At 34.7% G+C, this 72089-nt stretch overlaps 2 protein-coding genes and 1 long non-coding RNA gene across 3 annotated transcripts; 2 read left to right on the top strand and 1 right to left on the bottom strand.

The window, feature by feature from the left end:
- Positions 1 to 10150: 10150 nt before the first annotated feature.
- Positions 10151 to 10633, top strand: LOC120090901 (uncharacterized). The gene is made up of 2 exons (XM_039048595.1): positions 10151 to 10340; positions 10449 to 10633. Exons 1-2 carry the CDS (start codon positions 10151 to 10153, stop codon positions 10631 to 10633), a joined length of 375 nt encoding a protein of 124 aa, XP_038904523.1.
- Positions 10634 to 30682: 20049 nt separating this feature from the next.
- Positions 30683 to 40120, top strand: LOC150033005 (uncharacterized). Its single transcript, XR_016524390.1, has 2 exons — positions 30683 to 31168; positions 39895 to 40120. It is a non-coding gene; the product is annotated as an uncharacterized LOC150033005 (long non-coding RNA).
- Positions 40121 to 46106: 5986 nt separating this feature from the next.
- On the bottom strand, positions 46107 to 47036 carry LOC150033004 (uncharacterized). Its single transcript, XM_090307375.1, has 2 exons — positions 46468 to 47036; positions 46107 to 46356 (listed from the first exon to the last, which is right to left on the bottom strand). Exon 1 carries the CDS (start codon positions 46944 to 46946, stop codon positions 46473 to 46475), a length of 474 nt encoding a protein of 157 aa, XP_090163501.1. The 5' UTR covers positions 46947 to 47036; the 3' UTR covers positions 46107 to 46356; positions 46468 to 46472.
- Positions 47037 to 72089: the final 25053 nt, after the last annotated feature.

Genomic DNA, 72089 nt, shown 5'->3' with positions numbered 1-72089 from the left:
ATAAAATCTCACTTCAAATTGAAACACGCATGTTTGATAATCGAGTTTTTTATTTTTGTTTTTAAAAAAAATCCAGAATAAGTTTTAGATGACTTTTTTAATCTTATATTTTTCATAAAAATAAAATCAAACTTTTTCCGACAATATTTTTTACCTGGTATGCATAATTATAAAATTATATATTTATTTTCAACCTTTTTTTAAATATCAACATATCAAATGTACTAATTAATCACAAATAAAGTAAAGAAAAATAATAAAAATAAATATATTGACAAAATACAAGAAAATAACTTTGTTTTTGTAAAGAAATTACAATACAATAAGGAAACAGTGAAAAAATTAATTTTACTCAATGAATTCACAATGTTTGCTTTTGACAATTTTATTCCATCTTCAATGTGTGAATAATTGTATATAAAAGAGATTGATGTTTGGTGAAATAATTTTTTTAATATTTTTATAGATTATTTGTGGCTATTCAAATAATTATATTTCTTGGTATGGAGTTGTTTCTTTCAAGAAGACTATCATTTCATTAAGGTTGTGTCATTTAGAAGAAAAAAAAAAAAAGATACACTCTAATTAAGAGTTGTGGTATTCACATTCTTTAAAAAAAAAAAAATTAATAATAATAATAATTTTGTAAATATTTTCTCATAATTTTAACTTTTAATTATTGAAGTGTAAAAAGAATTATTTTCAAAATTATTTAATATTTACCTTCAATTGCAATGGGATTCGGAACCGCATACACATATCATAGGTTTTTAGACATACATAAAAGCCACTGGACCAGAGGTATTTCATTGAAATTATTCATCAAATTTTCTACTTAAAACATGCACGTATATATTTTAAAAAATGAAAATGGGTTTTTAAAAACGATTCTTTTTTTCTTTTTCAAAATTCCTTAACAACTTTGAAAGCATTTTTTAAAAATCAGATAAATAAGAAAATTGAATGGTAAATCACACATAACTCTTTATGAAAGTGAGTTTGACTTAGTATTCACGTAACTTTTGTCCCTAAAGGCCAGAAATTCAATTCCTCTTCCTACTGTTGTTATACTAAAAAAACCAAATATAGCTATTTTTAACAAATAAAAAACCAAAAACCAATTGGTTATCAAACAACCTATTTTTAACAAATGAAAATTATGTTTATAAACACTCCTTGCACACTTTTAAGTTGCTTTGCTTAATTTTTGGGAATGGGATCAAAGTCCCAAATTAGTTAAATAAGGGGATCTCAGGGGTTATAAAGGATGACAACAGTCTCCAATAGTATGAGGTATTTTGAGTGAAACAAAAAACCAAACGATGAGATTTATGCCCAAAATAGATAATACCTTACTATTGTTGAAACATTTTGAGGTTTGTTGTCCCTAACAAGATACCCTATGACGTCGTTGAAATCTATATTATCTGATTTTTCTCACTAATAAAAAAAATTGATCTCTCTCTCTACCTATGGATTAGTTAACATTGTTTTTTTTTTATTTGTAAATTTCAACATCAAGTCAAGTTTTGAAAATTAAAAAAAAGTAAGTTTTAAAAATCTATTTTTATTTTTAGAATTTGGCTTAGAATTGAACTATTTTACTTATGACATATGAAAACTATTATAAGAAATTGAGAGAAAATTACCAACACAGTTTTCAAAAATCAAAATTCACAAACCAAATGATTACATGTACCGCGTTATAAAGTTAGGCTAATTTTGGTATAAATTACGTTGTTTTACCTCCTTCACCTCGTTAATTTTAAATTAATGGGACCTCTCATTTGGTGATCTCTAAAAGATAAAATTTGAAATTTTTATTTAGCCTCTTAATTTAACAAAATTAAATTTCCTAAAGTCCTGAAAAGAAAAGAGTTTAGTTAAAATATTTAATTTTAAGATTTTGGAAGTTAATACTAAATTTTTATTTTCTAATCTTTAGGGGTCGTTTGGTCGGAGAGTTTTTTTGCATGAGAATTGGCAAAGGTATCCAATTCCCACGTTTATTTCATAGTTTTCAACTATTTGCTTCAGAATAAGCTATTTCCAAGTATACTCATTTTTGGTTTTCTATTCCCTTCCAAAATGGTGGGTTTTCTCTTTTCACATCTCTATCTGTTATTCATTTTACATATAATCTCACTGTGAATATAGTTAACTAATTAATTAATTAATATTAATTTAACAGAAATAATATAAATATTTATTTTAATAAATCAATAATGGTCTATTAAAATATTTACTTAACTTATTTTTATAATAAAAATTTATTAAATGAATGGAATTTTTTTTTATGTAAATTATTAATTTACTTGCCAACACTGTCTTAAATATATTTAATTAGTAAACTAAGAAGAGTTAAATTTAATTATTATTAAACTTCATTTTTTCAACAAGAATCATTTATTACTTTATTTTTTTTTATTGAGATTAATTCTAATTTAATCATTATTTATGAACATATAATCATAACTGATTATTTGAGAAATTAATTGTTTATTGTAATTAATTTTTATTATTCCATTCATTATTAATATATCATATTTACAAAATACATTTCAATATTCTTTACTAATATAATCATATTTTTATCTTATTTTTTCCCTTTTTATATAGTTTATTGTCCATTAAAATATATTTTCTTATATTATTTAATTAAAATTAAAATTACTAATGTTGAACTTAATTAATAATAAAAATGATTAAGTATTAGATTCTAATTAGAATGACGTTCATTAAATGTCTTAATTGGTTAATTTTAATTATAAATTACTCAGTCTTCAAATATTAGGATCTTTTTAAATATAAAAAAAATATTTAAAATATTTATATTTTATAGCAAAAAGTTTCAAAAGTGCTTAGTTCCAAAAGTATAAGCACTTTTGAAACTTTTGCTATGAAGTGTAAATATGTTTGGAATTTTTCTATTTATAAGAATTTTCCTCAAATATTTATAATTAAAATTATTATTGATTCGTAATTAACTTTTTATTGATATATTGAATATTGTTTATTCTTTAAATTATTAATCTATTATAATTATAATAAGATTTTTCATGTTTAATTACATAATTAAATGCAAACACAACGATCTTATTCCCAGACATAGTCACCTTTGATTCCCAGACATCCTATTCCAGACATCTTATTCTCAGACATCTTATTCCCAGATATTCTTAAACAAAACGATCCTTACTACTTTATTTTGGGGTGTAAATTTTGGTGAAAGAGATTTTGGAAAATTAATTAATTCTCTTAAATTTTCTTTTATTTCGTTGAAATTTCTTTTAAAAAGTAAAGGAAGAAAAATGAAGAAAAGAGAGAGAGAAAAAAGAGTTTTGAAACCCTAGGCTCTTTCTCTTCTTTTCCCTCTCTCTCTTCTCCCTCACATTGCCCACACAACCCCTTCCCTTGTGCGTGTTGCTACAACCCGACGAACACGCCCACTACCTGCACCTGAAGTGACCAACGGTGATACACACCAAGTGTGAGTGATCACGACGGCAGTTCTCCGACCAATCACTGACGACTTATGTTGCACTTATTGTGTGATGGAATTGCTGTTGTCATTTCTTCTGGTTCTTGTTCTTCCTTCTGAACACTTTCCTCAGGCGCATGATCTTCGCCTTGTTGAATTTTAGATTCTTCAAGCGATTTTCATTTTACAACCTCTGCTATCATGCGTCCACTTCTTAATGTCACCGTTTGACATTGTTCCTTGCCTTTGTCTCTTATATGGTGAGGAATGAATGTTACCTGCTAAAATCCTACAATTTTGCCCATTTGTACTTCAAGATTACGAATGAATGTTGCTTGATTTTGAAGAACTGTTTCATTCTTTTGAATGTATTCCTTCAATAAATTTTCTAAGGAAGAGAATGAGGATGACAGAGATGTATTGGTTGCCTACTAAAATCCGTTTGGTCTTTATTGAAATCCTGGTGGTCTATCTCTATGGGTATTGTGAATATTGACTTGTGCTTGTTGCTGATTACCACCCAATGAGAAATTCATATGTTTCTCCAACCAGGATTGTATGTGTGAGAGAAAGGATTGTTTTTAATGAAGTAGACAGATTGAGGATTGTGTGAGCATTCATCAAAGGAGTGAGGTTCTTCGCAAAAGATACAATTTTCGTTGTTCATTTGGGCAATCGCATTCACTTGCCCTCCTTTTGCACCAGTCTTTGTCATGTTCATTGCTTGCAACAAGTTTGTCATCGCATTAACTTGTGTCTACAGAGATGCGATAGCATCGCTATTTTAGGTACTGTTGGTTCTGAACCCATATTCATTTTCCTACCAGTCTTCATGATTCTTTGAGATCTGATCCAATATATTCTTGGCCTCAATGTAAGTTTTATCTAAAAGTCCAGCTGCTGCCGTAGCATTCACAGCGGTCTGTGATCCTGTGTTCAAGCCATAATAAAATATTTCCATCTAAAGACAATCAGGGAGTCCATTATGTGGGCAGTCCCTAACTAGTTTTTTTAATCTTGCCCATGCATCACTGAGCGTTTATGATTCTCTCTACTGAAAGCTTGTGATTAACCTTCTCCTCCTTGCATTTTCCGTTGGTGGGAAGTACTTTTTCATAAACTTCTCTACCACTTGTTCCCATGAAGTTATCTCCCCTGGTTCAAGCGAGTATGCCCATTTTCTAGTTTCATCGCATAATGAAAATGGAAATAGTGTAAGTCGTACTTCCTCTGGTGTGATATTTGGAAATACAAAGGTGTTGCATATTTCAAAAAAAAAACTCCTCAGGTGAGCGTGGGGATCTTCACCCCGTCTTCCCCTAAATTTCCCAGTCACTTAAATCATTTGAAGCATTACGGGCTTCATTTCAAATCTTGTTCCATCCAAGGTTGGTCACATGATTCTTGGAGAGAAATCATACAAGTTGGGTGACGCATAGTCCCCGATGGGTCTATTGCGACCATTTGCCAACAAAATTGGGTTGGCGATTTCTTCATTGCAATTATTTTCATCTTGTAGTTCTTCCAAGTGGTTCTGCTATTCGGCCATCTTACGAGCTTTGTTTTATCTTCTTATTCGGTTGGCTCTCTGTCTTCTACAAAAAGTTTTATCTATTTCTAGGTCGTATATAAGTTCAGGTGTATTTCCTTTGCTCATACAGCGTTTGCGCCTTTTTCGCAGTTAAGGTATAATACTCCAGAAAGTCGAGATTTGCAAAGATCAATAAGAATAGCTTTAGCACATTTAGTTACCGCAACCCCCGGCAATGGCGCCAAAAACTTGATACGTTCTGTACATGCGATGAAATAATAATGCTTATGAGATTTAACGCTTAGTTTTCTTTAGTCAAACCCAAGTGAAAATTTGACCAAAGCTCCTAGTGAGTCTAGGGTCGAATGCAAGGATTACTTGTAAGTACACGATGAAACTAAAAATATGGTCTTAGCGCAAGTTCAAAATGTTCAAAGGAGTGATTGAATAAGAAAACTTAAACCTAAATATGCGATGGGGATTGTGTTTAAAATGAAGTAGCACGAGTTGGATAGCAGTTATGCGATAGGAGGGTTAAGAAGAATTTTTACTAACATTCTCTAAATAACTAGATGAAATATGTGATCAAGCTATAAATTCATTGTTATGATTAGTACTTCTCGGTGTTCTTTGCCACATTATCTTATCTCTAAGATGCATGCGATAAGTGTAATATGTAGAGAATGTACTTATTTCTAAGGAACATTTTCTCTCATTTTATGAGGTCTTAATCTAAATTCTTTCAAACTTATATTGGCTTTACTTTAGAACAATTTCTCAGTTGATTCAAGCAACAAATATAAGCATGCATAAAACAAGTTGATCGCATGATTCCTCCAGTTATTTAGTCGTGTTAGCTACAATCTTCTTAACCCATGAAGAGATTTAGCTATGCATGATATTGGTGAGAAAGATAGACAAGATATTTAATAAACATGTATTCATACTGCAATTCTGAATTTGTTAAGACAACAAATACAATACAAATACACAAATAAAGAGAAAGGGTCATAGAGTCAAGTCGTGGTTCGCAATGTCTTGCTTCCTCCAGCTTGTTTTACAGCTGCTTCCTTAGATAATTGAACAATATTATCTTCTTCTTTCCCTAGAATCCTAAGCTCTCACCAAGGAGTTTCTATGGAATATTGATAGGGGTTTCAAGCAGAATCTCTTCTCAGGGTGTTCTTCTCGTCTCTCACAAAGTATCCCCTGATATATGTCATGATGTATTTTTTAACTCTCTTCTGCATGGCATTTGCATGGGTATTTATAGGCGTTCGCGAGCACTTCTTTTCTCAAGCTCATGATTGCGTTGATCAGGTGTATTAAACTCTATATCCTGTCACACCGTCTGCAACGTGTTAGTGGCCCATTGAATCTTCAACACTGTTTTCCTATCAGCCATCAATGCAACTTATGATGTGACACCCACCGCCCATGTCACGTCATGCCTCAACGCTTGCAGCTTATGCGATCGTCTTTCATTTTCTTCTCAGGCCACTTCTTGCTTTGAACATATTAATGGGCATGTGATCACGCAATCATCAAACAGCTGAAAGATATACTACATAGAAGTAGCAAAATTAGTCTAGAATTTAAATATGTTATGCATTAGAAGTATGTGATCGCGTGCTTTTCTTTTTGTATAAATTTATTGGTGAAAATTATCTAAATTGCATGCCTTTGCCTTATTATTTTAAATGAAAGAGATATAATAACTTGTATTTTTACAAGATATCACACCCCCAAATTTAAAATAATGCTTGTCCTCAAGCATATACTTAAGACTTCTTATGATTTCAATTGCCTTCAAGAATTATCTAGACCTCTCAGAGTGCCTCATTCAATTTGTTAGACTAGATTTTTTTTTAGTTTTATTTCTTCTTCCTATAAATTTACTTCTAGCCTTGAGAAGCTGCAAGCTTATTCTAAAAACAATCCTTTATTCATTTCTAAGACTATCTTATATTTATGAAAATGAAGATTTTGTACGAGATAAAAAAATTTCTCGTTGCTACTTCTTGTTGTGATTTTGTGCTGATCCAAGCGTCTAACCTTCATTTTGGCTTTCCCTCACGAGTGTCATGCGGAAATCCAAGTACGAGCTAATTGTTTTTTCAGACTAAACTCATGCCGTATTTTTTAGGCAGTGGAGTTGTGATAAGTATCTTTTTGTATTGATCACGATTCTTGCCTTCGTTTTGGCTTGCCCCCATGGGTGTCATGCGAACATCCAACTACGAGCAAGTTTCGATCTCAACGACTCTCTCTCTCTCTCTTATGAAGTACTTAAGGAGATTAAATATTTTTTAGAAGCGTTCAAGTTTTCAAACCTTTTCCACCCCCAGATTTAGAAGGTATCAAAGTTCTTAGAAAGAAATAAGCGATAGTATTAGAAAGTTATGTGCAAAAGACGTTTGTTGAAAAGCTTACATGCTTGCTGAATTCTAGAAGTAATATTAAAGGAAAAATAATCTTAAAAATTAATACTAATTTAGACTAGGCGTTAGTGTCAAAGCATAATTTCATCCTTGGGGTCATCAATGGTAAAACGAGGCAACTAAAAAAAGTAAGCGATCAAAAGTATGCATAAGATATAAATAGAAAGGGAGGCACACAAGATAGACAAAATTTTCAATAAATTTATATATTGCAGCGAATAGATACAAAAGAAAAGAGAAAAAACATCGTCAAAATCAAGAAAAATGAGAGAATGACACCGCTTTGAATTTACGTTACTCCCGCATCACTGTTGTGGCCCTCGGTGGATTCTCAGGAAAATGTAGTGGACTCTGAAGATGCGAGGGAACTGGTGGCACCACCACTAGGTGAGCAACGACGTTCTGAAATAATTAAACCATATATGGGGAATAAGTCATTGGACGGACCTTAACTGATATACGGGGAATAAGTCCCTCATACTGCATGCATAAAATTCGGTTAAAGGAAGGGAAGGACGACTTTGTGGAAAGACAGTGCAGGCTGAATCTAGCCATGCAAGAGGTGGTTAAAAAGAAAATGATAAAATGGTTGGACACAGGGGTATTTACCCCATTTCAGATAACAGTTGAGTAAGCCCAATACAATACGTCCTAAAGAAAAAAGGAATAATAGTTGTAGCCAATAGCAAGAATGGGCTAATTTCAACAAAGGTTGTGACTGGCTGGAGGATATGTATAGATTATCACAAATTGAATCTAGCGACAAAAAAGAACCACTTCCCACTACCATTTTTTGACCAAATATTAGACAGACTTGCGGGGAACGAATTATTCTATTTTCTAGATGAATATTCTAGATATAATAAGATCACAATCGCACCAAAAGATCAAAAGAAAATGATGTTCACGTGCCCCTTTGGCACGTTCGCCTTTCGACGCATGCCCTTTGGGCTCTATAATGCATCCGAAATGTTCCAAAGGTACATGATGGAAATATTTTCAGACTTTCTGGATCAGTCTGTAGAGATCTTCATGGATGATTTCTCTGTTTTCGGTGATACATAAAACTCATGCCTCGAGAATTTGGAGAAAGTTTTGAAACTTTGTGAAGATACCAATCTTTTCATCAACTTGGAGAAATGCCATTTTATGGTGACGGAGGGCATGCAGGACTTGCAGTGTATAAGGGAAAGATCGAAGCAATCGCCAAACCCCTTACACCCATAATGTTAAAACCTTACGAAGTTTTCTGGGCCATGCGGGATTCTACCAGAAATTCATCAAAGGATTTTTCCAAATCGCATGCCCTTTAAGTGCACCTTTAGAGGTAGATAGACCATACAATTTTGATGATACTTCCATTCAAGCATTCAATAAGTGCAGGAATCTTCTGATCTTTGCGTCTATTTTGGTGGCGCCTGATTGGTCGCATCCTTTCGAGCTGATGTGTGATGCAAGTAACTATGCAGTGGGTGTTGTACTGGGGCAACGAAAGGAAAGAATCTTGCATCTGATCTTCCACACCAACAAAAACTTGAATGATGCCCAGGAAAATTATACTACTACTAAGAAACAAATGTTAGCCTTTGTATTTGAGGTTGAAAATTTTCAACTATATCTAGTGGGGTCCAAGGCGGTAATTTACACTGATCATGTTGCAATCAGATATTCATGATAAAGAAAGACGTGAAACCCAAACTAATCCGATGGGTGCTTTTACTACAAGAATTTGATATTGAAACCAAAGGCAAAAGATGGACTGAAAACCAAGTGGTCGACCATTTATCAAGACTGGAGAATGGGGCGATGCAAAAAAAGGAAAAAGAAATTGAAGACTGTTTCCCTGACAAGAAACTGATGAGTTTGTGCGATAAAGAACCATGGTACGCAAATATCGTTAACTATTTGGTTTGTGGGCACACTCTGGAAGACTACCATTTTCAACAAAAAAAAAAAAAAAAAAAAAAACTCTTTCACAAAGCAAAATTTTACTATTGGGATGATCTATATTTTTACAGACTAGGGCCTAACCATATTCTAAGAGGATACGTGCCAGAGACAAAGGTTCAGTGCATCTTAGTGCAATGTCACGAGTTCCCTTATGGTGGACACTTTGAAGGCCAGAGGATCGCAACTAAGGTCCTTCAATGTGGCAACTTCTAGCCCACTCTATTCAAGGATGCTTATGCTTATATGGTGGCTTGCGACCAATGTCAATGAACCGACACTATATCAAACAAGGATACAATTCTATTGACTTCCATCTTAGAAGTAGAATTATTTGACGTATGGGACATCGATTTTATGGATCCCTTCCCAGCATCTTCCAGACATCAATGTATCTTGTGGGCAGTTGATTATGTCTCAAAGTGGGTGGAGACCATCTCTTACGCTAAAAATGATACGACAAAAATGGTGAAATTTATGAAAACGAACATCTTTTATCATTTTGGGATGCCCCATGTGTTAATAAACAATAAAGGTACGCACTTTATTAACCACATTATATCTAACCTCTTGATTATGTTTAACATGAAGCACAGGGTTGCTACTGTATATCATCCGTAGACTAATGGTCGAGTAGAGGTTTCGAATCGGAAGATTAAGTCCATACTCAAGAAAGTGGTCAGCACCTCTCACTAGGACTGATCGCAAAAACTAGACGAGGCTATCTGGGCCTATAGAATAACATTCAAGATGGCTATTGGCATGTCGCTGTATGCGTTAGTATATGAGAAGGCGTACCACCTCCCGTTAGAACTTGAGTACAAGGCTCAATGGGCCTTGAAGAAGTTAAAGTTAAACCTGACAAGAGTTGGAGATGCCAAAAAGCTTCAACTGAATGAGCTGATTGAATGGCGTTTGACCCATATGAAAATAGCAAGTTGTACAAGGAGCGGACCAAAAAAATGGTACGATAGCAAGATCAATAAGAAATATCTCGTTTTTGGCCAACTAGTGTTACTTTTTAACTTTCGTCTATGTATGCTTTCAGGTAAACTGAAATCAAGATGGTTTGGCCCATTCATAATACGTAAAGTTTTCCCTCATGAAGCTGTGGAGTTAATGAATGAGGACGACGACAACATGTTCAAAGTCAATGGTCAATGCCTAAAGCTTTACCATGGAGGCTCGATTGATCGCATCAAAGAGACCATTGGCTTAGACGGGCAAGCCTGATCGCCCACAATGAAGAATCCTTGTGGCGAATTCAATCACACTTTTCCAGGGATGTCTTCTATCACTTTAACTCTGCATTCCTAAATAACTTCTTGTTTTGCGTTATTTGATTCTTTTTGTTGTTTTGTGATCTGTTGCATGTCTTCCTTGGTTAAATTTATCAGAATTAAATCCTCATCTGTATGATAATTGATGTACACGATGATTTGATGAATGATGCGATTGCTTGACTTATGCGATAATTGTATGATTTGTCAAGTCTTAACGCATGAATGCGATGGGTTACTTGGTTAAATTCTTGAGGATCATTAAATGTGTCATTGATAACGGGCAGAAATACACGTTATTACATTGCTAAGTTATAAAACAATGAAGGTTTGCGTTGATAAAATATATAAAATTGCATCAAAGTAGCATTAAGCTCATAATATTGTGGTCGCATGCGTCCATCGCATGAAAACAGTTAACTTATGTATTTTTGTGCAGAATATGCGTTGACGCAAGGCAGAAAATGCGATCACAAGAAATCAACGGTCGAGCGCAGCATTACCGCACGGCTTTGCGGTGACTTGCACTCGCAAGTATCTGCTTAAGAAGGATTGCCGCATAAAGCCGGCGCAACTTGGTAGGCGCATCTGGGTGAAAAGCATAATAAATCACGATGGGAAATAAAGCTGATGACGGTCGATTCCGAATTAAGTTGACAAGCCACTAACGAACTACTGTAGCAAGTACACTCAACTTTTCGGTGAAAAATATTCGGCGCATCGACAGAGAATTAATGCCATCCCATCAGTGCAATCATAAGAGAGAAGAAGCCTTTCACTCCGAAGCTCTATAAATACCGAAGGCAACCTTCAATGAAGGGGTTGGTATGGTTCGTCTAGTTCGACAGATAGATAATTTTCTTCATAGTTAAAAGTAGCCTTGTTCTTAGTGTTTCTTTTATTTAGAAGGCGAAAGCGAGAGAAGTGAGATTGTGCCGAAAGATCGTTCTGGTGAACTTGGAAGAGTACCGGAAGCGTCGAGATCAAAGAGAGGAATTTACTACCAGGCTCTCTTTTGAACAGAATAGAGTTAATAGTGTAAAAGCCTTAGGAAGCAAGGGATTGCTACCAGGCTCTCTATCCTTATCTTTCATTATCATTTTGTACTTTGAACTTATCTATAGAAATGGAATTTACTTCTTTATATCTGTTCACTCTCTATTTATTACGCATGAGTAGCTAAATCTATCGAATGGGTTAAGAAGCACTTAGCTAGCATAACTGGGGATCTTCATTCCATGCGATTATCTTGTATTATGTATGCATCATTCGTCCATTAGAGATACTCGGGAGGGTAGTCTAAGGATAGAATGTAGGCTTGGAAAAGTCAGGTTAGAATCTAGGCTCGGGAGAGTCAGGTTAGAACACATAATCAAGAGATAGGAGCTTAGAATAAACACTGTTTGCTATTAACGCATCGCATGCATCCTAGAGATAGGTTATGATTGTATGCGGTCACCTTGTCTTTGTGTGCATCTTGCACCATCACATATGCAAGAAGTAGAGACTTAGGAATAAGCTCTATGGACATTATCACATTTATCGCATGCGTCCTAGAAATAGGAGTACCGCATTTGCATTGGAAAATGATTTGCTATCGCATGAGTGTAGCATGATCACATAGTTTGACACATTCCCGGGAAACGCTAGCTAAAGTGCTTTTCAACTCATTCCTCCGCATACTCAGTGTATCTATCGCATAATCAATCTTTTCTCAAAACCGCCGCATACTTTTTATACCACAAACAACACCCCAAAACAACTCTTTGATTTATTGGTTACCATAAAGACTTCTTAAATATTTTTACCGCATAATGTTTTTCCTAATCCCTGAGTTTGACCCTAGATTTATCAGGAAACTCGGTAGGATTTATACTTGGATTCTGCTGAGAAAATTTCTGCACAACGCATTCCCATCACCGCAATTCACTTCATTAATTTCACCGCATAAAATAACGCATCAATTTTTTGGCGCCATCGTCGGGACTTCGGCAATTTAGTGTGCTAACGGTAATTTTTCTGATTTCTTTGTAGCTCTCAATCTCTGGCAAATTACGACACAAAGAGTGAGAGGACGTTCCGACAAAGACTGGGAGATAGCCGCCAACAACAACCACCTGAGAAAGATAATATGGCAGAGCAACATGGAAATGGAGCACCAAACGAAAACAATGTCATGGCGAATCCAATCCTACTGGCAAACGATCACAATAGGCCCATTCGGGACCATGCATCGCCAAACCTCTACGATTTCTCCCCAAGAATCATGAGGCCTACTCTTGATGGGTCTCGATTCGAAATGAAACCGGTGATGCTGCAGATGATCTCGACTGTTGGACTGTTTGGAGGAAGGCATGGCGAGGACCCGCACGCCCACCTTCGGAGTTTTATAGAAATCTGCAACACTTTTGTGTCCGGAATATCTCTACCAAAGAAGTTCAACTAACTATGTTTCCATTTTTTTTGTGTGATCAGGCACGAAAATGGGCGTACTCTCTCGAACCGGGGGAGATTAATTCCTGGGAACAAGTAGTAAAGAAATTTATGAAGAAATATTTCCCACCAACTGAGAATGTCGGGAGAAGGAAATTAATAACCAAATTTGAACAGAACATGGATGAATCGCTCAGCGATGCTTGGGTGAGGTTTAAGAGGCTGGTAAAGGATTGTCCACACAACGGATTACCAGACTGCTTGCAAATGGAGATCTTTTATCATGGATTAAACCCTGCTTCGCAGACCACTTGCAATGCGGCAGTCGCTGGAGGTCTACTAGACAAAACGTATGATGAGGCCAAGAACATCCTTGATTGCATCTCTAAAAATCATGAGGGCTGGAGAGAGAGCGATAGAGATTGAGAATAAAGGATAATGACGCAAACAATGGTGCTATCGCATCACTTCAGAGTTAGATGACTGCGATGATGAACTTGATACAGAGAATCGCAATCAGCAACCCAACAATGCATAGTGGGCAACTGAACGCAATCAACCAGACCACCGTAAGGAGTGTTATTTGCGGTGAAGGACATGCAATGGAGGAATGCCCGCAAAACCCATAGTCTATTTATTTTGTGAAGAATAATCCATTCTCTAACACGTACAACCCTAGGTGGAGAAACCACCGCAAATTTGCATGGAAAAATTAGCAGCAAAATTTCCAATCAGTGGCACAAAAAGAAGGGCCACCCGGATTTTTCCTGCGAAATAATGGTCAGACGAGTAATCAAGCCAGCAGCTCGCAGATGCCGCAATCTTCCTCTTTGGAAAGTTTGTTGAAGTAATATATTGAGAAGAACGAAACTGTGCTTCAAAACCAGGCAACGTCTATCTGCAACCTGAAACTACAGATGGGTCAGATTGCAAGCGAACTCAAGAACAGACCGCAAGGAGCCCTGCCGAGTTCAACGAAACTCCCACGCAACCCAAGGGGTACGGGTAAAGAACAGTGTCATGTGGTGACATTGCAGAGTGGAAAGACTATGGTAGGGGAGAAAAAGGAGCCTAGCCAGACTACTCCAATTGCGCTGGAACTTGAGATTGTGGTGACTCGAGAAGAAGAAGGAGAAAACGAAGCGATAGAGCCAGAGATTACGTCCACCTCAGAGCCAAAAGAATAGGGAATCGTGAGAGTACAGTTGCGACCTTTCCCACAGAGACTCAGAAAGAAGAAGAATGACGAGGAACAATACCAACGCTTCATGACTATGTTAAAACAATTGCATATTAACATTTCGTTCGCAGAAGCAATTGAGGAGATGCCCACATATGCGAAGTTTCTAAAGAATATGTTGACCAAGAAGAGAGGCACTGGTAAATTTTCCACGGTGGCTTTAACACAGAGCTCCAAATCTATAATCCCACTGAAGATGCGCGAACCTGGGAGTTTTACAATACCTTGCTCCATTGGAGGATTGTACATCGGGCAAGTGTTGTGCGATCTTAGAGCCAGCGTCAACTTGATGCCTCTGCCAATTTTTAAGCAGTTGAATGTTGGGAAACTTGCGCCCACGACAGTGACTCTCCAATTAACCGATAGATCTCTGGTGCATCCAGAGGGGAAGGTGAAGGACGTGCTAGTCACAATCGACAAATTTATATTACCAGCCGACTTCATCATCTTGGACTACGAAGCCGACAAGGATGTGCCTATCATCCTGGGCGACCATTTTTATCAACCGGCCGTGCTCAGATTGATGTGTGCAAAGGAGAGATCACTTTGAGCGTGAATGGACAGAAGCTCAAGTTTGACATTATTCGTGCCATGAAGTATCCTGACGAAGAAGACCTGAATGAATCTGACGATGAACAGAGTTTGAATGAAGAAGAGAAGCCTGAAGACAAAAACGAAGATGAGGATGCGAGTGCATCCATTGTTGCATGCAATGCGATAATAGAAAAAAAAAACAAGGAAAATGAGATGATCGCAACCCAAGAAAAAAAGCCGACAGTAAATGAAGAAAGAAAAACAACACAACTGTCCTTAAAAAACCACCAATAATAGAGCTGAAGACCCTGCCTAACCACCTAAAGTATGCGTTTCTGGGCTGAATGAAAAGCTATCGGTAATCATTTCCTTGAACTTAATGAAGACCAAGAGAATGCGTTGCTGAGCATTCTGAGAAAATATGTGAGAGCGATTGACTGGACGCTCGCAGACATTTGAGGAATTAGTCCCACATACTGTATGCATAGAATTCGTCTCGAAGAAAACCACAAAAGATCGATTGAACATCAGTGCAGACTCAACCCTGCGATGAATGAGGTCGTAAAGAAGAAGATAATCAAGTGGTTAGATGTGGGCATCATCTATCCGATAGCAGATAGCACGTGGGTCAACCCCGTGCAGTGCGTGCCAAAAAAAGGTGGGATGATGGTAGTCCCTAACGTAAATAACAAGCTAATGTTGCAAAGGACCGTTACTGGATAGCGTATTTGCATGGACTACCGCAAGCTGAATGCGACAACGAAGAAAGATCATTTCCCTTTACCTTTCATTGACCAAATGCTAGATCGTCTAGCTGGAAATGACTTCTACTACTTTTTGGATGGGTATGCCAGTTATAATCAGATCATGATTACTCCCGAAGATCAGGAAAATACCACATTCACCTGCCCTATGGAACTTTTGCTTTTCCCCGCATGCCGTTCGGCCTCTGCAATGCACTGAGCACTTTCCAAAGGTGCATGATGGCCATCTTTTCAGAATATCTTGAAGACTCTGTAGAAATATTCATGGACGACTTCTCTATATATGGGCACACATACGAAGCCTGTCTTGCCAACTTGGAGAAGATATTGAAAAGATGTAAAGAGACGGACCTCTTACTTAGCTGGGAGAAATGCAATTTTATGGTGAAGGAGGGCATTGTGCTGAGGCATAAGGTATCTAGGGACGGGTTGGAGGTAGACAAGGCAAAAATTGAATCAATTGAAAATCTTCCACCTCCAACAAATGTAAAGGCTGTAAGGAGTTTCTTGGGGCATGTCGGATTTTAAAGATGTTTTGTCAAGGACTTTTCAAAAATAGCACGTCCGCTGAGTGCGTTGATGAAGGCTGATAGAAAATTTGACTTTGATGATAATTGCCACAACGCATTCATGATTTTAAAGAACACACTGACGACTGCTCCCTGTTGATCGCGCCAGATTGGACACTTCCCTTTGAAGTAATGTGCGATGCGAGCGGGTATGCAATAGGAGCAGTGCTAGTGTAGAAAAGAAAAACAATACTGCATCCCATCACATACGCAAGTAAGACTTTAAACCCTACTCAAACTAACTACACCACCACAGAAAAAGAGTTGCTTGCGATAATATTTGCGTTGGAGAAATTCAGAGCATATTTATTGGGAACAAAAGTACTCATCCATATTGACCACTCGACGATAAAATATCTGATGACAAAGAAGGACGCAAAGTCGAGGTTGATTAGATGGGTTCTCCTCCTCTAAGAATTCGATATGGAAATAATTGATCGCAAGGGGACGGAGAACCAAGTTGCAGATCATTTATCCAGATTGGAAAATCCTGAGGTTGACCGCAATGAGTCAGAGGTGAGTGCAATGTTCCCAGACGAGCAGCTATTTCATATTGAAGAATTGCCATGGTACGCAGACATGGTAAATTATCTGGTTTGCGAGCAATTTTCCAAAGATTATACTGACCACCAAAAGAGACGGCTCAGGCATAAATGCAGATATTATTATTCGGATGAGCCAAATCTATATAAGAGGGGGTCAGACCAGATTATGTGACTGTGTGTACCGGATACCGCTCATCAACGCATATTATCGCAATTTCATGATTCATAATATGGCGGACACTTTAGAGGGCAGCGCACCGCAGCGAAAGTATTACAAAGTGGGTACTATTGGCCAATACTATTTAAGAATGGAAGAGACTACGCGATGAAGTGTGACCGGTGCCAACGCACGGGTAACATTTCATGGAAACATGTGATGCCCATGAACATCATTTTAGAGCTGGAGTTGTTCGACGTCTAGGGCATTAATTTCATGGGACTATTCCCACCTTCGAATGGTCACAAGTATATTCTGTTAGTCGTCGACTACATGTCCAAGTGGGTAGAAGCAATAGCATGCGCTACAAATGATGTGGCAACAATCTCCAAATTCCTGAAGAAAAATATTTTCACGTGTTTTAGCACTCCACGTGCCATAATAAGTGAGAAGGCTCCCACTTTGTTAATTACTTTGTCAAAAATCTGCTGTTGAAATATAATATCCTCCACAAATTAGCCACCGTATACCATCCACAAACGAATGGTCAGGCTAAAGTGTCCAACCGAGAAATTAAGTTGATATTAGAGAAGGTGGTAAAGCCTTCGCGAAAAGATTGGGCAACAAAGTTGGACGATGCGTTGTGGGCATACCGAACTGCCTATAAAACATCGATAGGCATGTCTCCGTATGCGTTGGTATTTAGTAAAGCATGTCATTTACCACTAGAGCTGGAGCACAAAGCACTGTAGGCGGTGAAGAAGCTTAATGTCAACTTAAAAGCAGCAGGGGAAGCAAGAAAACTACAACTGGTCGAGCTTGATGAATGGAGAATGCAAGCTCATGAAAATGCCAAAATATACAAAGAACGAGCAAAAGGTTGGCATGACAGCCGGCTATGTGGTAAAATCTCCATGTCGGACAAAAGGTCTTACTTTTCAATTCATGGTTACGGCTCTTTCTTGGCAAGTTAAAGTCGCGCTGGTCCAGACCCTTTATAATTAAAGAAGTATTCTCGCATGGTGCGGTTGAGCTAATTACTGAGGAAGGGACCCGTACACTTGCGGTTAACGGGTAAAGAGTCAAGGCATATTGTGGGGGTGATTTTCAACGAGAAAAGACCTCTATAGACCTGAGAAATCCGGAATGAAGGAAAATGGAGTGGCCCTTACGCTGGCATGCAACAAAAAATCATCTGGGGCGCAAGTCTTTTGGAGTATCCTTTTTCTTACTTATGATTCATGAACTCTCACTACTACGATGTTTCAATTATCATTTATCTATCTTCATTTTACTTCTTTAAAAAAAAAGCAAAAAAAAAAAAAAAAAGAGAGAGAGAGAGAAAAATTTTGTTTTTTTTTAAAATTATTTGACCCTTTCAATGTTTTCTTTGCAAACGATTACGGAGGCGCTACACGAAGATGCAACTACTTAATTTTGTCACCGCAATCCATAAAAAGAAGATCGCCGCAAAGCAGAATGCGTCAACAAATAATGCGGGCGACATCGCAAATTTGGGGGTTGTATCTTTCCTTGACCTTATTCCAAATTTTGCACTATCGCATCACATTTTAATTTTGAATGTTTTATCACCGCATCTTCTTTGATTGCCGCAATCATTTAACATTGATCAATTTAGTACGTCATCGCATGATTTCTCTTTGCCAATTATGATTTCAATGATGAAACACATGCTTCTATTTTTTTCGTATACACTAGAGTCAACTTAATTTTAGGACAGTCACCTCATGAAATATTTCTAGCAGTTAGTGGTCTGCTAGCTTTCTTTCAAACTGCTTCTTTACAAAACTTCCTAAGAACATCGCATGACTTCTTTCAATCTTTTGGCAATGGGGATATTGCCGCATTTTAAATTTGGGGGTGCGATATTTACTTTCGACCTTGCTATTGTCTAAACAAAAAGTCATATCGTTGCGATCGGATCTTATTCGTAGTTGGATGTCCGCATGACACACGTGAGAGCAAGCCAAAATGAATGTAGGAATCGTGATCAACGCATAAATAAATGACCGCAACTCCGCTGCCAAATTGGCATAAGTTTAATATGAGAAAGAGCACCTTGCTCGTAGTTGGATGTCCACATGACACATGTGGGGCAAGCCAAAATGAAGGTAAGGCACTTGGATCAGCACAAGGTCAGAGAAAAAAAATAATATAATAATGTCTAAAATATGCAAGGATAAAAATCATTTAACACCCCAATAGAAAAGTTTTTAAAAAAAAAAATCATGCAATGTCCTGGAATTTAGTAAAGTCTTTTTGAAGGTTAAACTTATGGTCCCTAAATTTTAGAAATATATTAAGAAGAGACTTGAATAAGATTAAGAAAATTTTGGTGTATAGGATTTGAATGAGGCATCCTTGAGAAATCTAGGAAAAGAGATTGCGGTCGACTTTCTTAGAGAAATCTTTAGCTTATACTTGAGGACAAGCATTGTTTAAATTTTGGGGTGTGATAACGGCCAGAAATGCACATTATTACAGTGCTAAGTTATAAAACAATGAAGGTTTACGTTGATAAAATATATAAAATTGTGTCCAAAAAGCATTAAGTTCATAATATTGCGGTCGCATGCGTCTATCGCATGAAAACAGTTAACTTATGTATTTTTGTGCAGAATATGCGTTAACCAAGGCGAAAAATGCGATCACAAGAAATCAACGGTCGAGCGCAGCGTTACTGCAAGGCTTTGCGGTGACTTGTGCTTGCAAATATCTGCTCAAGAAGGATTGCCGCATAGAGTCGGCGCAACTTGGTGGGCACATCTGGGTGAAAAGCATAATAAATCACGATGGGATAGAAAGCTGATGACGGTCGATTCCGAATTAAGTTGACAAGCCGTTAACGAATTACTATAGCAAGTACACTCAACTTTTCGGTGAAAAATATTCGATGCATCGGACAGAGAATTAATGCCATCCGATCAGTGAAATCATAAGAGAGAAGAAGCCTTTCACCCCGAAGCTCTATAAATACCGAAAGCAACCTTCAGTGAAGGGGTTGGTATGGTTCGTCTAGTTCGACAGATAGATAGTTTTCTCCATAGTTAGAAGTAACCATGTTCTTAGTTTTTCTTTTATTTTGAAGGTGGAAGCGAGAGAAGCGAGATTATGCCGAGAGATCGTTTCGGTGAACTTGGAAGAGTGCCGGAAGTGTCGAGATCAGAGAGAGGGCCAACTCCTGCGGAAGCAAGAATATCTTTTGAACAGAATAGAGTTAACAGTGTAAAATCTTTGGGAAGCAAGGGATTGCTACAAGGCTCTCTATCCTTATCTTCCATTTTCATTTTGAACTTTGAACTTATCTATAGAAATGGAATTTACTTCTTTATATCTATTTACTCTCTGTTTATTACGCGTAAGTAGCTAAATCTGTCGAATGGGTTGAGAAGCACTTAGCTAGCATAACTGGGGATCTTCATTCCATACGATTATCTTGTATTATGTATGCATCATTCGTCCATTAGAGATACTCGGGAGGGTAGTCTAAGGATAGAATGTAGGCTTGGAAAAGTCAGGTTAGAATCTAGGCTCGAAAAAGTCAGATTAAAACGCATAATCAAGAGATAAGAGTTTAGGAATAAGCATTGTTTGCTATTAACGCATCTCATGCATCCTAGAGATAGGTTATGATTGTATGCAGTCACCTTGTCTTTATGTGTATCTTGCATCATCACATAGGCAAGAAGTAGAGACTTAGAAATAAGCTCTATGGACATTATCACATTCATCGCGTATGTCCTAGAAATATACCGCATTTACATTGGAAAATGATTTGCTGTCATATGAGTGAAGCATGATCGCATAGTTTGACGCATTCTCGGGAAACACTAGCTAAAGACATTCTCAACCCGTTCCTCCGCATACACAGTATATCTATCGCATAATCAATCTTTTCTCAAAACCGCCGCATACTTTTTATACTGCAAATAACACCCCAAAACAACTCTTTGATTTATTGGTTACCGCAAAGTCTTCTTAAAAATTATTACCGCATAATGTTTTCCCTAGTCCCTGAGTTTGACCCTGGACTTATCAGGAAACTCAGTAGGATTTATACTTGGATTCTGCTGAGAAAACTTGTTGCACAATGCATTCCCATCACCGCAATTCACTTCATTAATTTCACCACATAAAATAACGCATCAATCGTCAGACGAAATGTCCTTCCGTTTGACCTGCATTTAATAAGATTCAGACGTTTGCGCTTCCCAAAGCACTAATGCTAATCATAACCCCCGTCGATTGCGCTTTCTTAGATTTAAGCCTATAAGTACCCTGATCATTCCCTCATTTCATCATTTGTCCCCTGCTTAAACTCTAAACCTCTCAGCCTCAAGCACTAATCTTCCTTGCCATCTCCTTTTTCGTCTCCTTCTTACATATTTCTCACCAGAATCTATGGCCTCCCAAAAGCCCAGCAACAAAAAGTCAACTCCTAAGAGTGCTGGAAGCCAATCTGACCACCCAAGCTCTTTAGCTTCATTGGTCAGAAGCCCCATTTCAATGAGGGAAGCAACGTTTGCAGCTGCGAGCCGACGAGCTTCTACTCAGCCAAGACCTATCCTAAAACTTCTTCGACCAGTCGTCCGTCCAAAAACCACCTGAAAACCACTCCCTTCCTCAGTTGCTTCATCTTCCTCAGTCAGCCGCGAGGGACCATGGAAGAAGGGCGTCCCTGCCTCGAGTCTTAAGATGGCTGCATCCCAGCTTTCTACCGCAAGTGAGTTGCATTGAAAGGACGACAAGGAAGTTTTTGAATGCATCTTAAGAAATATAAAAAGAGATTGAGGTTTGATAGAAGCTGGAGTTTTTAACCAGCCTGTGTAGCAAAAAGAAAGTGAGGCTAAAGCAATGGTGGTGTCATAAAGGGAATCCCTAGCAACCACGGATCCTAAGGAGAACGTTCCTAAGGACTTCAATGAAGGATTCATCAGTGAGGTGATGAAGAAGGTGGAAAAGAAGAAAAAATGAGGAGAGGGATAAAAGAAAAGCTGAGAAGAATCAAGGAAAGAAAGAAGAGAAAAGATTGAAGAAGAAGAAAAACATCGATGCAGAGCTGAAAGCCCGACCATTGAGGGATAGTTTACCACCGCAAAGGTGAAGGAGTCGTTAGCAATAAAGGCTACTGAGCAAACTAAGCAAATAGTTATTGAGCTCCCTCAAGAGAGGTTGGCCGCATCTGAGGCCTAACCTCGGGGTCATGAAGAAGAAAGTGAGGATGCGACAACTGCATCTTTAATTCGTCGATCCAAAAGTTGAGCAGCAACGCAAGAGGCTGTCAAGACAATGGGTGAAATGCAAATGACCGATCCTGAGGTCACCGCAACGGGGTCTTCTGTGGACTTGGCTGATGCATAGTTGGTTGGGCACATTTTGAAGGAAAATGAGGAGAAAGAAAAGGAAAATAAAAGACAGGCGAAGAAAATGGAATAAGCTCGCCTAATCATCGCATTTGGCGATCTGGCGAGGAAACTTCATGACAAGAAAGTTCGTCCGTACCAATGTGTTGGCAAAAGAAGAAATGAGGAAGAAGATAGAAGAAGATAAACACATTGAGGCGACAACTGAGGAGTTTGAGTGAGAAATAAAGGAGGAAAGAGAAGAGAAGAAGAAAAGAATGAAAGAAAGAGAAGCTTAGAGGTAGGAGAAGATTAAGTGCAACAAAGAATTAAAGATATTGGAAAAAGAACAATGGGAGAAGGAAGAGAAAGAGAAAAAGCAAGAGAATGATAGGCAAAGTCGACAAAGAGCCCGACCCGTTGCACCTCAATAAAAGAGGAAGGAGAAGGAGAGACTAAGTCATCTCTCACCAAGGGGACATTGAAGGTTGGAAAGAGGGAAAACGATGATCTATTGATGGAGATAGGGTTCTTCCCTGCGCCTGTCGCTTTACCAGATTGCATCATCAGCATCATCACCGAGCATGGATGGGAAACATTCTATTAATGTCCATCCATCGTGATGCCCATTGTTATGCGTGCCTTCTATCATAGCCGACTACATGAGGAAGAAGATGCGGTAATCATCAATGACTGGGTAGTGTCGTTCAGCACCCACGATATTGATGAGATGTTCAAGCTAATAGATAATCCTAATGCACTGGGTGACAAGCTGATTGAAGAGCTAGAAGAAGAACATCTTGAGGATTCCTTAAGGGTTTTAGTGCAACTAAACTTTCAGTGGAAAGTGTCTGTCACGGGCATTCGGACGTTGTCATCGAACCGTCTTCTTTCAGAGGCACAATTATAGGTTTACTTGGTCAAAAAGTGGATAATTCCTACAAGGCAGTCTTAGTTGCCTACTACATCGCAAAAGGCATCTTTATGGATATCGGGCACATCATCGGAAGAAAAATTAGGGGAATTTTTGGCAAACCCCGGGGCCAACTCTTCTTTCCATAGACCGTCACTAGCCTATGTCTATCTGCAGGCTTATGCATTGATAATGAGCCCATGGTCGAAGTACACGAGTTGATCAACAATAAGATTCTGTTGATAATATTGAAGGATTCCCCGCATTATCCCATGCCATTCGGCCCTAAGCGTCCCATTCTTATTAACCTTAACTCTGGACAACCTCCGAGAGCCAAACGACCAAGAAGTTGCACCTAAAGGCAAAGAAATTGCCAAAGAGAGTCTTAAGCGTCGTGATCCTGAAGAGTGCATCCCCTGCCCATCTCCACTGAATATCCTATCCCTAAGTCCCCTAGAACCTTTATTGTCTTTACCTGAGGACCTTACCAACCTTCTCCTCCTGATCGATCAAAGTCATTCTTCCCCTCTCCAATCTCTACATTGCTCTCTAAGCCAATCACCACACAAAAAGCCTTTCCTACCAACTAAAGAAAAATCTCCTCCTCCCATATCCAAATTTCATGACCCACACGGCATGGGCATTGATCTATCTAACCAGTCCCAATTTGTAGCTGATGAGAATTTGGGTGTTTTGCCGCAACCTCCCCAACTACATCCAGTTCACTTATTCAGCTTAGATGAACTTAAAAGCTTTATTTCCCATGAACTCCAAGTTTAACTTGTGCCTTTCCACCAATCCCTCATTGAAGTGCACTGAGATGCCGAAACCATCTGCCAATCTCTTGTCAACATGTAACGCAACCTTCTCACCCTCTGCTAGTATCAATACATGCAAGCGGAATGAAACCATGAGTATTTCAACTTCCTGACAGCCTATCTGCATGGCCCAACTATTCATCCTCATCTTCGCCAAGCATTGCGTTTTGCCAATGTGAACGATCATGCTCCTCCAGCACCATAAAGTGATGATCCTCCACCACAGTAATAAATTTGGGGGTGATGTTGTGGTGTTGTTAATTTTCTCTATCTCTTGTGTTTCATTTACAATATCTTTTTCTTTTTCAATTGTTGTATTTACGCACTTTATTAATATTGAATGAATTCTTATGACTTTGCACTCATTATTTTACCGTGTCTAGCCTTGTCTTGTTATCTTTTATGGCTTATTCTTGTGAAATTCACTTTGATGCTATGTCTTTTTGTGTGTTGACAAATTAGCAACTATGATGATCTTTATGCATTTCCCTAGTTTATTCCCTAAGAATTGCCCACTTCTCTCAACCTTAGTAGCTTCTTCAATGATTGACAGTCTTACCTTTTATACGCATAAGCCTCTGCTCAAACCTCTTTTTCAAAAATTTTAAATAAGTTTATTTTAATTTTTCTTAAAATTCAATGAGGACCTTGCTACTCTATAAATTTGAGGGTGGGAGAAGTCTGAGCAAATGCGTTTAACTTTTTTTTTCACTATGTTTACATACATCTTATTTTCAACACCATATATATATATATATATAAAGAATGAACTCCACTATCAGTGCAAGGGGAAAAAAATCCAACCTAATAAGAGTTTAAGTTGTGAAAGAAACCTACTTGTAGTTGGATACTTCGCATGACACCCATGCAGGTAAGCCAAAATGAAGACAGGTTACTAGGATCAACACAATGCAAGTAACATCAAATAAAAACAACTCCGCTATCTGGAACAAGTTAAAACTTAGTCAAGATAAGAGTTAAGTTAAACTTGGAATGCAACCGTAGTTAAATACTCACATGACACTTATGGAGACAAGCCAAAACGAAGGATGTAACCAAAATTAATGCTTTGCTTATAATTCGAATAAGTTAATCGCAAGCTATCTTTCTTTTCAAACAAACTCATTACAAATCAAAAAAGGGATACGAAAATATTTGGAATGAAAAAAAGGGTTTTAAGCAAAAGTTTGCCGAATTCAAGACTAAGAAAATATTTCCTTAGAAAAGTGACCAGACTTAGGAGAAATAGGTAACTTGAAAAATGAGTGCAAGTGAAAAGCACTCTGAGAAGCTAGTTAGCGCAACTTTAAGGTGTAAAGTAAGTTTGAATTTCTTCAATATAAGATATGCTTGAGGACATGCATTATTCTAATTTGGAGGTGTGATAACTTGTAAAAATACAAGTTATTGTAGCTTTTTACTTAGAATAATGAGGGTAGATAAGAAGAATGTACATTGATTCTACTAAGAATTCATGATGAATATTAAACTTGCGTTGAAGTACATTAGAAACTCCCGTTGACCACATATCATGAGTTATATTGTGCCAAAGTGTCTATTTTGCAGTTGACCATAAGATTTATCGCATGTGTTGATCTTTTAGAGCAAATAGTTGATCGCATATCTTAGGATCTCTGAGCCTGTACCAGCGGGTCTTCGTCAAGCATCCAGAATGTTGACCATGATTGCAATGCTGACATCCTTACCTACCGTGTCAAATGATGATGACTAACCAGAGCGGGAATCCCCACAATTGTCAACACATGACTCTATAAATAGAGCATTGACGCTCATAAAGGAAGATATAGAAAGACTTTGAGATTTTAACGAGATAACTTCCGTCTTCCAAACTTCATCCCGATTCATCATTGGAGCTTCGTCGAAACAAGAGTTTAAAAGGGTCTTCTCCATTCACACAACCACCCTATCACCAGCAGCCTTGACATCCATCTGTTGGAAGCAAGAAATTGCTAACAACTGCGCTTCCCTTTACTTCTTTACTACTATTTTTTGTTGTATTATATTTTGTCTAAGTGATTATTCATTTTGTAGACAACGACTATATCTTTATCTTAATATTATCATGGTTATTTTCATCATCTTCTCAATCTTTACCTTCACTTTCTCTTTTATCATGAATAACTAGTTTTCACGAGGTGAGGGGGAAGGTTAAGGCCATGAACTAAGCTGAATCTATAAAAGTTACCATGTTTGGTTAATGTATGACTATTTAAATGCTTTCCTATGATCACTCATCGAGTCAAGTAACTATAAGTAACTGCTCAATAGGGTAAGTAGTTGTAGATCTCATTAAGCAAAGTAAGAAGTGTTTCTAGAGGTAGAAATAATCTTGCGCTCAAGGTAACAACATTCATGCATCATAGAAATATGATTGTTATGGCTAGCCATCGAGAGGTGTGCGATGAATAGAAATTGCAAGCCAGGATTAACTTTTAAGTTGAAGCTTAGGGATGCAACATTGATCTCTCCCAAATCCTGATTTCTCCGTATATTTCTCACGCGTTAAGACTGTTGTGTTACTTAAGTTTTCTCAAAATAAATTTCAAAGTAGTCTCAACTAGTTTAGATACTTACATTGATTAGCTTAGTTAATCGCATGATTTCAATTCCAGTTTATTAATATTAGTTTCGCTGCATTTGCACATTTCTCTAGCACTCTTAGTACAAATTCTCTTGTTCGACCTTGGGTCAGCCTGAGAAACTTGTTATCTTGTTATACTTGGCAAGAGAATAAGAAAACTTGTGACTAATGCATGATTGACTACAGCTGAGCGCATAACATAACATCACATATATATCTTAGTGTAGTTCACAATTGAAGCATTTAGAAAGCGACAGTGATTTAACACCTTTGACCCAGAATTGCATTACGTACTCGAACAAATCCCTTTTAAGTCCCAATGTTGTTTCGACCCAGAATTGCTTTAAATCATTTTATAAGCTCCAAACAGATTTTACACTTACGCTTCAATACAAAAATGATTAGTAAGATGCCCAAATATGTTTGTTATAAATTTAGGACCATTTTTCAGTTTACTTTCAAGATGCTGATATTGTATTAGTTACTTCAACCCTTTGATGTCATCTATTACACAATCATAGGCCAAACTTTGCTCTTGTTTGTCATGACCCATCAATGCAAGTTTATGAGTCAATTAGTGATTTAACACCTTTGACCCAAAATTTTATTATGTGCTTGAACAAATCCCTTTTAAGTCCCAAGTTGTTTTGCCTTCATTTGATGCATTGCTTACAATCATTTTATAAGGTCCAGACAGACTTAATTTACACTAACACTTTAATTCAGAAAATTATTAGTAATATGCCAAACTATGTTTGTTATAAATTAAGGGCCATTATTCAGTTTACTTTCAAGGGGCTGATATTGTATTACTTCACTCCTTTGATGCAATCGATTATATAATCGTAGGCCAAACTTCACTCTTGTTTGAAGGACGAAATGCAGATCTTGTGTAGTGGAGGAACCCATTTCCTTGAAAGTAAAAATGATGCATCCTCGATGCTAAATCGCAAGAAGTCGATTGCTCTCCAAGATTAAAAAAACACTCAATCTCTAACGTATACAATAATGGATTGGAATAAGACGAAAAATAACTTAGAAACAATGGTTAGAAAATAGAGAACGGGAAGAAGATTTATTTTGAAATGCTAATAAAAGATAAAGAGATAGTACAAAATTATTTTTTTTATACCTGCACCTAATACCCAAACGAACGGTAGCACACATGTGTGAGCAAGGTTCCTACTTCCACCATAACCACAATTTGGAAGTGCCCTTAATGTTTTTATATTTACATCTTTAGGAAAAGCAAAAAAAAACTTCCTAGGTAAGACAAATCACTATCTTTCTTTCCACTACTTTGACTTTTTATTATGAGTTTTTGCCCAAAGTCATTCCCAATATTGTTTTACAGTTTTAAGATATTTGTTTTGTTGAAAGATTATGAGCGCATTTGGACATTCATATTTTGCTTAAGTTTTAGGTTTTAGAAGATGTGTTTGGTCCATAAATTGGAAAACTCCAAATTACGTATTTTGTTGTTTGGAGTTGAATTCCTGTCTATGTTTTTTTAGCCTTATATTTAGCCTATTAAAATTAAATATATGTATTTTTTATGTATTTTATGTTTAAAATACGATCTAGTGCTTATTTGTTTGATTAAACACTAAAAAAATGGTTGATTGTGAATGAAAGAGTTTTATATATAGTTGTGATTGTGATCCTTTCAAATAATGTAGTTATAATAATGTAGTTATAATAATATAAGCACACGTATAAAAAAAGTTATTTTCTGAGGTTTTATTTTTTTCACATGTTGAAAGAAAGAAAAATATTGTTAGTTAACTACACGTGAAATTATTTTTTTTTAATTAAAACCATTTGCCAAATGTTGAAGGGGTTAAGCATTATTACATCAACTTTTTCTTACACTAAGAAGGCAGCATTGAAAAAAATGTGTTTGGTTAATGTTGCTATCTACTTAACGTCCACAAATGCGGCTTTTGTCGGCATTAAGTAGGTAGTGTCAGTAGAATCGTCTTTGCTAATGCTAGACTGCATTGCGTCAGTAGAGACTTGTACTAATAAAGAATTAGCAATGCAACTATTGATGATCAATTTCTCTTCAAAAGAAAACTTTTATCCTCCATTTTAAACTTTTTCCATCGCCAAAAATGCATTACAAAAACCATGAATTATAGTCTTGTATACATAGAAAAAAGATTTACAACCTACTTCACTTAATATTGAATATAGTAATGGAAACTCTATATTTGTTAAAAAAAAATAACAAGTAGTCACAAAAAGTCCAAAATTCACTAAAATTTATAAATAGTAATTGCCAACATATTTGGTAAATGAAAGGGAAAAAAACAAGTGGATGGAGTTCCATTGGGCAAAGGAAGTGCACTTTTTTTGAGATGGGAAATGAGATCTTTTTCATTGAAAGAAGAGACTTCAAGTATAATCAACGTTGAAAGGGAAGAAGGCAAAAAGGCAGCAATTCTATGCATCTTTTTGTTTTTGGAATCCACAAAACAGAAAAAAAGACTCAAATTGGTCATTTCATTATGAAACCCTCTAATTCCTTCACAACTCTAAACCAATTCTTTGGGTTAGCATGCAATAATTTTAACCACATTTGAATTAAGAAATTGTAATAGATGGTAAAATAGGATAAGTATTTTGCAAACATGTCTATGAAATTTGTGATTTTACAAATAATAAATATAGCCAAAAAAAAAACCCTTAATAATAACTAATTAAAATACTACCGATATGTGCATAAAAAACTCATCAATTCGATGTCAAGGCTTCAATTGCTTTCTCCAATGTTTTGTAACATTCAAATGTTGGTTGTGCATACCCAAAACCATCCTTAAACCACTTATAATTCACAAATTAATTATACTTTGAAACAAATCGTGAAGAAATCAAACCATTATTATTTTAAATACTAATTCACAAATTAATTATATTTGGATGTAGACTATTTTAGTTTAGGTTATAGTCTGTATTTGGGGTACATACTATTTTAGTCCGAATAGGATAGTAAACACTATAGTGGAGAGAGCCTAAAAAACCACAATAATAAGTGTAAGAGAAATGATGAGTAAAAAGTAGTAAATAATTTAGCAAAAGAGGTTTTGAAATATTATTACAATACTTAATTTAATGTAGGTTATAAATAGTAAACATTAGCGTATTATATTTGGAGCCACAAACATTGAGTGAGCTATATAACTGTTGGGATGCATGCCATAAAGCCTTGTAGATAATATGTTATCTGAAATAATGGTTGATTATTTTATATACTAATACTCATTAAAGAAAGATCCAAGGTTATTTTATGAAATTTGAACAATATGTGATAGACATATAGGTGAAACATGTTCAAGTAATAATTTAAATGATCTGTAGTATATGGATAAGGTTTGGTGTATTATCCTAGTGACACTACGAATACAATCTACTTTGTAATTGTTTCAAGATTTGTAAAGTATTACAAACGATTTGATTCTAATTGTTCATGTGGAGACATGCGAGTGGGGTATCCTATACAAAAGTTTGTATAAGATCAGACCGCGAAATGATTAGTCTCTCTTTATAACGTCGTTAATTGAAGAGATTAACATTCCATAGGATGACCGTAGGTGACTCGACCTTAATCTTGAGTGAGTTATAAACTAATATCTATGAGGACAATCTTTGATTTGTGATTTGTATGGGTGAGAGTGGTCAGATTCGCCGACTTAATAAGCCTACCATTTTGGGATTTGTCCAAGTAAGAAGTTAGGAACATAGCTACACAAGATGAAATTCACACATTCCCATCTTTAAGGTAATTAAATGAATTTCTCCCTTAAGAGTTGATCCCCGATCATGAACATTGAGGTCTTAGCCTCTCACTAACCCGATTAGTTTAGACTATAAATGTTCACTACAATAAATATTACATTTAATAGCATCTTAGGACAGCTTTTATTAGAAAGCGCTATAAAAAGAATTTAAGAAAAAAAGCGGGAATCCGGAAAAGTGAAGAAAAAGGCACGTGATCATGTACAAAAAAAGAAAAAAATGAGCGCTTTTCACGGAGTATTTCTTTTTACCCTAGACATTCAATTCTTCTCCTCAATTTTCTTTATCCAACTTCTCTACTCATCTTCCATTCTCCTTTGATTTGTGACTCTATCTTCGACTTCTCCTTCGATTTACAACTCCATTTTCGTCTTCTCCTATGATTTATGGCTCCATCTTCGACTTCACCATCGATTTGTGCTCTATCTTCGACTTCTTCTTCGGTTTGTGACTCCATCTTCGACTACTCCTTCGATTTGCAACTCCATATCCAAGTTCTCCTTTGATTTACGGCTCCATCTTGGACATCTCCTACAATTTGTACTCTATCTTCGACTTCTCCCTCGATGTGATACTCCATCTTTGACTTCTCCTTCAATTTGCAACTCCATCTCCGACTTCTCCTTCAATTTGCAACTCCATCTCCGACTTCTCCTTCATCTTCGACTTAGAGGTCCAACGTATGCAAATATTTACAAAAACTCAAGTTTAGCCCGAGAGGATCAAGCACTGGAAGAAATCGGGTTCCAATGGTAAGAAAAATCTCCCTATCTTTTCTATTTTGCCTTTTTTTAATTGGGGGTTTAGGGTTACTCTATAAATTTTAGATTTTTCTATCAATTAGAGTTTTAACTGAAAAGATTTCAGCAATACTGATTTATAAAGCTGGAAGAGAAAAATAAACATTATTTGGAACTCATACAAAGCTTGTGTGGTTCATTCTTGAGAAAGCGCCGAGAGGAAAAATGTAGAAAACTCAATTGTTGTGGTTCGGTGTTGGATTTGGAACCACAACTGCTTCCATTTTGTAATTTGTCTTGCAAAATCTATTGGCCCATCAATGTGCTCTTTCATCTCATATGGAGCGAAATTTTGATGCCCTGGAAGCAAGAATCTCAAATCTCGACTCAGTTCGAAACCGGAATTCGATTCCATCTACTGAGGCCAATGATTGAATGACTGATTCTTCTTGGAGCTCATTGTTTAGGTTAGCACACAAGAGGGAAGCAGTCTTATGAGGTGTCTTGTAGATGGAAATTTGTACAAAAAATTATGCAGGATAAAACCCTATGTAAAAAGCAGAACTCCTTTTATTTTTTCCTTAAATAAAAATGGAATATTTTGTATAAAAAGTGAGCTTTCATTTTTTTACACAATTATCCTACTTGACCATTTGAAACAATTCATTGTTTCTCAATAAGACAGGCGAGGCCTAGCCGGCCTTTCATGGTTGAGTTGAATTGGAAAAAAAATAAACATCACAAGTTTTAAAGGAAATTTATCGATGCAGAATCAATAGTTCAGTGCCTTGTATACTTCTTGATGTATACCATTACAAATGATTTGAGAGGAAAGAATATCTATGAAAAGATCTTGGACAATGAGAATAAATATGGCATACAAATCAATGTGCTCTATATTTCTCCCATCTACTAAAGTTGTTATTCGTGGTAGCTTATTGATAAATAATTACTTTGTTGGTGTAAATTTGACATTGAATTTTTGTTTCCATCTTTTAATGGTGTATCCTGTTACATTAATACTTAGTTGATCTTGACTAATTATTTTTTGTTGTATTCGGGGAGCATTTTCTTTCCTTTTTTGACTGATAGGCTCTTACATACCATTGTTTGCAAAGTGCTCTAAAAGATCTTAGTAATTCATAACATGTTGTAAGTATATGCAAAATTAAGATATTTTATAAATTAAAGTGTGTTTAGTCGTATGAATATGAATGAGTACTATCTTTTTTTACTGAAAGCTTAAGAAAGCTTGGGCATTTGGATCATGATATTTGAGAGCTTATTTAAGAAGGTCAACTTTCTTTTTGGCGACAAAGTTTGTATATTTTCATAAATCGATGAGTTTTAGAATAAGAATGAGTAATATCTTTCTTATCTATAAGTTTTTGAAATCTCAACATTTGGGTTGGCTTATTCATACATTTTCGTACATTTTAAGAATTAGATTTAATTTTTATAGTTAACTGGTATTTGTATTTTTTTTTTTAGTTCTATCCTATTTAGATATCCCAATAGTTAAATTGTGTTCTATATGATGATTTGGTATTATATTGGTATTATGTTGTCATGAATGACGTTCCACTCACTTGTGTTATGTCCTTTATTATAGTATACATGTTTTTGTAGCTATCCTATAGTTATGGTAACCACTTTCTGATTATTTTGAATTAACTTTCGATTTTGAAGGGTGCATAGGCACTTTTAGGATAGTTCATAGTTTATGAGTGTGGGTTATACGAGTTAGATAACTGTAAAAATTTTTGTAGATTGTTTGAGAATCAAAATACTTAGGAACTTTAAAGACGGTTTTGAGAGTCAAAGTGATAGTTAGGATCAAAGGTATATAAAATGGTGAATTAGAGTCTATAAATTTTGTGACTGTTATCTTTTAGAACATTGGGATTGATCTGCTCTATTTGGGGGAACACTTTCAAAGATGTGGAAGAATCTGAGATTTTAAAAACTAGATCTCAAGATGGGAGCTTATAAAGCTACTCGGACAATGAGAATGTAAACCAAAATAGTTAAGATTGCTTCCTCAGTTGTCAAATGAAAATAACTAGGTTCTAATTGGACTGTGAATTCTAAGATTTAAACAAAATTTTATATTTACACATAACTAATATCTATGATATATTTTTTTGGTTTTCAGTTCTTAAATTTAGAAATATCCTATTCCATTTGTCTTTTGACTTGGGATAGCCGAATATATGAGGATTTAGGACTAGTTGAGGACTAGTTGAAAGTAACTTGAAACATCTTTTTCTCTCGTATAGAAAAAAATATATGGGGTTTTAGGATGATGTTCTAATTAATATTTCTTTTCGTGCTATAGCCTATAAGTATTCCTCAGAGGAAATATGACGCATTGATCTTACCAAACATAGAAGGATAAGGATGAAAATTAGTTCATCTTAAAGTTTGATCTAGGTAAAGCTTATAACTTTGTTGATGTTGATTACAATGTTTGTGGTTTTATTATTTTCGTTCTGCATTGTTGGGCTTATTTTTGAAGTTTTCTTGAGGATCTTTCTCTTTTTACCTTGAAAATCCTTCTATTTTTCTTCAATCATCTATAAATCTTTCTTCTCTTGTTTTAAATGGAATTGAACTTTAGTCGTTTAAAAATGAATATTTGAGTAATTATTTGTGATTCTTTTGCGACTACTTCAGTTGTGCATCTAAAAAATACGTCATTAATTGGTTGCACACATATTTTTTCATCTTAGCTTGGTGGTATTTAAGGTAGAAAACAAAAACCATTATTCTTGCTTATAGGCACTACTCAGGGGTGAAAATATTTGAAATATGCACTTGTTTGTAGTTATATATCTTGCCTTTTTTTTTTTTTTCCTTATTTTTCTTACATTGAAATATGGACTTTTTACTTCGTTTTTTTCTCGTTGTTCCATTTCAAAGTAATGATGCTATAGTTGAATGAATGCTTAAATACCCAATCCCATAGATGAATGGATTACTCATAAATTTTAAGTTTAACATACTAGATGTATAAATTTAGGAACACATGACACAGTGACTTCATTGTCTCTTTCTTTAAAACAATGGCTAAAGATAGGCAAACCTCATAATTCAAATAGCCACTCTCACAAAGAGATATTTCAGCTTCTTCAATGTTTCCATTAGGAGAGTGATAGACCTCCCATATTTAGGAGGTATGAAAGAAAGGCCAAAAAGAAGAGTGGGGAGAAGGGTACAAATGTAATTGTGGATGAGAATAAAATTAGTTAGAGTGAGGACCACCAAAATCTATAACAGATTCGGTTAGTAGTGAGGGAATTATGTTAGTAGGGAGAGATGAGATAGGAATGTAGAAGCAGGGGAGGGTATGAATCTTTTTATTTCAGGTCTAAGCTTGTTGAGCTTGTAATGAGGAGGGGGGTCTCGACCTTCCTAGGCTATTTTTGAGCCAAAACAGTAAATATATAATTGAGATACTATCAATCTGGTATCAGAGCCATCCGATTCGTGGGAAAGGGTATGGTGAAAAAGATGGAGGCAAGACTATCAGCTGTGGAGGAACAACTCACCTTACTTCAAGTTGGAATCGAAAACAGGATGGATCAAAGGTTTGGAGAGATGCAGCAGATCACAAAGAGCATGATGACTGCAAAAATCGAAGCATTGGGAGAGTCGATGGAGCAGAAGATCATCTGGGTACTGGAAGTTTGGTCGAAGAAATCAGAAACAGCCAAGGAGAAGGAATTGGGGTCATCAGAAAGAACAATGACTGGCAGGGGAAAGTAATTGGCGAGAGAGGAAAGCAGCGAAAGAAGGGAGGTGTCGTTGTTCGATATGTGACTGAGAAAGCTAGAAATACCGATATTCAAAGGAGAACCAGGTGAGGATCCGATGGGATGGTTTCACAGAGTTGAAAGGTATTTTGTTGTGAACAGGTTATCAGAGAAGGACAAAATCGAGGTTGCGATCTTATGTTTGGAAGGGGAGGCTTTAGAGTGGCACCAATGGGAGGAAGAGAGGACGCCGATGGACACATGGGCCAAATTTAAAGAAAAAATCCTACTACAATTCCTACCAGTCAAAGAGGAAGATCAGAGAGCACAATTGCTCACCTTGAAGCAGGACGGCTGTGTGCGAGCATACCGGCAGCGATACGAGCAACTCTCAGGGCCGTTGAAAGACCTATCCGATGAACGTTAGAAAGCAAGTTCATTATTGGGCTGAAAGAAGATATTCAAATCGAAATGAGAATGTTCAAATTGATTGGGCTGAAGGAGAAAATGAGGATGGCCCAAATAATAGAAGATACGAATGAGGCCCGAAGAAAAAAATGGGGCAACCTGAATCCGACAAAATCAACAAGCGTGTCTTCAAACTCGGGGCCCAATTCGACCATGGGTCAACCCGGCTCCAACTCAAGTCAGAACACGCATTCGACTTCCCGAACGATCTCTTCCAACCCAACCCACACGTCAGGTATGTCTTCAAACTCTGTTACTTTAAAAGATGTCAACGAAAAACCGTTCATGGCCGGAGCTTTCAAGCGACTGTCTGACAGTGAGATGCAAATCCGGAGGGATAAGGGACTCTGCTATCGTTGTGAGGAGAAGTATACACCAGGGCACCGATGTAAAAAGAATGAGCTAAGTATTCTGCTATACCATAATGAGGAGAAAGAAGATGAGACTAAGGAAACAGAGGACAAACCAGTGGAGGCCGAGATGCCTATGACGACTACATTAGAATCCATGGTGGTGGAGGGTAGCGAGCAAGAAGCAGTAGAGCTGTCCCTAAATTCTCTTGCAGGGATCAATTCACCCCAAACGATTAAAATCAGGGGAGCTATAGGAGATAGGGACGTGATTGTTCTCATTGACAGTGGTGCTTTACACAACTTCATCGACAACGAACTAGTATCAACCCTGAAACTGCCACAGACACCAATGACAAGTTATAGGATAATGCTGAGAACAAGGACATCAGTGAGGATGACGGGCATTTGCAAAGGGGTAATTCTTAATCTCCCTAACTTAACTATTATCAATGACTTCTTTCCCTTGCCCCTGGGCAGTGCTGTTGTGGTATTGAGAGTGCAATGGCTGATGACTTTAGGACGAGTCGAATGCGATTGGGGAACATTCGAGACGGAATTTCAAGTAGGTGACTGGAGGATACACTAACAAGGAGACTGCAACCTAATGAATGCACAAATCTCATTAAAGTCAATGATGAAATTGATAAAAGAAGGGGGCCAAGGCATCCTTCTCGAGCTAAACTCGCTCATGACTTCTGAAAAAGATGAAGAGGTGTAATCAATAGTAGAGTTACAACGGAAAATACAAGAGATTCTACAGAAATACCAAGCCATTTTCATATCAGTGAAAGGGCTACCTCCAATGCGGCATTATGAACATCACATTGAACTCAAGCCAGAGGAAGGGCCAGTGAATGTTAGGCCATATAGATACCCACAATTCCAGAAGGACGAGATTAAGAAGCTGGTTGAAGAGATGCTCACTGTCGGGATCATTCAGCCCAGTGTAAGCCCTTTCTCAAGCCCGATGTTATTAGTAAAGAAGAAGGACGGAAGCTGATGGTTTTGTGTTGATTATAGAGCATTAAATCAAGTCACAGTGCCAGACAACTTCCCCATTTCAATGGTTGAAGAACTCCTTAATGAATTGACCGGTGCACGGGTATTCTCAAAGATTGACTTGAAGTCAGGATACCATCAAATCTGAGTGGCCCCCTCAGACATAAGACGGCATTCCGCACTCATGAAGGCCATTATGAGTTTTTAGTCATGTCATTCAGGTTGAGAAATGCTCGATCTACATTCCAATCGGTAATGAATGATCTCTTGCACCTATACTTAAGAAATTTTGTGTTAGTGTTTTTCGAAGATAATCTACAGCTCTTCTTTATATGATCATGTGCATCATCTATCCATGGTGTTGCAAGCTTTGGAGGACAACCAATTTATGGCCAATCTTAAGAAGTGTACGTTTGGAGCAAAGCAAATAGATTATTTGGGGCATATCATATCAGAGCAGGGAGTGGCGGTAGACCCTTCAAAGGTGGAAGCTATGCTCCAATGGTCGCCACCAACAACAGTCAAGCAACTCAGGGGATTCCTTGGGTTAATGGGTTACTACCGCAAGTTTGTGCCTCATTATGGTTCGCTGGCTTTCCCTCTAACACAGCAACTTAAGAAGGATAAACTATAGTGGAACAAGGATACTCGAGAGGCCTTCGAGATCTTGAAGCAACGGATGGCCCAACTACCCACCCTCACGCTCCCTGATTTCAATCAAACATTCATAATCGAAACAGATACCTCCGGGTAGGAGTTGAAGCAGTACTAATGCAAGAAGGAAGACCGATGGCATACTTCAGCAAGGCCCTCCCACCCACACATCGACTCAAGGCTGCCTACGAATGGGAACTGCTTGCTATAGTTATGGTTGTACAGAAGTGGCGCCCCTATCTATTGGGAAGAAGGTTCATTGTACGAATAAATCAGAAAAGTCAAATTCTTATTAGAACAGCGTATCATAGCAGGTGAATACCAGAAATGGGTGGCTAAATTAATAGGATATGAGTTCGAGATAGAGTATAAAAAAGGGATGGAAAACTCGGTCGCAGATGCATTGTCTAGGCTGCCTACCACGATGGAAATGACCATGATCAGTGTACTGCACGCCCTCAATCAGGAAGTATTCACGATTCAAATTGAGCAAGATCCAGAACTAAGAGCAATCAGGGATAACATCAGAGCAGAGCAACCACACCCCAGGGATATACACTTCAGGGAGAGCTCCTATTATATAAGCAGCATATTGTACTTCCATCTCAGTCACCTACCATCCCATTACTCCTACAAGAATTCCACAATAATCCAATTGGGGGGCACAATGGAGTAATGAAAATGTACCAACAATTAAAGAAGGAGTTCTTCTGGATAGGGATGAAGGCAAGGGTAAGAAATTTTGTCGGGGATTGCTCTGTCTGCCAACAAGCCAAGTATTTGGCCTTAGCCCCTGCTGGACTACTCCAACCTCTGCCAATACCCGAGCTCACTTGGCAAGATATCAGCATAGACTTTGTAGAGGGACTGTCGAAATCTGAGGGATATAACTCAATCTTGGTAGTGGTTGATAGGCTATCCAAATATGCACACTTCATTGCTCTTCGTCACCCCTACACCACAGCAACAGTGGCCACTTTGTTCATGAAGGAAGTTGTACGATTACATGGAGTACCAAGAAGCATCATATCTGACAGAGATAAAGTGTTTACTAGCCTATTTTGGGAAGAATTTTTTAAACTGATGGGAACACAACTCAAGAGGAGCTCATCCTATCACCCACAAATGGATGGACAAATGAAAGTCGTCAACCGAGGCTTAGAGGCATATCTCTGATGCTTTACCATAGAAACTTATTCGCAATAGCACAAATGGCTAGCATGGGCTGAATATAATTACAACACATCTTACCACACAGCCATCAAATGTACACCCTACGAGGTATTGTATGGCAAACCAGCACCTACACTCATCCATTACACACAAGGGAAGGCCATGGTAGGAGAAGTAGATGTCCTTTTTAAAAATAGAGATGAGATGCTCAAACAGTTGAAGAAAACATTGGAAGCAACACAATAGAGAATAAAGGCCCTAACAGATTCAAAACGAAGAGAAGTAAACTTTGAAGTCTCGGATTGGGTGTACATCAAGCTCAAACCTTACCGTCAAGGATCACTAATAGTGCACAAGCACTCAAAACTAGCACCACGCTACATTGGACCTTTTCAGATAACCCAAAAGGTCGAACCAGTGGCATATAAGCTTGATCTACCTCACGATGTCACCATACATCCAGTAATACACGTTTCACAATTAAGGAAGGCCGAGGGAACCATACTACCATGATTCTCTTCACCAACGGTGGGACCATTTGGAAAACAACTAAAACCATAGTCATTCTTGGGAGTTAGGAAGATTGGTTCAACGATATCATCACCTAATGATTTTGAAGTACTTATACAGTGGGAAGATCTGCCAGTAGAAGATGCAACATGGGAAGGAGGAGCACAAATAGCTGAACAATTCCCTGACTTTCACCTTGAGGACAAGGTGGTGCTTTGGGGGGAGGGTAATGATAGACCTCCCATATTTAAGAGGTATGAAAGAAAGGCCAAAAAGAAGAGTGGGGAGAAGGGCACAAATGTAACTGTGGATGAGAATAAAATTAGTTAGAGTGGGGACCACCAAAATCTATAACAGATTCAGTTAGTAGTGGAGGAATTCAGTTAGTAGGGAGAGATGACTATTTGCTATAAAGATAGGAATGTAGAAATAGGGGAGGGTATGAATCTTTTTATTTCAGGGTCTAAGCTTGTTGAGCTTGTAACCAGAAAGGGGGTCTCGACCTTTTTAGGCTATTTTTGAGCCAAAACAGTAAACATATAATTGAGACACTATCAGAGAGTTATCTTTGTGACTATATTTCTGATTTGTTTAGATAAATATTATGCACTTAAAATTGGTTGGAAGTTACTTTATGGATTTTTTTTATAGATATTAGTAGGTTCTTTGTTTCTTCCAACTTTATTTTCTTCTATCATCCTAAGATACACATCCAAGATGCAATTGGAAATACAAGGTTTTAATTTATATGTGTATCTATTTATTACTTTTGTTCTTTATTTCAATAATTTTACTTAACTTTTTATTACTTAATAACTTTTTGTAGGTTGTTGAAGAACTATCTATGAATGTAATGCCTAGACAACAAACACAGCTAACTTAGAGTTAATTAGATTTCTTATATTAATATTTTGTAATTTATAAAGAATATGTTTTGTTCATCACCAAATGTATGATACTAATTAATATATTTCTTTTTTTTACTATACGAATATTGTATGAATGCTTATTTAGATATACACATTTTGGTTATGTAAATTATAAATATTTTTTCACTTTTAATGTGTAGCAATTTATAAAACACGGTAATAACATTGTGAACATAATCAAGAAGCTATAAAAAGTTCCTAAAAAATCTATAAAAAAAATTATGAAAGCTAAGGAAAGAAATTTTTTGGAACATTATAAATAGTTATAGCTTCAAATAAATGCTATAATAGACAAAAAAATAACTTCAAATTTTAGCTATAGCAGTTTTATAGCTTTTTCAACATGCTATCTTACATGTTATAAAGGTCAAATGTGGTTTGCAAAATGCTATAAAAAGTCAAATATTTCATAGTGTGTTACTAAATGCTATAAAAATGTTGGACTTTTTATAGCATTTAAAAAGCGCTATAAAAAGCCTCATACTTTTAATAGTGAGGGCTGTCGCGACTTTGCAAAAAAATGCTATAATAAAAATCTATTATATCGTTTTTTCGAAGCTATCGTAGGTCTTTTTTCTTATAGTGTTAGAGGGATCAATGGTACTTAAGGAGTTAAATGTAACTATAGGGGTAAAGCAGTAATTTGATCCAATTGTAGTTACAAGTGATTTGTGAAGGATCGACTTACTATTGATTAGTTATATCCATGGATATAGTAATATATCTATAATGTGAAGAAGAGTGAAATTATGGTCTTTAATGGAGCGACCTGTTAATGAATGTTGATTAATTTAATTAAAGAGTTGAATTAATTAATCTCGTATCATTTGAGTCTCTGATCTATAAGTCCATAAGATCCCATTGTCAGCTCACTAAGGATAAAACAAGAATCAATTAATTTTAAATTATTCAAATTAAATAAGGGAATCTGATAGACCAAGATTGTTTTATGAAACTTGAACAGTATGTGGTAGACATACAGGTGGATCATGTTCAAGTAATAACCTAAATAGTCTGTAGTATATAGATAAGGTCGAGTGCCTTATCTTGGTGACACTACGGATACGACCCACTTTGTAATTGTTACAAGAGTTGTAAAGTATTACAAACGATTTGATCCTAATAGTTCATAAGGTCGAGTGCCTTATCTTGGTGACACTACGGATATGACCCACTTTGTAATTGTTACAAGAGTTGTAAAGTATTACAAACGATTTGATCCTAATAGTTCATGTGGAGATATCCTAGAGTTTGTATAAGACCGGACCACAAAATGATTAGTCTCTCTTTATAACGCTATTAATTGAAGAAATTAACATTTCATAAGATGGCTATAGGTGACTCAACCTTAATTCTGAGTAAGTTATGAACTTCTATCTATGAGGGTTATCCTTTGATATGTATGGGTGAGAGTAGCCAGATTCGCTAGCTCAATAATCCTACCATTTTGGGGATTTATCTAAGTAGGGATCTGGGAACATAGGTACACAAGATGAAATTCACTCATTCCCATCTTTAGGGTAAGTAGATGCATTACTCCTTTAAAGGTTGATTTCGGGTCTTGAATATTGAGGCCTCACCTATCACTAAGCCTAGAGGGATTAATTTATAGTTGGACTATAAATATTTGTTCATTAGAGAGATTTGTGGTACTTAAGAAGTTAGATGTAGCTACATGGTAAAATGATACTTTGACCCAACTGTAGTTATGAGTGATTCGTGAACGGTCGATTTACTATTGATCAATTATATTGATGGACATAGAAATATATCTACAGTGTGAAGAGTGCAGCTATGGGTCTTTAGGTGGAGCGACCTGCAGCTAATGAATGTTGATTAATTTAATTAAAGAGCTTGATTAATTAATCTCGTATCATTGAAGCTTCTAATTTGTAGGTCCATAAAGCCCTTTACTAGCTCAGTAAAGGTAAAACAAGAATCAATTATTCCTTGGATAAAATTGAATTGTTCAAATTAAATAAGAAAATTAATTGTATAAGATACAATTATATAATGTATATCGATACATTATAACATAAAGTTAATTTTGAATAGATTCAAGATTATATTTTACAATATGTGGGAGATAAATATTTGAATAAGATTCATATTAAAACTAGAAGTTATAATTAACATGGATGAGATTTATATTGAAACTATAGGTTATAATTAATATGAATGGGATTCATATTAAAACTATAGGTTATAATTAATATGAATGAGATTCATATTAAAACTATGAGTTATAATTAATATGAATGAGATTTCTATTAAAAATATAAGTTATAATTAATATGAATGATATTCATTTTAAAACTATAAGTTATGTGAGAGGATATTATTTGAATATGATTTAAATTAAATTAAATATATGATGTTTAATGAATTCATTAATTAATGGTTAACTAATTAATATTTATTTATTTAATTATATATTAAATTTTGATTTAATATATCAATTATTTAAATTTAAAATAATAACTCTCATTTGGAGCTCACTCTCATATAAAAGAGAAGGGAAAATTTTGTTTTTGATTAATTCTTTCCAAAGTATGGATAATAGACAAACAAAGAGAGGAGTTCATTACGTGTATTTGATCTTCTTTCCCAAACCTCTTTCACACAAATCTCTCCCTACCAAATTAAGGAGCCAACACATCCTTGAATTTTGTTCTGAGAATAGCAAGGAAACAAAGTGGTGGTATCCCTTGTTCGTGACTTGTTTATTCGTGAGAGGCATTTTTCCAATTCGAAGGAGATCTTGCGTTCCTATTGTTCCGTTCCAAAGAGAAGAATTACGAGAAAAAAAGTCTTCAAGAGTTAGTTTTTCTCATCTTTTTCTCCCTAGAAGCATACTCCAATTTATTAATGTTTATCCTGTTTTTCTATAATTTCTCTGTTCTTTCGAGTTTTTCAAATTGAATTACATTGGCACATGAGTTCACACGCTTCTGCTTGGCATTTCATTCCTTCAATAACTCATTCTACCAACTTTACGGTAGTGGCCCAAACACCCCTTAAATAACTCAACTCCACTAATTTGAGTAATATTCACTATTGAAATTTGCACATTTATGAGGAACTCCATCTTTTCCTGTTTCTCTCTCCCTCCACTAATGTTTCTTAACTCCAATTAAACAATTTTGCACTTCAAACACAAACTTTCTAACTCCAACATATTAATTCTAAACTTTGGAACTCAACATCTCAACCCCTTGTAAAGATAAAATCGAAGAGCAATAAATATTAAAGAACAAAAATGATATATATTTAACCAAAAGACATCATGTACTATCATAATGCTATAAATTTCTCTTCAATCCAAAGACATATACCAAACATTGCCTTTATTAGAAGGGGAAGGTGGCAATTAATTAGAAACATAGAGAGGCATAATGTACAAAGTCCTCACCAATTTGTTTTTCTTTCTTGTCTTCTAAATTTTCAACATCTTTTCTTAGCACTTTATGCCAAGTGTTTGTTTGTTACCCAAAGACAATAATGTATGAAAAGCTTTCAAAGTCATTCAATTCACATATTAAGAGGTGAAACTTTTTATATCAAATTTATAAATTAAGCTTTCATGCAAACTGTATCTTGAGCTCCATCATATTAATTATTACATGAAATAGGAGAGAAATAATATTAAAGAGAGTTGAATTCAGAGAATTTTTATTCTAGTTCATGTTGAATTACAAATGTTAACTTGATAGGCTTAAATAAATTTGCTTTTCCATGGAAATTTCAATATGTTATAATTACACATTGATAGGCGTAATTAAATTTGTTTTTCCATGGAAATTTCAATAGGTTATAATTCCTTTTATTGATATGTTTTTGTCAATATTCATTCTAGTTTAGTTATGACATTTTAATGTCATAATTAAACTAAAAATGAATGTCGATATTCTAAAAAAATGATTATCCTTATATTGATTAATTAGATTCTCTTATTTTACTAATATATCATTGAGATTTTGGTCAATATCAAATAATAATAATAATAATAATAATAATAATAATAATAATAATAATAATAATCTTTTTCTTCTTTTTCATTTTTCTAGCTATCCTTTTTCAAAATCATTGAAAACCATTTATATATTAGCTATGGATATCAAATTTTGAATTTTGAATTTTGAATTTGATTCCACAATTTTTATCCTAAACGTGAAGAGTTCTTTTGATTTAATTTGATTGCGTTAGTACTTGAGTATGCTATTGAAAAGACTATCTAAATTGTTTGGATAAGATGAAAGAAATTGGATTGTATTTAGAGAAATTATTTTAAAAATTAAAATTGCTAAAAATATTTATAATTAATAATAAAATATCACAGTCTATCTGTGATAAATCGCGATAAATACTATAGTAATCTATCTTTGTTAAATCGCGATAAATACTATAGTAATCTATCTTTGTCTATCACGATCTATCATAAATAAACTATGATATTTTAATATTATTTATAAATATTTTAATTCATTTTCTATATTTGAAAACATCCTAGTATTTATTGATTTTTTTTTTATAAGCTTGACATATTTATTACACTGGATTTTTTTTTTCATTTCATTTCTTTTTTTAAAACTGTACTTTTAAAGTATTAGCCAAAATTTAAATTTGTTGTTGAACATAGTATTCAGAATTTGAATTTTAAAATTTAAAATGTATAATTATTTTAAATAATATTAAAAAAATTTAAAATATAATATATGTCACGTTATAAGTTGAATTCAGTTTTTAAAAAATGAAAATATTTGTTATGTAATATATTATAAATTAGTTTAAATTCCAAATTTGGTCTCTTTGGTTAGTTAAAAGTTATCAACTAATATTTAATGGGTAACTACAACTTCTTTGCAATTATTTAAATTAGAATTCAATTTCTAAATTCTACTACCAAACACATCTGAAGAGGAGTTCCCTTGTAGGAGTATCTATAGGGGCATTCAACACATCTAGGAGAAAGGCTTAGCCTAACATTATTGGCGGGTATTTATGTTACAAGTTAGTTTCCCCACATCATCAGCAAAAGAAAGTCCTTCAACAGCAACTTGTAACTCTCCAAAGGAAGAGAAGGGGAATTGCTCCCCCAAACAAAGCCCCTACCCCTATTTTATTGTGTTTACTTACTAAACTTAAACTTGTTAGTCCCTCGCGTCAGTGTTCATTTAATCTCTTGTTATCAAATTTCTTCGATGAGCTAAATTCATTTTGGTAAAATATATATATAGTTGGGTTAACTAGTTTAGTTTTTCAAAAAAAAAAAAAAGGGAAAGTGTTTTTTTTCTAAATGTAATAATAAAGAAAATTACTTTGGTATTGATTCCAACTTTTTTAAAACGGAAAAATTCGATAGGTTATCAATATCAACAACTTAAAAATTAATTTGCTAACAACATAAGGCATCATAATCGTCCATATAAGGTAATGGGATCTGAAACTAGTCCACTCATTTTCATATCACTTTAATATTTGAATCAAGAAATTAAAGAAAAATTAATTATATCAGGTGAATTTCTATAATTAGTCAGCCTTAGGAGAAAATATTATATCATAAATACTATCGAGACAAAATAATCTTCTAATTATTATTGTTCTTATTTTATTTGATAAGGAATCTCTTCTAGTTAGCTGGCCAAAATATTCAAATTTCAACGATAATAAAAATACTGTCTTCCTTTTAATAGAGTTTTTAAGAGAAATAAATTAAGAAAATGTAGCGGAAATATTTTTAGAAAATATCATTGATTAATGAAATCAATGACTGCATATATTGGAATTACACGTGCTGTTTTAGGGAAATTGCAATTAAACAAATAATTAAGATAAAATATTGCAAACATATTATCTATAAAAAAGAAAAAAATATATATTATCTACAGAAATTTATGGCATTGATTTATATTTTGAGATAAAACATTTTAAAAGATAACAAAGTATGTTTAAGAAAAAAAAATGTTTCTAAGAATAAACTATTAGAAATAAACGTTAAGATAAATTTAGTCATTTCTGAAATATAAAATATCCAAATTTGAAGATATAGATAAAGAAACAATGCCAGAAATGAATAATAATAATAATAATAAAGAAGGAAAAAAAGAGAGAAAAGGAATCGGCCAGGGAATTTATTTACATAATCAGGATTCATGCAATTTCTTTTCGCTTTAACGATTGAGATTAGATTTTACAGTCTTACAGTAGGGTTTGATCCCAAATTTCTCTATCTTTCCATTTCACTAATTTTTCCCTTCCACATTCTATCAAACCCTAGAAACTATGCAGCCATGAACCATAGAACAAAACTTTCCCCAATTTTTCTCTTCCCTGCGGCAGTTCTAACTATTTCATCTCTCCTGCAAAATCAGTAGCCAAAAACTAACTCAATCACAAGAATCCAAACATTCAATTTCCTCACCGATTCAATTAGTTTCACAGAATATAATTGAAAATTTGAACAATCGCACCTTGTTTAACTTATACTCCTAAATGTGTTTTTCCCGCCGAGCGGCGAGCTAGGTAAAATCGGCCTCGAGAAAATGACAACATTCATCTGAGAACTAACGCGATGATTATTAAAAGAATGAGGAGGATTATTATCTGGAACATCGCACCAATCTCCAATCGAATTAATCTTCTCTTTCGCGTTGAAGCCTTCGCCGATGTCTTCACCAAGATGCAAATCTTCCTCTCTGATTCGCCGAATCTGGTAATGAACATACGCTAATTTCTTCCTCCAGTCTGCAATCTTCGCTACTGATTTCGGCGATTCTGTTTCCTCCGACGATCCTATACTTTCCTGATCCGTTTCCACTTCCTTGTACGTCTTCGGAGAGTGAAATTCACAAGGATTACAAATCGATCTCGTCGACTCCTCCGCTACCGCTGGCGGAAACTCACCGCCGAAGATTAATAGTTCTTGATTCTCTTTCAACTGCTTCGTCATTACGACGGCGTGTTCTGGTGGTTCAGTTCGTAATTCTGTTTTTCTTTCTCTGCCCTTTGGCCTTTTCTCACGAGTGATGCAAAAACAGAGGCCGAGCCTTTGTATTATATACTCGTGAGATTAAACGGTGTGGTTCGAGGTGATTACGTGGCCGGAGGCACGTGCAAAATGATTGGGACACGTGTTAAATGAAAATGGAGGTATATGGAAAGGTCAAAAACCGTTTTCCTTTATATAAGGAAAAGGGTTTTTGTTTTTTGTTTTCCTTTTATGGATATTTCTCTCGCTGTTTGCCACGTCACTAGTGGAATTCCACTTCGCTCACGCCACGTCATTTAATAGTCCGTGGTGGTAATTTTGGGTTACGTGGTCAAAGATGACTGGTGAGGTAGATTTTGATGGATCCGATAAATTTGTGGAGCTTTTTAAAAAAGGAGGAGACGTGGCAGGACAGGAGTGGACGTCGGGTGGTGAGGCTCAGACGGGGACCGAGGGGTGGGTGACGTTAGCAAGGTGTTTGGAGACAGGTGGCATGTATAGGTGGGAATTGGCTAGTGGGACGGCGGGTGATGGATGGAGCGTCACGGCCTTTGACGATCCGACGTGTCCTCAATTATTGTATTATTATAATTATTAAAATAGGTGGAAATTTAAAATGTGAAATTGAGATTTTTTTTAATATATATATTTACGTAGTAATACGAAATTGTTGTCACGAGCACAGGTATTGCAGTAATGATGAAAATATGTTTCATCGAAGGATTCGATATTAATATTAAATATTCGATGGATACTTTTAACATATTTTTGATATATATTCGTAAAGCATAAAAAAATGTTATCTATTTAATCCAAGGTAAATATGACTATTAATAACAATATGTATAATTTAGTTTTAGAGTAAAAATAACTCAATTATTAATTTAAATTAATCTTATAATTTTGATAATTTACAGAAATATCTTTCGATATATGAAAAAATTTATTGATATATTTGAAAAATTAAAATCTCAATTTAGATTGGAGAAAGCTATGACGTTGTTTTCAAATATAGTTTGAATGTATAGTGTTATATGTACAAATGAACCTAATAAATTTGTACCAAAAAAAACTTGATAAAATTAGCCAATAAAACTCTTCTTTTGGTCTTCTTTCTTGGTTGGAACTTCAATCTCCTCTTCTAATGGTTTTTAGATTTTTGTTTACCTTTGGTGATAAGTATGTGTTAGATTGATAGAGATGGAGAAAAAATCGTAGATCACATGAGATTGTCCAAAAAAAAAAAAAAAAAAGATTTATATGTATAAAAATGAAATTGGAAGATTTAAATCTTAAGAAATTATTTTTTTTTAATTTAATTCATGTGTGGATTATTCAACATTGAGAGATTTTGGGTTAATGGAAATTAATGGAATATTCAAAAGTTTTTTTTTTTTTTTTGTTAATTTTATTTTAATGAGGATTTTGGAAAGTTAAATAACTATCTCATTATAGTGATTGTGTGGAGAGATTTAGTGATTGAATTTAATATATATTTTAATATAACTATATAACACTTTCTTTTCAAAAAAAAGAAAAAAAACCAATAAAAACTTATGCGTTTGAGAATTTGAAGGAGGTGGGAATTTGGAAAGTTAAAAAAACGATTGTTAATTATGAGAATTTAAGGAAGGAACTTGATCGATCTTTAACGTTAGTGTTTATTGGTATTAAACTTGAGAGTACTTAATACACAAAGCACATTCCTTTTATTATTAATTATAAGACTAGGTCTTTAAAATATTATATATTTAATAGGTCTATAAATATTAAAAAATTAAAAAATATATATATATAATATGACAGAGACTGTTAAACAATGCAAAATTGAAATTTCAATAATCATTAGATATTTTTCAAACTTTAGAGATCTACATATTTGATACAAATTAAAATTTACAAAGTCCTAGCAATCAATTTCACATTATGCAACTAATTCATCAAAATGTCCCTACCAATTTCGAATTAAATTCAATAACTTGGATAAAGATTTTTCATATTCATGCTTAAATGAATGAATCAACGACTTTCTATAATTGAAGAATAAAATTTTCACAAATTCTAGTGGCAACCACAATAAATACCGTACCAATGGAATACATATAAACATTATCAATAATCAATCTGAAAAACAAAGAAAAACAACTTGAGCATCTTCTTCAGGTTAGATCTGGATGTTGCGAAAGAAAAAAAAAAACAAGAACAAAAGGGCATAAGAGGGGGCTTTATTTTTTAAATATTATCTGACTTACAAAATATTTAACAAAATGATTAAAATTCATTGCTCAATCTTACAACAACAAAGAATTATATATATATATATATATATATAATAAAAAAATAAAAGTAAGGAAAAAATTTAAAAAGAATGAGCGAAGTCAAAAAAGTAGTAGAATCCATACATGGAAATAAAATATAATATTAAAAAAAATTAAACATAATAAATTATGGATTTCTCCACTTTCTCCAAACTTTTTGGAATTTGCCCAATGTGTGTCTTTCAAAACCCACCAAATACCACTATTTATAGACAATTTGGTAAGTAGGAGGTGGATTACATGGATGCTAAGAATGAGCATTTACAAGACATATAGACAACACTTTGGAAAATGTGAGCACGACACATGGTCAATGGACACTAAGTACGGGTATCTATTCTTTACAATATTTATAATATTCTTCCTTAGATGCCCATTATATATATATATGATATATGCTTCATTAAAACCTTATTAGGAAAAAATCCTAGTGAAGAAAAAAGAGTACATATTTCATATAATCCAATACTCTTAGAAAGAATACATTATATTTACTCCTCCTCATAGAAAAATCACTTGAAATCTCCGAGTTGCCGCATTCCAATCTTGTGCACCAATTTTTCAAAGGTCGTTGTAGGTAATGATTTTGTAAATAAGTCCACTAGGTTATCCTTTGAACAAATTTGTTATATTGTGATGTCACCATTTTCTTCAAGATCGTAAGTATAGAAAAGTTTTGGTGAAATATGCTTTGTTCTATCTCCTTTAATATATCCTTCTTTGATTTGAGATATCTATGTTGTATTGTCTTCGTATAATATTGTAACGACTCGAACCCCTAGGACTTAAGTTAGGCCGTTACTAAAATACATGCATGCATGAAACTTAAAATGACACTTTTTTATGATGAAATAAATGCTAAATAGATAAGGGGAGTTCAAAAGTCCTTTATTAAATGCAAATATTAAAAACAATAATAGTGTACCCATAAATCATAAAGCTTAATAAATAAGTATGAAAAACAATTCTTAATAATAAGTTTCAAACGTCAAAACTGAAAGTTCTTTTCATGCTTCTCTTAAATAAGTATATGCTTAATTTTGTTCCAATGTCTTTTAGTTGGAGAAGAACTATATCTTGCTAATAAATTTACTGAAAATGTAATATCTAATCTTGTATTATTAGCAAAATACCTAAGTGCACCAATTGCATTAAGATATGGTACTTCAAGACCAAGAATTTCTTCATTATCATCTCGAGATCGAAATATATCTTTCTTTACATCTAGTGAACGAACTTCCATTAGAATGTTCAATAGATGTGCTTTGTCCATATAAAATCTTTCCAAAACTTTTTATGTATAAGTTGATTGATGAACAAATATCCCATATGCTAAAAACACAATTTGCAAGCCAAGGCAAAATTTTATTTTTATGAGATCTTTCCTCTCAAATTCTTTCTTAAGATATTCTATTGCCTTTGAAAGCTCTTCGAGAGTTTCAATTAAATTTAAATCATCAATATATATAGTTATAATAGCAAATTCTGACTGTAATTTTTTTTATAAAAACACATGGACATATTTGATTGTTTTAATATCCTTCTTTCAACAAATATCCACTCAGCCGATTATATCACATTCATCCTGATTGTTTCAAATCATATAATGATCTCTGTAACTTTATTGAATACAATTCCTGGGAATTTGATTTATATATTTTAGACACCTTAAATCTTTCTGGGATTATCATATAAATATCGTTATTAAGAGATCCATATAAATATGTTATAACTATATCCATAAGATGCATGTTCAAATCTTCATAAACAGTCATACCAATTAAATATCTTAATGTAATTGCATTTACCACCGAAGAATACATCTCCTCATAATCAATACCATGTCTTTGTGAAAAACCTCGTACAATTAGTCTTTCTTTATATCTTGTGACCACATTATTTTCATTTCTCTTTCTCACAAATACCCATTTGTATCCCACAGGTTTGACACCTTCTGGTGTTCAGACTACTGATCCAAAAACTTGACGTTTTGAAAGTGAGTTTAATTCTTCCTTGATTGTTTCTTTCCACTGAAGCCAATCTGTTTTATGTCAACATTTTTCAACAAATTTTGGTTCAAAATCCTCATTTTCAGATATAATATCAAGAGCAACATTGTTCGTACCCGATTCGGTGTCGTTTTAATTCCCGAAAAGGACCGTGAAGTAAAAAATAATTTGTAAATATTGAACTACTCCTATTACTACAAAGATGTAGTAACAATGGTAAGTTCGAATCGATCCACAGAGAAACGCGATTGGTTTCATTGAGTTAATTTTCTAACTAGAGCGATAAATGGGGGGTTTTGGTGTGGAAGAGATAATATGTGTGAAATTAAAATAAAAGGGTAAATGCAATCTAGGATAGGAGTCTATTTAATTTCTAGAGCAAGAGAGAGTTTCTATGCAATTTCTTTCATTAGGCACCAATTAATTACACTGAATCTATCAATCCCTCAACCTATTAGAAATTTTGGTAGTCCAATTAGCTAGTTTTGATTAAAAATCCAAACTAGTACTAATTTAGTTTAAAATTTTTCCTTTTTAGCGACATTCAAGTTAAAACTAAAAAGCATTAAGAAAGGGTTCAATTGTTGAGACATACGACAAGCCGAAAAGCCATATCCTGTAGCATGATTTATTTGGAAAGATTATACTAGGGCATACATGAGTTTGGCCAAAAAAAGTCTAGACCCTAAATATGTGATCCTAACATGCGCAACTTAATCAATCAACGATGCATAGGCTAGAAAAATTTTGCAAACAAGAATTTCAACAAATTAATTTGTCAGAAGAATTTATCGAAACTCCATTAAGATTAAAACGAATCCAACCAAAGAATTTAAAAGATTGCAGTTAAATTAATTATGAAACCTTCAAGAAATTAAACACAGGGCTCTTGCTCAAAGAAACTAGATAAGGATTACCTCTCAAGTCATAGATAAATCTGAAATAAACATTTGTTCCATTGATTACAACCCAAAATAAAAAGCAAAACTAACCTAAAGATACCGACAATTGAAGGGAATGGATGAAGGAACGAGTTTTACTTCGGCCTCCATCAATTTAGTCTCCCAAATTCGGCATATTTTGACCTAAAAACGAAGGAGAGTATTGATAGGAAAGATCGTAGCGTCACAACGCTGGAAACAACATTGCAAGGTTCACTTGCACACGTGCTAACCGTTTCCGTCCGTCAAAGTTCGTAGCGTCGCGACGCTGTAAATTAGCGTTGGAATGTTGCACATTTTGCCTTAGAGCATCAGGGTAGAGCGTTGCAACGTTGTGACAGTGCAGTGGTAGTTTCGTAATTTTCATTGTTTTGAAGCCTGACAGCTCAAATCACCTCCAAATTGCTTCAAATCAGTCCTGTTTGACTCCAATTTCTTGATCTACCTCCTCGGTGCATGATACCTACAAAATAAGAAAAATAGACACATAAAATTCATTAACGAGCCTAAATTAAGCTAAGAATAATAGCTCTTTTTTAGAACTAACAAACACCTCCAACTTAATTCTTGCTCGTCCCGAGCAAGGTAGAACAAAATATAGGTATGAAACTTATGATGAAAATGAGTGACTCGGATCTCAATGCTAAAGATAACAATGTCTTTTCAAAGAAAGGGTCATTCAAATGCATGCACTTAATCAAGAACTTTGGAACTAATTCTCTATCCCCCACGTGTGTGTGCACTTAGCCAATCCTGTCTAGGTCTCTACTAGCCTAGGAAAGTTTTATTCAGCCCTCAACTCGTTTTCCCCCTACTCTGGCTTGGAGGATCAAGCATGAAGCTCCCTAAACTCAAGGTGGCAATGAAACACTTAAGGCAACCAAATCCTTTTTTCTTTTTATTTATTTATTTCACTTTTATGCACACGAAAGAGAAAACTTTATCTAGACACATCGTCTTCGTTTTAGCTTGCTCACACGGGTGTTATGCGAATCATCCAACTACAAGCAATGTCTCCTAACAAGGTGCCAAAGCTTACTCATTCCTTGGGGTACTTTAGCTCAGAATGAAACTATAGGTGTCATAGCCGCCCCAAGTTAATCATAACCTAAAAAAAAGGAGTAATCCCCTTCAAAAATATCATACAAACTTTCTTTTACTCTACAACATGCTTGCCTTTTAATTAACATACAATAGGCTTTTACTTTACAACACAAGAGTTTGGAAAAAAATCTAAGCATGCATTACTAAGTTGAGTTTCAGTTACTTAACAACCCTCACCTAGACCTTTCGAAGTGACAATGAGCATATGGAGCAAATAATCCAATCCTAAGCATTCAAAACCACAAATAAGATGGCTTTATGCTCAAAATATGCAAGGGAATCAAGAATTCTTTTTAAATTTAGCCCAAAATCATGCATACATTCTGTGAACCCTAAACAGATCGAAGAGAGATTTATCTAAATCCTATCATAGAAAGTCATCATCACAATACATATATCATAAAAATCATATCAACAGTTCAACCACAAAGTCCGAGCTCGGGTGCTCAAAAACTTGCTAGACATGCATATATAATTACCACCCTCAACTTTAAAACGACACATTGTCCCCAATGTATCTCTAATCTAAGCCCAATGAAAATAAAGACAAGGGAACAGAAAACCTCCCCTGAAAACATAGTCGCACACGAAATGGTGATGGTCGTAGGCTCACCTCAAAATGATGCTTCTCTCCTCTAGGTCATCCCTAAAAACAAAAAGAAAAAGAAACCTAATCTAGAAAACAAATAAAGAAAGAAGTAAATTTTGTCACTGGCTCCCTCCAGGAAGGGCAAATTTTTAACGTTGATTGCTCGACGTGACTTGTCCCCTGTCAAGACACAAAGAAATTCTTGTATTTCTCTGGTCCCTTCTTGGATGAGTCGATATAGCCCGGTAAGCTATAAGGCTCTTCATCTTTTGAGGAGAACCAGACAGGTTGATTTGGTATTTTTCATATTAGTAAAAAGAAATGAAATGAAAGACTCAATGACTAACTCGAGGTGAAGGCGCAAAAAATTCAAAAATAAGAGGAATACCGGTACAAAGAACAGGGCGAGGCTTGGGAGCCTCTGACTCTTTTACCTGAAATTCTTCAAAATTAAGCCCATACTCATACTTAACCTCACTGACTCGTTCTTGTTGTGGCAGAAAATAAACCTCATCGTCCGAATCGGTCCACGCATATTTCATCACAAGGTCGAGCTCAGTGCCACAGACACATGATGGCTCTAAATGATTTCCTGCACTCTTAGAAAAGCCATTAGTATGTTCCGACTTTAAATAATCCAACGCCTTACCTTGCTAAAAAATTTGAGGGACTGTCTGTTCTGCGGGATCATCTATGCTCATATCGCCACTGCTCACTTTGGCATCCTCGGAGGGTGATTCACAAGACTCCTCCAGTTTCCTAACTGATTCAGCGATCTGAGCAATTTGGTCACTCAAACTCTAAATTTTAGCTCTGACCTGACATTCGAAATAGAGGTCGTCCTGTTGGAAATTGATAGGTTCTTAATAATAGTAGGGGTGTTTCTGCACAAACTCACCAAAGCAATTAGAAAGTTCCCTAACTATATCCTCTAAAGAAATACCTACATGAGCAGACTGATATGGAATTGGCAACAGTGCTTGGCCAACCAACTCCCAAGGAGGATGACATCCGCACTCAGGGCCGTGCAAATTCTGAACCTGCATATTAGCCAATGCTTGCACAATAGAGGTTAGTTCATAAATTTGATCTCTAAGACTACGGATCTTTCTTACCTCTGGTGATTCCCATTGCTTCACATATGAAAAACTATACCTGTTGATAACTCCTGCCATAAAAGAACAAATAGACATAAAAAGAAAACAAATCAAAAGCAAAAGAATGCTCTAACTAGAAATTCAACTAACGAAACATCAATGGCTTCCCTGACAACAACGCCATTTTTTGTTCGAACCCGATTCAATGTCGTTTTAATTCCTGAAAAGGACCGCGAAGAAAAATATAATTTTTAAATACCGAACTACTCCTATTACTACAAAGACGTAGTAACAGTGATAAGTCCGAGCCGATCCACAGAGAAGCGCAATTGGTCGTTGAGTTAATTTTCTAACCAGAGCAATAAATGGGGGGCTTTGGTGTGGAAGAGATAATATTTGTGAAAATAAAACAAAAGGATAAATGTAGTCTAGGATAGGAGTCTATCTAATTTCTAAAGCAAGAGAGAGTTCCTATGCAATTTTTTTCATTAGGCACCAATTAATACATTAAATCTATCAATCCTTCAACCTATTAGAAATTCTAATAGCCCAATTAACCAATTTTGATTAAAAATCCAAATCAGCATTAATTCAGTTTAAAACTTTTCCTTCTTAGAGACATACAAGTTAAAACTGAAAAAGCATTTAGAAATGGTTCAATTGTTAAGACATACGACAAGCTGGAAAGCCATATCTTGTAATATGATTTATTTGGAAAGATTATACTAGGGCATACATGAGTTTGACTAGAAAAAGTCTAGACCCTAAACATGTGATCCTAACATGCGCAACTTAATCAATCAATGACGCATAACTAGAAAGATTTTAGAAACAAGAATTTCAACAAATTAATTTGTCAGAAGAATTTATTGAAACTCCATTAAGATTAAAACAAATCCAACCAAAGAATTCACAAGATTGCAGTTAAATTAATTAAGAAACCTTCAAGAAATTAAACACAGGGCTCTTGCTCAAAAAAACTAGATAGAGATTATCTATCAATTCATAGACAAATCTGAGATACACATCCGCTCCATTGATTACAACCCAAAATAAAAAGCGAAACTAACCTAAAGATACTGAAAATTGAAGAGAATGGACGAAGGAACTAGTTTTACTTCAGTCTCCATCAATTTGGCCTCCCAAATTTGGCATATTTTGACCTAAAGACGAAGGGGAGTATTTATAGGAAAGATCTTACTGTTGCAACGTTGAAAACAGCGTTGCAACATTCATTTGCGCGCGCTAACCGTGTCCGTCCGTCAAAGTTCGCAACGTCGCGATGCTGTAAAGCAGCATTACAACACTGCACATTCTGACTTAAAGCGTCAGGGTAGAGCGTTGCAACGCTGTGACAATGCAGTGGCAGTTTCGTAATTTTCACCATTTTGAAGTCTAACAACTCAAATCACCTCTTAATTGCTTCAAATCAGCCTTGTTTGACTCCAATTTCTTGATTTTACCTCCTCGGTGCATAATACCTACAAAATAAGACAATAAACATATAAAATTCATTAACAAACCTAAATTAAGCTAAGAATAATAGCTCTTTTTTAGAGTTAACAAGCATTATATGCAAAAATGTTGTCAAAAATACATGAGTTCGGCCTATCTCTTTTGTCATGACATAGTTTATTGAAATCTCATTATTACCTTTAGGTATTTCACCTTCCTCACTAGTCATGTCAAAGATTTCTTTATGGGTATTTACATCTTCAACCAAGTCTTCTTGACTATTAATTAATTTTTGTTTTCGAGAATTTTTACCTTTGGAACCCATTGATCTATCACGCTTCTGGTGTGTCCAGACTCATTAGTGACAACTTGTTGTGTTGGGATATCAATTTTCGAAATAACATTTGCAGCTGGTATATGTGATTTAGTTACTTTCTTTGCATCTATAAATGCATCTGGTAACTGATTTGCTATATTTTACAACTGGATTATCTTCTAAACTTTAAGTTCACATTGATCTATACGAGAATCTAAATTAGATTAACGATACATTCCATGTAATTTCTTTTTCTAACTTCTTAACTCCTCCTCCTAATGTTGGAAAATTTGTCTCATTAAACTGACAATCAACAAATTGTGCAGTAAATACATCATTCGTCAAGGGTTCAAGATATTCGATAATTGATGGGGAATCATATCCAACATATATTCATAACCTCTTTTGAGGACCCATCTTAGTACATTGTGGTGGAGCAATTGGAACATATACTGCACATCTAAAAATTCTCAGATGGGAAATATTTGGCTCATAGCCATAAGCTAATTGTAATGGCGAGTACTTATGATAGCTACTGGCCTAATCGTACAGGTGACGTTGCATGCAAAATAGCAAATCCCCATACAGATGTAGGAAGCTTAGCTCTTATAAGTAATGGTCTAGCAATTAACTGCAAACGTTTTATGAATGATTATGCTAAACTCTTTTGTATATGAACATGAGCTATAGGATGTTCGACACATATCCCAATTGACATACAATAATTATCAAAAGCTTGGGACGTAAATTCACCAACATTATCAAGACAAATGGTCTTAATTGTATAATTAGGAAATTTTGCTCTTAACTTAATTATTTGAGCAAGTAATCTTGTAAATCCAAGATTTCGACTTGATAATAAGCACATGTGTGACCTTCTACTAGATGCATCTATTAATACTATAAAATATCTAAATAGTCCACTTGGTGGGTTAATAGATCCACATATATCACCATGAATTCATTCTAAAAATGTAGATGATTCAATCCCCACTTTAGCTAGTGATGGTCTAATTATCAATTTCCCTTGAGAGCAAACTGTTGTAGTTAGTATGCAATTAGCGGAAGCAAATAGAATAATTAAGCACTCTAATTCATCAATTTTAGCATCTTAAGAAAGCATGTTCATAATAGAAAATAGGGTTGAAGACCTTCTTCAATCCACAAATTTAGCTTGAATTTCCACAACAATTCCTTATAGACCACCACTTGATCTTTCCTACTCTTCTGTAGGACCTTAGATTGAATTGTGGGATTCAGAATGAGCTAAATTTTGGGAATTTTGGAGAGAAGAAGACTGAATTTTTAGGTTGATTTGAAAAACTTTTCTTCCTAAAAAAACCCAACAACTAAATCAATTTGCATGGCATAAATTCTCAACTTTTGAATTGAGTATTTGTTCACCTTCAACATGCGATTCATCTTCCCAAGAGAATGACACATCAAAGGCATAAACAAAGTGGAAATCTTGATGTCCAAAGTGGGATTTCTCCCCTAAATATGAATTTCACATTTTTAATTGAATTCAAAATTCAATTTAATTAAATTTTGAAATCAAAATATCAAAATTTATAATTATTTATTAATTCAATAATCAATATATACTTTCAACAATTGTATACAAAATAAATTCAATAATTAATTTTTAGTAATTAATTACATAAATTTAATATCAAATATTAAATTAATAAAACACCAATTCCTTAATCATGAATCTCTATTCATGTAATTAATATTTAAATCAAATTTAAATATTTTTTCGATTTTCAAATTTCGTTTAATTTGATAATTAAACGTGTAATTATATCGTATATAATTACTAATTTTCTTAATTTGAATTTGAACGTTTCAAATTCTTTCATCATACGATTCTAAGGTTTAAACCATTTGTGAGCTAGTAAGGGACCTAATGGACCTACAGATCATGGGGTCCAACGATTCAAGATTAACCAGCTAAACTTTTTAACCTAATTAACCAACATTTGTTAACTACCGAATCACTTCACTAAAACCCAGTAGTTGTACTCCCTTCACTGTAGATATAATTTTGTTCACTCAATATAACCATAATCAGTAAGTTAACCATTCACAGGTTGTTCATAATAACGATTGGGCCAAAAACTATTTTACCCTCGAGATTACATTTTGTTCCTTAAGTCTCATTGGTTCTCTAAGAACAATTTATTTGTGATCCAATCACTAAACTGAGTCTCTCGGACCAATGAGAGAGTGAGGCCTCTTGTTCATGACCCAGAGTCAACACATAAGGGAACAACCTTTCTACTATCCCTAAAAGCGGGTAGGAATGAATTTCATCTTGCACTCTATGTCCCCAGCTATCTACCCGATCTTACCCCTAAGACGAAAAACTTATTGAGTCGGCACTGTTAAGCTAACCCTCACCCATGCAAATTTAAGGATAATCCTGAATAAACAGGAGTTCATAGTTAGCTCAGGATTAAGGTCAAGATACCTAGGTCATCGCTTTGAGATAGTCAGTCTTAAACAGTAAACAACGTGATCAAGTAAGAGTGACTTATTTCTTGGTCCGATCTTATACAGACTCTTTGCATAGGATGCCTCCACTCGCATGTTTCCACATGAACGAATCAGGATCACTTCGTTAGTATCACTTTACAACAATTGTAACATCTACAAAGTGGGTCACATCCGATACTGTCCCCAGAATAAGGTACCCAACCTTATTCGTCTATAGACCATTTTCGCTATTTGCTCGAACTTGATCCACTCTTGTGTCTCCACATAAAGTTCAAGTACTCATGTAATAACCATGGATCTTAATTTATTGGATTTAGATTATTTCTAAAATGAAATGAGCAATTCAAACATTCAATAATAACTTTGTTGAATCTAACTTCAATAACATCTATATTGATTAACATAATAAGTTTATTGTTTATAAACCACGAGTTTTAGGACATAAAATCCAACACAAGCATCACATGGTAATTCATTAGATCGAAGAACCTTTTGGCTCTTCAATGGATGTCCATTTGAATTTTCAATAATTTTCCTTATCATTATAGATCCTGGATGACCCAAACAGTCATGTCAAGTAAATATGTCTAGATTCATGAACTTCAGGTTCATTGTTGCATATGTTTCAGTTATTCATATATGAGTATAATACAATCTAAAAGATAAAGCAGGCAACTTTTCCAATATACATTTTTCATTTGAGAAAGCAGAGATAATATATAGATACTCCACATTATTCTTACTATCAGTCTCAATATGATAACCATTGCAACGTATATTTTTAAACTAAGTAGATTTCTCTTTGATTGACTAGAGAACAATGCATTGTCAATTGTAAATTTTGTTCCTCTAGGTAAAATAATATTTACTTTTCCTAAGGCTTCAATCAAGTTTGCAAAACTTGATATCGTATTGACTTTATTTTTAGCATTGTCAGTTTGGAAAAATATTTCCTACTTGTAAGTATTGTATGTGTAGTTGTACTGTCTGCTAGATATAAATCTTCTTTACTCATTTTTTAGTCACCCAACATATGAAAATAATTACAATAAAAAAAACAAAATTTAGAATATACAAAGGTTAACGTCTACTAAGAGGGAAAAAAACATGGAGATGAATGAAAAAACAACATTAAATCTAGTTATTTTCAAAATCAAAGGAAACACTTTATGTTCCATCAATCTGTTGATTTTCTCTTTAGGAGATTCAAAGAAGTCTGTCACATCCAAATTTTTCATCTGGGATGGGTCAAATATGTCACTATACTGGTATGCAAAATTTTCTTCCACATTTTTTCTTTTTTCTTCAGGAAAGCTTAATAGAGATCAACTAAGTGTTTTGACGTACGATAGATATGTGACAAATGCTCAGTTCCGCATTGGAAGCATTTATTTTTAACACTTTTTGAACTCTTATATTGTGGAGCTTTTCCTTTGTGATCATTATCTTATGTGGTTCTTTTGAAATTTGAATGATTAGAACGATCACCATGAAAATAATTATTATTTCCTCCCCTGCCACAGTCACGACCTCAACCACGACCACAACCTCAACCATAATTATCATTGAAAATTCACAACATTCACTTCAGGGATGGTGTCATTCTGGTTGGTCGAGATTCATGATTTTTCATTAGTAACTCGTTATTTTGTTCGGCCACAAGAAAACATGAAATTAGTTCAGAATATTATTTAAAATTCGTCTCTTGATATTTCTTGATCAACCTAAATTGATATATAAATAGGTCCACAGAATTGATCGCAGCTTTTTTAGTATCACTCCCAAAAGATCATAAATCAAATAAATTTATAATCTCACAAAACTGACTACTTATACTAACTAGTAGCACAAGTGGTAAGTCTGGGGTCCGAACTACAAGGAAGCACGAAAGATTAATTCTTCGAAGCTCATTTTTAGTTAAAGCGATAAATGGGGAGGGGGAAGCTAGATTGGATAATTGGAAATGCATAGAAAATGAAGGATAGAAAGGCAACTAATAGGGACATTCTAGCTTAGAGAATGAAGGTTGGAATGACTCAATGTAACCTTGTTTATATTGGATTTGGTGTCCTGAATCTCATATGTCTTGTAGTTTGTAAAAATAAATTATAATTTAATAAAATAAGAGGTATTTTATTAACATTTAGACTGCATTAATTCAATCAAATAAACTAAGATCCAAGGTTATTTTATGAAACTTAAAACATGTATGTGGTTGACATACAGGTGGATCATGTTTAAGTAATAACCTAAATGGTCTGTAGTAGATGGATAAGATTGGGTACCTTATCCTAGTGACACTATAAATATGACCCGCTTTGTAGGTGTTACAATTATTGTAAAGTGCTACAAATGATCTGATCTTGATCATTCATATGGAGACATATGAGTGGGGGTATTTATACAAAGAGTTTGTATAAGACCAAACCACAAAAATGCATAGTCTCTCTATATAACACTATTTCTAGAAGAGACTTACATTTCACTAGGATGACCATAGGTGACTTGACTTTAATCCTGAGTGAATTGTAAACTTCTGTTTATGAGGGAAATCCTTTGATTTGTTTGGGTGAGAGTGGCCATGTTAGCCAACTCAACAAGCCTACCATTTTGGGGATTTATCTGAGTAGGGAGCTAGGAACACAACTGCACAAGATGGAATTCACTCCTTTTCGACCTTAGAGAAACTAGATAAATTGCTCCCTTAGTAGTTGATTATGAGTCTTGAACAATAAGGCCTCAAACTTCTCACTGGCTCGAAAGGTGTCTTATTATAGTTGGACTATAAACTGTTTGTTAATTAGAGGAATTAGTGGTACTTAAGAAATTAGATGTAACTATAGGGGTAAAACAGTAATTTGACTCAATTGTAGCTATGAGCGATTTGTGAAGGGTCGACTCTTTGTTGATTGGTTATATCCGTGGACATAGAAATATATTTGTAGTGCGAAGAGTGCAACTATCGGTCTTTAATGGAGTGATCAGTAGTTAATGAATATTGATTAATTTAATTAAAGAGTTTAATTAATTAATTTCGTATCGTTGGAGCTTCTAAAATGTAGGTCCATAAGGTCCCCTTATTAGCTCGCTCAATGATAAGTAATGAGGAATGATTTGAATTGTTCAAATCACTTGAAGGAATTTTATATTAATATGATTAATATGTAATGTGGTTAATTATAGATGTGTTCTATAATCCAAATTATGTAAGAGGGAAATATATGAATAAGATTTGAATATTAAATTAATATTAATTAGATTGATAAGAATTACAGTATAGAGAGTTGTATTTCAATGAGATTTAAATATTAGATTTATATGAATTGGATTCATAAAAAGATGTATGCATATAAATATGTGATATTTATATGTCAATTAATTAAATCTATCTTAAATATGATTTAGTATAGTTATTTAATTGATTAAGAAATGATGAAGATTGAAGGTTAGTATAACTATGTGATATTTATGTTAATTGATTAACTCTATATTAAATATGATTTAATATATTATTATTTAATTAGTGAGTCTATTAATTAAATAAGTTATTTAATTAATTAGCTTTACAGGTGGAAAAAAGAAATCTTAGAGAAAGGATTAACCCTTCTCCATATAAATACTTTCTTTATGGTCCATTTAGGGCTAAGGGGTTTCATTTGATGAAAAACCCTAGCCTCCACACATAACTTTCTCAACCCATTGGAATCCAAGAAAATAACAAGGTAACACTTACGATGGTGCCTTTGTTCGTTGAAGAGACGTTCGTGAGAAAGTGGAGAGGAGATCTTGTGCCTTTGATCGTTGAAGAGACGTTCGTGAGAAAATGGAGAGAAGATTGAGAAGATCGAGATTCAACAAAGGTAAGATCCATTTTTCCTTCTCTTCCTCTTCCTATAACATGCTGATTTTGATGTTTATCCTATATTCTTCATGTTTGGACTTTTGTATTTTGTTTCTATAAAATCGAATTTTAAAATGCAAGGCGAACCCATGCTTTCATAAAAATTCGATTCCCTTCAATTGGTCTCAGAGCCAATGCTTGCATTTTTGTTTTTTGTACTTTTTAAACAAAAATCAATTTCGAAAGGTGGGTTTTAATCTGCATTTTGAATTTGATGTTTGAAATTTTGGATGTTTACAAATTTTTAGCAATTATGTAAGGGTCTGTTGTTTTTTGGGCATTTGAATTTTGCTATTGAGTATGTAAGTCTGTGTCGATCGAGGAGCAAGAGTTGAAGAGATTGATGAAAAACGAAGGTTTTCAGTCCAAGTTCAAAGAAAAACGCTGCAAATAGGAGGTTTCTGGATTGCAGCGTCGTGACGCTACAAGGTGAGACGAGGTGGATGAAATCTGTAGCATCGTGACTCTCCAAGCTTTACAGGCACGTGCAAGGAGTCCAGCGGTCGTGAGTTCGAGTCCCATCTTTGATTTTTGCTGCAGATTTCCTTTATTTTTGTAGTTTCATTTATTTTTTAATTAATTAAATTAATAAAAATTAGTTATATAAATTTAATTAATTTTAGGGTGCCAAAATTTGGTCCAATATTTTCTGGTTAATTTATTATGCATTTGATGTATGTATAAATTAATGGATGAATTTATATTGCATAATGTATGTCACATAGATTCAAAATCTCACCTTAGGATAAACATGTTTCATGTATCATTTTTAATATAAGTGTTATATTATTTGATTGCATGATTAATTAAGCATGCTCATGTATTCTTTTTAAAATATAAAAATTATATTATAAATGCATCATGTCTAATGAACTGTCATTAGCAGAATATAAGTGTTATTTTATTGGCATTAAGCATGTTCATGCATCATACAATGTTATAAATGTTATAATGTATAGTGGAATGATGAATATGTATGTTTATTTTCATGAATGATAATTATAAGTGGTATTTTTATTAGATAAAAATAAACTTTGCATTGAGCATGACATTACTTAGATAAATATAATTATTATATTTGATCAATGTCACTAGATGCAAATTATAGATTTTGTTTTTTTATTATTTTATAGTGGTCATAAGTATAATGAATTAGATTAAAATCTATAATCAAAAGTTGCATGCAAACATAGGTCCAAATTAATTTTAGATGGTTTAAAATTAATTCGCTTAAACTTATGTTAAAAGTGTTTCTAATGAGATTATAAATAGGTTAATCTTTTTAACTCGTTTTAATTGGATTAAAATGAATTCCATAAAAGATTAAATTTATAAAATAATTGTCTATAAGGGACCTTTGTCTAGGGAGCATTCTGTCTAGGCTAGGGTATTTAAGCTGGCGAAAACTGAACACCCCTACTTGGGAACTAACATGGAAAGTGAATTAGGCCAATATTTATAAGCATGCAATAAATCATTAAGGTTTATTAAAGTGTTGAATAAACAAGAATTATTATTGTTAAACCATCCAATGTAAGAATTACTTCGGGCAAAGTTAACAATCACTTAGATAAATTAATTAGCCAAATTTACCTAAATAAGGAATCCTAGTTTTTAAAATGCTCAGTGGGAGGAAAAAGATATATAAGATGTCAATTTTTCCACTTACGTTCTTCTTAAATGTTCACATCGTGAGACTCATGTTTGGCCTCGAGGCATCCTAGGACAGTCCCCTTCGAATGGTGTTTATATCGATCAATATCAAAGTGGATGGAGAGAGTGTTTATAGTAAGTGGGAGAGAGATGTGTGTCAACATGTCCCACGGTCTCCTTCATTGGTTTGTAACATAAGACCTTCTTGCATGGCCTCAAGGCACCCTAGGAGCATCCCCTTTGGATGGTTTGTGCATTGGGTAGTTTTTATCCCAAACGGTTTTTTCTCTTCGATTGACTCATTGAAATGGAACTCTAGGGTCTAAAATGAAGGATAACACTTACAAGAAATTGTTAAGCAAGTTAATGATTTCTTGACCAAATTAATGATGACTAATCGTTATAGGAATAAGAGTTATTATGGTGTAATGATTAGTTGAGAAGTGTCTCAATTTAGTGAAAGGATGACTGGCCATACTTTGGTGGCTTTTGTCCTAAATAACTGAAGCATCATTGCAAAATAAAAATGATTCATTATTTCTTTTACTAAACTGATTGGATGAAAATGATTTTTTGCATAAGTGTCTAAAATAATTGATTTGTTTTGTATAAGCAAAAATGACTAGCGCTACAATGAACCTTCTTAAAGCGGAAAGATTGACCGAAATAAATTACACAACTTGAAAAGAAACGACTAAAATTACGTTCATGGTTAACGACCTCAACTTTGTCTTGATTGAGGAATGTCATCCAGTCCCAACCCATAATACAACACGAAGTGTTTGTGATGAAGGAACCTTAAGATCCACTGCAGAAGCGGGGATTGGTCCTAAAAATATTTTCACATAATAGCAGATTTTACATAACCAAAATTATGCACCACAACATAAATTATTTTATAGCATGCATAGAAAATGAAGGGAGAAGGATTAGAACGGTGACTTACCCTTGAAGAACAGTTCTTCATAAAAAGTCTCCTATCCAATCAAAATGATCACGAACAATTGATCCAAGATGGCCACCACCACAAAATCATCTTCAGTATTCTCCTTAGGGTAGGGTGAGAATATCAGGAGTGTGTGGGCTCTGAAATCTTTTTGGGAGAGGGAGAGAATTTGAGAGGGAATTTTCTCAGGAAGAATACTGACTAAAAAAAATTGTGTTCTGTGTCTTTGGTCAGGAAGAAGAAAACCTCTCAACCACTTCCCATCTCACGCTCAAATTTGAGAAAATCATGGTAGGGAGTTATTCAACTCCTTCCTTTAATTAAATTTCAAAACTAATTTTAAATTAAATTAAAATAAATATGAGTTACATAATAACTCATTTATCATATAACATATATTATAAGATATATATTATGTCGAATATAACATATAATCCATAGTTTATATTACATCAAATAAAACATAACCTATTGTTTGAAATTCTCTCATTAAACCTATGGTAATTTATATGAATCAAATTCATATTAAATTTAATCTATAGTATTTATGAATCCATATAATTAATATTTGAATCATATTACAATATTTATTTCCTCTCAAATAAACTTTATATTATAATGTATCAAATACATTATTCTAACTATATCACATATAATTAATTTAAATTAATTATTTCATATATAATAAATGTATTAATCTCAAATTAATATATTATTCTAATTATATCCATTAACTTTCGGTCACTCCATTAAAGACTGACAGTTGTACTCTTTGCACTACAGATATATTTCTGTATCTATTGGATATAACCAATCAACAATACGATGACCCTTAAATATTTCTTGTAAGTACAGTTGAACCAAATTTATCGTTTTTCCCCTGTAGTTACATCTGACTCCTTAAATGCCACTGATCCTCTCTATTGAATAATACGTCATAGTCCCACTATGACCAAACTTCTCTCAGGCTAAGAGAGGGTGCGGCACCATATTGTTCAAGCCTCGTAATTAACCCTTCAGGGAAAAAATTATCTACTTACTCCGACATTGGAGAATGAGTGAATTTCATCTTGCGTATTTGTGTTCCCAACTCCCCAATTAAACGAATCCCCAAAATGGTAGGTTTATTGAGTCGGCGATCTGGCCACTCTCACCCATACAAATCAAATGACTGCCTTCATAGGCAAAAGTTCATAATTCACTCAAGATTTAGATCATGTCACCTATGATCATCCTGGTTAAATGTAAGTCTCTATTATTAACGGTGTTATATAATGAGACTAGTCATTTTGTGGTCCAGTCTTATACAAACTCCTTTGTATAGAATACCCTCGCTCACATATCTCCACATTTAAGATCAGATCATTTGTAGCACTTTATAACAATTGTAATATGCAGGTCGTATTCGTAGTGTCATCAGGATAAGGTACCCAACCTTATCCATCTACTACAGACCATTTAGGTTATCACTTAAACATGAACCTGTATGTCTCTACATACATGTTTAAGCTACTGAAAATAACCTTGGATGTTAGATTATTGGTTTTTGGGTTAATACTACTAAATGTCAAATAAAATATCTCATATTTTATTAAATAAATAAAATATTTGTACATTACAATTACAAACTACAGAACCCATGAGATTGAGGGCATCAACCTCAACAATCTCCCACTTGTTCCAAAGCTAGTGGAGTGTACAATATAAAAGTCATACTAAACAGTAAACTAGGACATAATACGCGCCTAGTACAAAATCCCCACTTGCTCTAGACTAAATGTGGCATGTCCCATAGATCCATACTCTACAGTTGGCCCTCAATCACCTTAGTTGTGAGGGCCTTTGTAAATGGATCAGCAACTTTGGGCTCCGAAGCTATCTGTGTGACAATCACGTCCCCTCGATGCACAATCTCCTAAATGAGATGATGCTTTCCACGCTTGTGACTCTTAGGCTCTCGAGAATTAGCCACAATACCACTATTATCACAATAAAAAGTGATGGGCTTAGACATGTCTAGAACCACTTCCAGATGAGTCAGGAATTTCCTGAGCCATACAGCTTTCTTAGCCACTTCACAAGTCGTTACGTACTCAACCTCCATAGTGGAGTCAGCAATGCACCCTTGCTTGGTGCTCCTCTAGACTACTGCACCTCTATTAAGAGCGAACATTGATCCTAATGTGGATTTCCTAGAATCCTTATCAATCTGAAAATCAGAGTCCGTGTATCCTGTAATGATTAGATCCTTAGAACTATACACGAGCATGTAGTCCCTTGTTCTCGGTAGATAGTTGAGGATGTTCTTAATGCAGGTCCAGTGATCAAATCCTAGATTAGACTAATATCTACTGACTATCCCCATTGCATAGCAAATATCATGTCTAGTACATAACATCGCATACATCAGACTACCAACAGCTGATGCATAGGGGATTCGTCTCATTTCCTCAACCTCTTGTGGTATCTTAGGACATTGTTCCTTAGACAATACAACTTCATGCCTGAAAGGGAGCAAGCCTCTCTTGGAGTTATGCATAAAAAACTTGACGAGCATTTTGTCAATGTACGATGCCTAGATAGGGCTAGCATTTTGTTCTTTCAATCTCTAAAGATTTAAATGACCAGAACAAATTGCGCCTCTCCCAAATCTTTCATTTGAAATTGGGTCGCTAGCCAACTTTTAATTTCAGTCAGCATGCCTACATCATTCCCAATTAGTAGGATATCGTCTACATACAATACTAGAAAAGCTGATAAGTGTCTTGTATACACAAGCCTCATCAACATTCAGCATCAAATCTGATATTCCAAGATCAAGAAGCTTGTTTCAATCCATAAATGAACCAATTAAGCTTGAAAACCTTTTGCTCTTGACCTTGGGTTATGAATCCCTCAGGCTACTCCATATAAATGGTCCCCTAAAGTTTTCCATTTAGAAAAATAGTCTTGATGTCCATTTGTCAAATCTCATAGTCATAATATGAGGCAATGGACAGGAGTATTCGGATATACTTTAACATGGCAACAGATGAGAAAGTCTCCTCATAGTCGATTCCTTCAACCTAGGTATAAACCTTTTCCACAAGCCTAGCTTTAAAGGTTTCCACCTTCCCATCAGCATCCCATTTTCTCTTGTAGATCCATTTGCAACCTACAGGTTTAACCCCATCAGGTTGATCTACAAGATCCTAAACAAAATTGAAGTGCATAGACTCCCTTTTGAGATCTATAGATTTGATCAACTGATCTTTGTCAACATCCTCCATTGTCTTCTTGTAAGACAATGGATTCTCAACATCTCCATCAGCCACGATAGCTAGGGTTTCTATTAAACCTATATGATGAACATGTGGGTTTGCAATCTTCCCACTACGTTGAGGCTCCTTCAACACTTAAAGTGGATGTGACATACTAGATGATCCAACTTCAACAACTCTTGTTGAGGTATTAGGTCTTCAACAATTCTTATTGAAGGTGTTAGTTTCAACAAGCATATAGCGGAAGAAAATAGAATCATTAAGCACTCTAATTCATCAAATTCAGCTTCAAATTAAGCATGTTTTTCAAAATAAAAGAGGGTTTCAACAATACCTTTGAAGACTCTCTTCAATCCACGAATCCAACTGCAATCTACTTCTCGACTGGTCGTGAACCACCAGAAGATCTTCCCTACTATCCTCTAGAAACCTTAGATTGAGTTGTGGGACTCAAAACAAGCTGAATTTAGGGAAGAATTTGAGAAGATACACACTAGTTTTTCACCCAACTGAAGAATCTTTCTTCAACCTCCAATCTTAGGTAAATTCAACAGTTTTCATTCCCCATTCAGTTAAAATTTTTGTGTCTTTTATGTAGGAATACCATGCAATCAGAATGCATAAACAAATAACACCTCCAATTAGAAGATTGAGATGAAATTATGACTGGAAGAGTGAATAAGGAGCTTCAACCCAAATTGGGAAAATCCCACTTTTGTGGGTTTTTCCAATTTCAAAATTCTTTTTCAATTTTTTAAATAATTTTAAAAAACAAAACCTATTTTTAGTTTTGAGTCTTTTAATTAAACTGAAAAATCATTAATTTTACAAAAATTAATTCATTTAATTAATTTTTCAAATAAAATTAATAATTAATTAAATAATTTAATTAATTCTATTAATTTAATATCACATATTAAATTAATTAAACACCAATTCCACTACAATGGATCCCTATTCATGAATTTAATATTTAAATTATATTTAAATATTAATCGATTCTCCAATTTCGTTTAATTCTATAATTAAACGTGTAATTATATCGTATATAATTACTAGTTCCCTTAATTCGAATTTGAACGCTTCAAATTAACTCATCACGTTATTCTAAGGTTTATTTCGTTTGTGAGCTAGTAGGGGAACCTAATGGACCTACAGATCATGGGCTCTAACGATTCAAGATTAAATGGACCTACAGATCATGGGCTCTAACGATTCGAGATTAAATGGCTAAACTCTTTAAACTGAATTAACCCTCATTTGTTAACTACCGAATCACTCCACTAAAGCCCAGTACTTTACTCCTCTCACTGTAGATATATTATGTTCACTCAATATAACCATCATCAGTAAGTCAAACCTTCACAGGTTGTTCCTAATAACGGTTGGGTCAAAAACTGTTTTACCCTCGAGATTACATCTTGTTCCTTAAGTCCCATTGGTCCTCTAATGAATAATTTGTTTGTGATCCAATCACTAAACTAAGTCTCTCGTGCTAATGAGAGAATGGGAACCCTTATTCATAACCCAGAGTCAACACTTAAGGGAACAACCTCTCTACTATCCCTAAAAGCGGGTAGGAGTGAATTCCAACTTGCACTCTATTTCTCCAGCTATCTATCCGGTCTTATCCCTGAAATGGGAGGCTTATTGAGTGACCACTATTGAGCCAACCCTCACCCATGCGAATCTAAGGATAATCTCGAATAAACAGGAGTTCATAGTTAACTCAGGATTAATGTTAAGTTACCTAAGTCATCACTTTGAAATGATCAATCTTAAACAGTAAACAACATTATAAAGTAAGAATGACTTATTTCTTGGTCTGATCTTATACAAACTCATTGCACAGAATGCCCCTACTCCTCATGTCATCACATGAACGAATTAGGATCACTTTGTTTGTAGCACTTTACAATGATTGTAATAACTACAAAGTGGGTCGCATCCAATAGTATTACCAGAATAAGATACCTAACCTTATTCATATACTATAGACCATTTTGGCTATTTACTAAACTTGTTCCATTCTTATGTTTCCACATAAAGTTCTTGTATTCATATAATAGCCATGAATTTTTAAGTTTATTGGATTTAATCTTAACAAGTGAAATTTATATATTCAACAACAATTTTATTGAATAAACATCAATAACACATTTATTGAAAATAAAATATGTCTCTAGTTTACAAACTACGAGTTTTAATACATAAAACCCAATAGAAGGTTCAGTAGTTTCGTTGAAAAGTTCACTTAACACAATCTTACTATGGGGTTTATGTTCCCTTATGTGGTTCTCTTATAAAAAGATAGTGTTTGTCGACATAAACACCTTATTATCCTTAGGATCGTAAGTAACCACCTCTCATTCCTTTAGGGTAACCTATAGATAGATACAATTTTGAACGAGGTTTCAATTTCTTAGGATTTGCCTCAAACATGTGTGCTAAGCAACCCCTAACAGATGCCCCTTCTTGCATACGGGCATTGAAGATATTTTTCAGAGCGTCATGCCTGAGTTGTGCATACGGTTGTCCGAACATTCCTCGTAGGGAATCCACGATCTAACAGGAAGTGATCATTGGCTCATGCTTCTTGGCCAAGACTTCAGAAAGGCTTGCCAAGATATACGCTTGCGTCTTCTCATTTGCCCGTATCCAACGCTCATATGCCTCCCAAACGTTTCGAGGAGCATTTTGAGTAGGAACATGAGGACAATTCTCCATAAGTACAAATCTTAGGTCATCGATGATTAATATTATGTTTATTGTGTTTTTCTATGTTGTGTAATTTTCGCCAGTAAATTTGTCGGCGATGAGTAAATTTAGCGTTGTGGAAATCATAATGAAAATATTGCTTAAACATACAATTTATTTAAATTATTATTCAAGCATTATCCATTTGGAAAAACCAATCAAATTTAGCAAAATAATTTAATGCACCCTATGTGACATCTATTTTGCAATGGTGTCTCAGTGAGGGAGGGTAAAAGCCACCGTAGGGTGATCAGGTACC

This window comes from Benincasa hispida, chromosome 11 (genome assembly GCF_027475165.1).
Source record: "Benincasa hispida cultivar pf3 chromosome 11, pf3_genome.v1.1, whole genome shotgun sequence".
In the NCBI taxonomy this organism is placed as follows: Eukaryota; Viridiplantae; Streptophyta; class Magnoliopsida; order Cucurbitales; family Cucurbitaceae; genus Benincasa; species Benincasa hispida.
Note: the sequence above shows the minus strand (reverse complement) of the source record. Positions and strands in the feature narration are given on the sequence as shown.

Excerpts from the sequence above, each read along its gene's own strand:
- LOC120090901 (XM_039048595.1), top strand. The coding sequence starts at position 10,151 with ATGGCTATTGGCATGTCGCTGTATGCGTTAGTATATGAGAAGGCGTAC. Across the intron at positions 10,341-10,448 it reads CCATATGAAAATAGCAAGTT|GTAAACTGAAATCAAGATGG; the intron begins GTACAAGGAGCG and ends GTATGCTTTCAG.
- LOC150033004 (XM_090307375.1), bottom strand. The coding sequence starts at position 46,946 with ATGACGAAGCAGTTGAAAGAGAATCAAGAACTATTAATCTTCGGCGGT.